Here is a 72089-nt window from a genome sequence, read left to right as displayed (position 1 = left end):
ATATTCTACAGACATTTCTTCAATGAACTTCAGTTCCATTATTTTTCTCCACTATACCAGAAGCCAGTGGTTCTCAACCTTGACTGTAATTGGAATCATCGGGGAATTTAAAAAGCTATTGATGCTGGGGTGGGCCTCATTCCCAGAAGTTCTGATTTAATTTCTCTGGTGGCAGAGAAAGTACTTGGGTATTAGTACTTAAAAATCTCTCCAGGGGCTTCCCTGGTGGCGCAGTGGTTGAGAGTCCACCTGCCGATGCAGGGGACACCGGTTCGTGCCCAGGTCCGGGAAGATCCCACATGCCGCAGAGCCGTTGGGCCCGTGAGCCATGGCCGCTGAGCCTGCACGTCCGGAGCCTGTGCTCCGCAATGGGAGAGGCCACAGCAGTGAGAGACCTGCGTACCGCAAAAAAAAAAAAAAAAAAAAAATCTCTCCAGGTGATTCAAATGTGCAGCCAAAGGCTGAGGAACAGCCCCCTCCCCAAAGAATTGTAAGCGCTGTGGTTTTGTGTTCTTCATCTTTGCAACCCCAGGACCAAGTGGAGCATCTCAGTGTGGGCACTCAGATTTGGATTACCTGGAGGGACACAAATGGCCATAACACTCACTTCCCCCTCCCCCTTCCCTCCCTCCCCCCTCCCTCTCTTGCCTTAGTTCATTCAAATAATTCCATCTTACTCCAGCTTGTTCTTCCCTCTGATTTAATCAAAGCTGTATTATACTTTACCAAATCATTCTTTCTGGAATGGTACATTCCTGGAATACATCATTCTTTTCCTTTTAGTGTTTGTTTTTTTTTGTTTGTTTGTTTGTTTCTAATCTCAGGCTTTCAGGAAATTAGAGTTAGTATTTATCGATTGAAATTAATGAACCCATGTATTCATTCATGGTGGCAATAAGCATTTACTGAGCCTCTACTATATGTTGTGCTGGACAAATGAAGTACAAAGATGAATAAGACAAAAGCTGTTTTCAAAGAATAGCAAGTCTATTGGTAAAATGAAAATATTAACAAATAATTGTACTATCGCTTGGTAAGGGCTTTGAGAGAGGTATGGCCCTCTCAACTGCCCATCAACAGCTGCTATTTTTCCCATGTCTCTTTGGTTTAGTTTTGCTCCAGTTTGTGTGTGTGTGTATATTGTATGTGTATGTGTATATCTATACATATATATACACACACACAGACACACACAGACATACACATATATAGTACTTCACTTTGAATCTGGATGGAGTCATTTATGGAAGTAGTTGGAGACAGACATCCAAACCAATAAATAAGTGAAATGACTAAGAAGTCATTCTGGTGCACAGCCTGATGCTCTCCAGATAAAACCCTAGAAAACTATCTGTCTTTGTCCCTATCAGAGGAGCATTTTACCATGACATTTTGATAGCATTGATTATTTATAGCAAAGATTTATTTCTATTCTCAGTCCTTTTCCATTAGCACATGAAGTATTTTTAAATTATGCAGAGTTTCAGAATTCTCTTTTCTAATCAGGGGGAAAATTCTTGGCAATTGGGAGATTAAACTTCTTTCCTTATCTTCTGACTGAATTATACCATCCACCTGCTCTGCTGGAGGCCCCTTGGCATACTTTCATTTCAGATGACAAGGCTGGAGGATGGGCTCCATTTGGCCAATGAAGATAAAATATTATACTCTGGGTTGGGGGAAATGATAGAAAAAATATTATTCTAAGCATTTTTTAGACCTCATCCATTCAACGGGTAATTGGCCAGTATGACTCATTTTAAGCTCAAAGCTAAGTTAAAGGTACTTAGTATATGAGATTGGTTAGTCAATCATCTTGCAAGCCTCTTTCAGACTGGATCAAAAGAGAAATGATTTTTTTTGAAGGGGTCAGAAGGATAGGAAGAATGAGTTGTGGTTAGATAAAGGCATCCCAGAGGAGAGCTGAACCTAGGGCCCTGGAAATATACATATGTCTGTCTACATAGAAGTTATGGTGGGGCGAGGACGGTAATACTGAGAGATAGATCAGGAAAATGAGCCTCCTCTGCATCATTTCTAGTTCTTCTGGGGCAGGATTTCTCAGCCTCTGTACTTTGGGCTGGATAATTCTGCATTGTGCAGAGCTGACTTGTGTGCATCGTAGGATGTTTAGCAACATCCTTGGCCTGTACCCACTGGATGCTAATAGCACCTCCTCCCTTGCTGTGACAACCTAAAATATCTTAAGACATTGACTGGTTGAGAACCGTTGGTCTAAGGCAAACCCCGGGTGATTGAAGGCAACCGATTTTTTTAATCCTTAAAAAAAAAATCTGTAATGGAGTCTCAAACTATAGTCTACTAAATAGTAAAGTCAGTAATGGGAGGAACCCTGTATATATTATCCACTGTTAACTAAGTGGACAGTTAAGACTGAATTGTGAAGGAACACCATCAGCAAATGAATTAGGTATGGGAAGATTAGAGATTAAAATAATCTTGTTTATGGAGGAACTACCAATTTTCTTAGGACTTAGGAAGTAGGAGCACAGATTCTAAGCTCAGTTATTCTGTGTTTGATTTCGTTTGTCTATTTTTAATTTATACACACACACATATACTAAAAAAATATATTTATTTAATACCTGAGTACCTGGTACTATACGTCCTTGGGAAACATTGGTGCAGAAAACAACCACTTTCTAGCTGTATAACCTTGGACAAATTATTGGGAGCCTCAGTTTTCTCATGTATAAGAAGAGAATAATAATATGTGCCTATTCCACTACTAAGTAAATAACAAAATGTAATGCATGTGAGGTGCTTAGTATAATGCCTACATAGAGTAACAAAAATGACAATAATTACTGTGAAACTGATGATGATAATCATTTACTAATAATTGTAAAACTCAGCAACTTAACCTTTCAGAAGAGGAAACTGAGTTGAAGAACGTGCACGGAACTTCAATGCCTAGAGCTCAGAGACAGAATTGGGGCCACTTGCCTCTCTACACTCCTTTTCTCTTTGCAAGGAGGATTTAATATTATAAGTGTTAATAAAAAGAATGGAAACTGAAAAATCCATTCTTTAAAGAAAAATTCATAGTTGTCAGGAGGTGAACAAAGATCACCCACTTACCATAGATGGTTGAACAAAAGATACATCTCAGTGTTGCATTTGTAAGTACCATAGTCCAGATGATTATCTGGGTGGGGTTAAGAGGATAAAAATGTGAAAGAAAAATGAAAAAAAAAAAAAACACAGCTGGAGCATGCTTCAAAGGGGCCTTTAATTCACAGATTTTAATCCAGCAAATCTTAAGGCAGAAATTTCACATGAGGGTGAACAGAGAGCATGCAGAAGCAGTAATGGCTTTAAGAAAGGACATCTTAATGGATTCTACAGATGCTATTTGGAACTTCCATTTGAGTCAAAACAGGAGAAGAAAATATTAAAATACCTAAAAAGTATGATGGAGACAACCAATTAAATTTATATATGGGTTTCAATTAAAATGCCCTCTGGTTCAACTCCATGCTTCTGTTTGCAAGTCAAGAGGACAATCAGAAACCCCAGCTCTTTCCTGAACATAATATCAGTATTTGGAGAAGTTGAAAAAGGAATATCCAAACTCTTCATGATTCTGGCAAGACTCCCACCTCTCCCTCCTACTTTCAAAACTCACAGCCTCACCACCACAGTCTGCCTTGAGACCATCAAGATTAATCTTATTAAATCTTTATTCTTGTTTATCTCTGTCACCACAGGCTATCCAGGACTCCCTGGTCAGTCAGTGTTCTTCCCTGTTTGGTTCCACATAGCCATCACCTATTCCCTCCCCTGCCACATATATATATTTAATAACCTTTCCCTTTGCTTTATTTTTCTCTGTAGTCCTCATCAACACCCACCTTATTATACATTTTGTCTACATTTTTGTTTTCCTTCAACACTAAAATCTAAATAAGCTTCATGAGGTTAGAGGTATATGTGTATTTTGTTCAGGGCCATATCTCCACCACCTAGAACAACTCCAGGCACATGGTAAGCAATCAGTAACTATTTGGTAAATTTTAAAAAATGAACTTGATAAATATGTTTGGATAGTGTGCCAGGGATTGTGCTAGAGAGGTATTGGGAAGTAGAATTAGGAATGGATCAGATAGAATCTCTGGCTTCAAGGGATATGTAGTTTGGAAGGAGAGAAAATTATCATTCAGTGTGGAGTCAGACAAGTGTCTTAAGTAGTGTGGTAAAGACTTCCAGTGCTCACCTTTGTCTCGTTCTCCTCTCCTTCCAAATTAATAGAATCATAAGCTCTCATACCCTTTGCCATTAGGCAGGGCCATGTGACTATTGTTCTAACCACTGAATGGTTATAAGCAGAAGTAATGTGTATCACCTAAGGATTTAATAAATCAGTGCAAGATTCTCTATCATTCTCTTTTGGCATGTTCCAGACAGTGCAGTTTGAGGATGGAGAATCCTTCATCAGCCTGGATTGATAAGGGGCCGAATGGAGGTTGGAGGCCCTAGAGAGTCACCTCAATCTGAAGCACATTTTGTCCGAGAGAAAAATAAACCTTTGTTGTGTTACGCACCTCAGATCTTGGACTTATTTGTTCCTGCAGCATAACCTACGGTATCCTGATTAAAATAAGGAATATAGAAGTTAGTATTTTTCCTGAAGTCAAAATTATAGTGCATAGCCTGACACATGGTCTGAGTATAGTTTCAGGTGTACAACATAGTGATTTGACAATCTAATACATTATGACACGATCACCAACAGATCAGTAACCATCTATCACCACACAACTTTATCATGGTAATATTGACTATATTCCTCATGCTGTATGTTACATCCCTGTAACTCATTTATTTTCTACCTGGAAGTTTGTACCTCTTAATCTCCTATTTTGACCAACCTCCTAACCCCTCCCCTCTGACAACCATCAATTTGCTCTCTGTATCTATAAGTCTCTTCCTGTTTTTTGTTCATTTGTTTTTGCTTTTAGATTCTACATATAAGTGAGATCATACAATATTTGGCTTTCTCTGCCTGACTTATTTCACTTAACATAATGCCCTCTAGGTCCATCCATGTTGTCACAAATGTGAGATTTCTTTTTTAATAAATTCAATCATTCATTCATTCATTTATTTAAGGCTGTGTTGGGTCTTCATTGCTATGCGTGGGCTTTCTCTAGTTGTGGAGAGCAGGGGCTACTCTTTGTTGCAGTACATGGGCTTCTCATTGTGGTGGCTTCTCTTGCTGCAGAGCATGGGCTCTAGGCCTGTGGGCTTCAGTAGTTGTGGCATACGGGCTCAGTAGTTGTGGCTCGCAGACTCTAGAGTACAGGCTCAGCAGTTGTGGCGCACAGGCTTAGTTGCTCCGCGGCATGTGGGATCTTCCTAGACCAGGGCTTGAACCCGTGTCCCCTGCATTGGCAGGCAGATTCTTAACCACTACACCAGCAGGGAAGTCCAAGACTTCTGTTTTATGGCTGAGTAATATTCCATTGTGTGTGTGTGTGTGTGTGTGTGTGTGTGTGTGTGTGTGTGTATCCTGGAAATGGGCTAATAAATCCTTTTCCTTTCTTTTTTTTTTTTTTACATCTTTATTGGAGTATAATTTCTTAACAATGGCGTGTTAGTTTCTGCTTTATAACAAATTTAATCAGTTATACATATACATATGTTCCCATATCCCCTCCCTTTTGCGTCTCCCTCCCACCCTCCCTATCCCACCCCTCCAGGTGGTCACAAAGCACCGAGCTGATCTCCCTGTGCTATGCGGCTGCTTCCCACTAGCTATCTACCTTACGTTTGGTAGTGTATATATGTCCATGCCTCTCTTTTGCTTTGTCCCAGCTTACCCTTCCCCCTCCCCATATCCTCAAGTCCATTCTTTAGTAGGTCTGTGTCTTTATTCCTGTCTTACCCCTATGTTCTTCATGACATTTTTTTTTCTTAAATTCCATATATATGTGTCAGCATACAGTATTTGTCTTTCTCTTTCTGACTGACTTCACTCTGTATGACAGACTCTAGGTCCATCCACCTCATTACAAATAGCTCAATTTCGTTTCTTTTTATGGCTGAGTAATATTCCATTGTATATATGTGCCACATCTTCTTTATCCATTCATCCGATGATGGACACTTAGGTTGTTTCCATCTCTGGGCTATTGTAAATAGGGCTGCTATGAACATTTTGGTACATGACTCTTTTTGAATTATGGTTTTCTCAGGGTATATGCCCAGTAGTGGGATTGCTGGGTCATATGGTAGTTCTATTTGTGGTTTTTTAAGGAACCTCCATACTGTTCTCCATAGTGGCTGTACCAATTCACATTCCCACCAGCAGTGCAAGAGTGTTCCCTTTTCTCCACACCCTCTCCAGCATTTATTGTTTCTAGATTTTTTGATAATGGCCATTCTGACTGGTGTGAGATGATATCTCATTGTAGTTTTTTTTGAAAAAAAAAATACATATATTTCCCCACCTCCTCATCAGCATCTGTTATTTCTTATCTTTTTAGTAATAGCCATTCTGACAGGTGTGAAGTGGTATCTCATTGTGATTTTAATTTGCATTTCCCTGATGATTAGTTATGTTGAGCATCTTTTCATGCATCTATTGGCTATTTATATGTCTTCTATGGAGAAATGTCCATTCAGACATTTTAAAATCAAATTTTTTTTGATATTGAGTTGTATAATTTCTTTGTATAATTTGAATATTAACTCTTTATTGGATATATCATTTGCAAATACCTTTTCCCATTCAGTAGGTTGCCTTTTTGCTTTGTTGATGGTTTCCTTCACTTTGAGCAAAAGCTTTTTAGTTTGATGTATTTTTATTTGTTTATTTTTGCTTTTGTTGCCCTTGCCTGAGGAGACAGATCCAAAAAATATTGCCAAGACCAATGACAAGGAGCATACTCCCTATGTTTTTTTTTTTTCCCCCCTAGGGGTTTTATGGTTTCAGGTCTTACACAAATCTTTAATTTTGAGATTACTTTCATATGTGGTGTAAGAAAATGGTCCAGTTTTTTTCTTTTGCGTGTAGGTGTCCAGTTGTCCCAACACCACTTATTAAAGAGACTATCTTTTGCCCATTGTATTGACACATTCTTGCCTCCTTTGTCATAGATTAATTGACCATCTAAGTATAGGTTTATTTCTGGGCTCTCTATTCCATTCCATTGATCTATGTGTCTGTTTTGATTACTATAACTTTGTAATATAGTTTGAAATCAGGGAGCATGACACCTCCAACTTTGTTCTTCTTTCTCAAGAGTGCTTTGGCTATTTGGGGTCTTCTGTGATTCCATACAAATTTTAGTATTATTTGTTCTAGTTCTGTGAGCAATGGTGTTGTGTTGGTATTGTATTTTGATAGGAACTGCATTGAATCTGTAGATATCTTTGGGTAGATGGACAGTTTGACAATGTTAATTTTTCCTATTCATAAGCACAGGATATATTTCCATTTGTTTGCAACATCTTCAGTTTCTTTCATCACTTATAGTTTTCAGAGTACAGGTCTTTCACCTCCTTTGTTAAATTTATTCCTAGGTATTTTATTCGTTTTGATGCATTTGTAAATGAGATTGTTTTCTTCATTTCTCCTTCTGATAGATCATTATTAGTGTGTAGGACAGAGCATTTAGAAGTAGAACACCCTCCATGGTTTGAAAAACTGTGACACCTTTGTGACTTTCTATGAGGAGGAGGGGCTTTGTTTCCTTGTATAGATGGGTTCTGTACTACCTTCTCTGTGACTTCAGAATGTCAAATGGAGCCAGGGGCAGCTGGAGGAAAGATAAAAGAGATGTACCCTTCATGATAGCAATCCATCTGTGTCTATTCTATACCCACTACTAGGTTTGGCATAAAGACAGATGCCAAAGGAATAGAAAACAGCTCCTGCTCTGGAGGAGACTATGTCCTTTACTGTAAATAAGTGTTAAGTATTTACTTTATTTGCTGTAAGATTTGTAAAACTTTAAAGGAAAGGGAGATCTTTGAATTCTGGAGAAATTTAGGAAGGGTTCCTGGAGGTGAGGACTTGGCCTTGACCTTGAAAAATAGGCAGGATTTAATACAACTACTAAGAATTTATTGAACTTACCATGCACTACACACAATGTGAAGATTTATATAGCCCACTGCATTCACCCTGAGGGTGGTATCTCCACTTTATAAGTAAGGAAACTGAGTCATGGAGATATTAAATAATTTGGATTCAAACGCTATGGCAAATTTGTTCCTTGTCAAAGCAGATGTTTTTAGTCATGAGGCAATCATGTCGAGGTGAAAGGGTGAGGAACAAGTTTTTTGAAATGAAGAATGTACTGGAATGAACCTCACTTGTCTTGTTCTCAGACCCAGAAGAGTCTTGACTTTATTGATTTTCCAACGGAACTTCAGGTCCTTCATCCTTTTGGTTGTGGAGGAGGAACTAGGTGAATTGATCTTTAAATAGTGCCTTAAGTAATGGAGCTGCCCAACTATCAGCTTTGCTGAGTAAGCCACCTCTTCCTACTTAGCAAGTGTGAAAATCCATCTCAACTCTTCACTCATACAGATATATAAGGAAAGTGAATGGTGGGTGGAACTGGTCCTAATTCATCCAGACAGCTGATAAGTCAGAATCCTTGGACTCTGCTGAGGATTAGCATAGGTTAATGGGATCATCAATGGCCTTTTAATTGCGGCAGGACTCGAGCCACACAGTTTTGCTTGTGGTGAGTGAGTGAGCATTGTGTTATCAGGGTCCTTGCTAGAATCGTATGGCATGCTTGAAGGGTTAATTGGAGAGAATTTAATAAAGAAATTCTTTGTAGAGCTGAGGGTAGAGTAGGGGAACAAATGTCAGACAGCGAGGCCTCAGAGATTAGCAACATCAAAAAGGCATTGCCGGGCTTCCCTGGTGGCGCAGTGGTTGAGAGTCCGCCTGCCGATGCAGGGGACACGGGTTCGTGCCCCAGTCCGGGAAGATCCCACATGCCGCAGAGCGGCTGGGCCCGTGAGCCATGGCCGCTGAGCCTGCGCATCCAGAGCCTGCGCTCTGCAACGGGAGAGGCCACAACAGTGAGAGGCCCGTGTACCGCAAAAAAAAAAAAAAAAAAAAAAAAAGGCATTGCCACTTGCAGACCTGAAGGGGCAAGTAGAGGGAGCAGTGTTATTGGAATTGATAAGCGCTAACACCATGTGTAGTAGAAGGAATAATGGCCCCTCAAAGATGTTGTGCCCTAATCCCTGGAGACTGTGAATATGTTACCTATGTGGCAAAAGGGACTTTGCAGATGTAATTAAGGATGAGGACTTTGAGATGGGGACATTATTCTGAATTATCCTGATGGGTCCAGCCTAATCACATGAGCCTTAAAGGCAGAGAACCTTTCCCTTCTGTGGTCAGAGGGAGATGTGATGAAGGAAGAAGCGTCTGAGAGATGCAACATTGCTGGCTTTGAAAATAGAGGAAGGGGGCCATTAGCAAAAACATATGGGCAGCCCCTAGAAGCTGAAAATGGCAGGGAAATGATTCTCCCCTAGAGCCTCCAGTTTGGAACCCAGCCTTGCCAACATCTTGATTTTAGCCCATTGAGACGTTGGATATCTGACCTACAGAACAGTATGATGATATTTACATTCGTGTGTGTGTGTGTTTAAATTTTTATTGGGGTATAGTTGATTTACAATGTTGAATTAGTTTCAGGTGTACAGCGAAGTGAATCTGTCCTACATGTACATATATCCACTCTTTTTTAGATTCTTTTCCCATATAGGCCATTACAGAGCACTGAGTAGAGTTCCCTCTGCTATACAGTAGGTCCTTATTAAGCCACCAAGTTTGTTGTAATTTCTTGTAGTAGCCATGAGTGCTTTACAGGAGCTATGGGCCTAGATAGAGGATTGCAGCTACTGCCCAACCGTATTCCAAAGCAATTAGAGAGGGAAATGAATACCTTGGCCTCTCTCTCCTCCTGCCCTTTGGTGTACCTCCAGTGCCTACCATTAGTGAACCCATTAGCTGGAAGCTACAGGGCAAAACAACCTGGGTAATGCATTTCATAGTGTTTAGTCTTCTAGAGCACAGAGCAGGGCAGCTCGGGGTGGAGAATGGATCTATAGGGGCAAATAGAAACGAACCAGCATAGAGGTTAAACTTTAGGGTGGAGGTTTCAAATGGTGTATGCTTGACTTGATTTCACTCATTACCATAAAGAGGAAGACCTGGCAGGAAGCATTGCCAAGGACCTGCTTTCAGACAAGCGGTTGGATTAGCTCAATATATTTCATCTTTACAGCAAGAGAGCAGATATGGAAATGTGTTTCATTCAGTCCAATCAATCAGTTAAGTCAGTCATCATTCAACAAATCTAAACACTTGAAACACTTGCCCTTCACTGGCACAAGAAGCGAGTAGGGGTGGGGTGGAGTAGATACAGGAAAATGGAAGACACCACCTTTGCTCTGGAGGAATTTAAAATATGCAGAGTAGAGGTGGAGTTGAGACAAGATGGAGAGGCAGACACACATAACCATCCATAATTCATGCATCAGGGCTGTTTGCATGTGTCTGTGAAGGGAGAGGGCATGGGGTGGAGATCAAGGGTAGTGGAGGTGGGGAGGAAATGCTCACAGAGAAGGTGGTACTCAAGCTGGGCTTTGAAACATAAGTAGGGGTTTTGTAGTTTGAAAAAGAATAAAGGACCCCCAAAGCAGAGGAAAGGTCATGAGAAGAGGAGAGGCCAAAGGCTTGACGTTCAGGAAACAGCAAAAAATTCCGTCTTGCCAGAAGAGAGGATGCTTGGGTCATGTGGTGCTGTAGGGTGGGGGCTTGAGGCATGATAGGGTGTGTGTGTGTGTGTGTGTGTGTTTTGGTACAGACTTCATAAGCTCATGAAAGTAGTTGATAAGGTCTATAGAAATACTATGTTTATTATAAATATACTTCTAAAACAAAATAAAAATAAGCAAAATGTGTGAAGCAAGTCATTGCTTCCATAATATAGACATTTTTATCTCTTAAAGTTAATTCCTGTCTTATGCTCCCACGTACCCTGCTCTGCCCATTTTTAATGGAATTTTGTGTACCCAAATAAAATGTGAAAGAAAAATGCTGAAAGAATCACAAACTCTGAATTCCCTGAAGGCAAACACATATCAGATGACTTTCTTCACCTCAGTTGACTCTTGACCTCTTTCTCTCTGTACCCCCTTGGCTCCTGGAACTTACACACACACACACACACACACACACACACACACACACACACACACACACACACACACACACACACACACTGAAGCAGCTTAACTCTGAAAGTTCCCTTCTGATTGTAGGAACATGAGCAATGTCTCTCCCTTCACCTCTCAAAAAACACTGTGCTATCCAGCCATTTGGCTGACTCCCCACGTAAGTGATTTCCAGTGTCCTATTCGACATCACTCAGACCCCAGTCACTGCCTCAAACAAACATGCTTTGTCTTACTTAAGAAAAGTAACACTTCTATTTCAGAGGGTATTTGGGAGAAAAAAAATGGAACAGCTTTCTTTCTCAAAATTGTCAGAGTACCTGGTCAGGGCTTCCTTGACATGGGTCCACAGTTACATGAAGAGAGATGGCTGCTGTTACATAATTACTTTCGCCTGCCTTTAGTAACCTACGTTGTAACTTTGTGGTAATAGCACACTTATTTTCCAAGAGCCTCAATAGCTAAACAAGCATGAGAAAAGCAATATTGAATTGAGAGAAAGCTCCTGCCAATGATTCAAGAAGCCCTGGACTCTTGAGAAAAAGGGTTTCAGCTCTGTGGACCCAATTTCTCATCTATAAAATAAGAGCTCGGATGAAACATTTCAGAAAGGCAATTAGGAGAGTGTGGAGGTTAAAGACACCAATATGGCTCAAACCCGCTCTGCCACTTGTTAGCTGTGTGGGTATGGCACATTGATTCACTGACTTTCATCTGTAGAAGGATAAAAACAGTTCACAGGGCTATGGGGAGGGTTAAATTGGAGAATATAGTAAAGCGCTTTGCACTGTGGGGGTGTGCGCCTGCCTGTGTGTTTCACAAGTAGAGAAAATGAGGAGGTGAAGAAGGGTTGGGACTCTGTGGGGGTAGTGACACAGCCCTTTGCAGTCACATAGGAATCTTTGAGTGAGGAAATTTAATGCTGTCTCTTGGAAGAAGGCAGTGAGTCACAGGTACCACTGATCTGTGAGATGGGTTTTACCCAGTTATTTCTAGTAAAGATGTTCTTCGAACATGTAGGAAAGGAAGCACACCCAAACCCAAAAATGGTGATGGAAAGTGACCTTCCAGGGAGAATCAATGGGGTATCAAATAATATTGTTCACACCCCAGTAGCCAGTAGCCAATGCTTGCTGGATGCAGAAATGAGGTAGTTTCTGGTTGGACATGAACACTCGTTACCACTGGCTTGGCTTTGCCTTTTATTAATTTTGGAAATCAGTGGTGGATGATGCAGTCTGTCATCCTTTCCTAACCTCTTATCATTGGAATTGGAGAATTAGATCGGCTTAATCCACCTCTCATCAAGAGGCTGTGAAATACCCACAAACAGAACACAATGAAGAGAGATGTATCCTGGATTAAGTACTGCAGACCATACGTCTTTGGAATTACAGGAAATGATTCATAGTTCCGTCTGTGGAATTCTCAGAGGATTTGAGGGTGGGGATAGGAAGGCGTAACTCACCCAACTTCGTGCTGCCTTTCTCAAGGTGCAGTCATAGATCATGCTGGGCTCATGACTTGCTCCTTAAAGACTGGAGTAGTGAGACACAGTGACCATCAAGTCAGAAAGAGAGTGGGATTGCAATGGAATATTTGTCCTCTATGGACAGGGCCTTGCCAAAATGAAAACAAACAAACAAATAACCCCCCCCCAAAAAACTCTAACCTGGAAAAAAGATATCTCCATTCCCCTTTTCCTATCTAACTCTCCTTTGTCTAGAAATACTTTAAATACTTCCCTCTGTCCCTGAAATCTAAGCCAATCACAAAGTTAGATGTTCATCTCCTTCAAGTGTCTGAAAACTGGTTCTTTCATCAAGGAAGATATGGAATAGGCCCATTAGTATGTGTTTACAGCACTGCGTTTTATCAGTATCATCATTATCATGGCCTTCCTGTCTGTTCAGATTTTCATGTTGATTGAAACTACTTTCAGTATCTTAAAAGTCCTTGTCTTTAGCCCAAGATTACAAAAGGACTTCCTCTACTTGGCAGTGAATAGTAATTATCTTCACATGTATGGAGGTGGCCCAGTACATGGTTGGACTATCACACAAGAAAAACAATACCTTAGTTTGTGGTTATTGGTTCAGTTTTGCAAGAAATCCCCTGTAACTTTATTTCTATATGCAGTTGAGATTATCATGAGGCCTGCCTATATTCATATATCATCTTTCAGCTCACTCGAGTCATTCTAACAAATATTTATATTATTGCTTCACTTTTTCCTGATCCTAGAGCACATTGGGACATCCATCCAATGTTTCAGCACATTCCTGAGTTACCACTGCAATGGAGTGTTCTTGGAAGACTCTCCAGTTCCTGGCCTCTCAAGTTCTTGGCTACTTTCCAAAGAATGTACCTTTGGAGAGAGTCCTTATCAGTCCTAGGTTAGGTCTTTCTTGTCTCTACCACCTTGCATGTCTAATTTCTTCTGACTAACCCAGATGAGGTTTACTGCCCATGTATGTCTAAATAAATCCAGGATTACATTTGAATAACACTTTACCTGTTTCAGAGCACTTTCTATGAGAACTCTAATACCTAATAGTTTTACCAGCTTTCACTCAAGACAGGGAATGGGCTGGAGAGTGAGTGTTTTCTAACTTGAAGTTATATTCTTGGGGCCAACTGTAGAGCTGTTTACCCTGGTTGTCTTCCATAATAGCAAAGATGCTGGGCAGACATAGTTTTGGATATGATTGTAGCCAAGAGGGTAAATGAGTCTTTTCAGAGCACATATGGTCTGATTTTCACATATATCTTGAGGAACCACTTTTGTTTTAATTTAAAAAGGAAACCAACCTGGTGTACTTATACATCTGCATTTCTGAGTGATAGTGTAAGCAGATATTTTGTTTAGTGTATTGGGACCCAATAACCATCCCCATCCCACAAATCTCTCTCTTGTTTGTTCTTGCATGCCTTAGAGAATCAATGTGATTACTTGCTAAATCAGTACCATAGCTGCTAAAAATCCTCCTCTCACTCTCGTGGTACTGGGAGAAAGCTCTTATGTTATTATTACTCATACTATTTCCATAAAAAACAAGATTGTGAGCAAACAGGAAGGCTTTGCGTTTTTAAGGAGCTTCGACAACCTAAACCTACAGTGTTGCCCCATTGCTGTTAATCTAAATCAGCTGTGGGGGGTCTCCAAGTTTCAATTTACTGTCATTCACAAATCACAGTGTAAGCGCTCACTGTATCAACCAGGCTTCTGGGTTGTTCCGCTTGTTGGACATGGCTGGATGCAACAGACTTCAGAGTTAGGTGTGAGCTCTACTGAAAATCCTTAGGGCGTATCTTACTGTGACTGCTCATGCTCTCAGGACCATTCTCTCTGGGAGTTCTTCAACTCACAGGTTTTGAAACTAGAGGAAAACCTGAAGATACGGTGTTCTAGAAGACTCAGGCAGGTTAAGGAAGATCATACAGCTGACTAGTGGCCAAGTCAGGACCGGACAGACCAAATATTTTAATTTTATCCTGGTGTTTCCACTGCCCCATGTGACCTCTTACATGTTCTTCCAGGTAACAACGTGGCAGCAGTCCTATGTCATTTGTAACTGAAAAGATAAACTCAAGACAAATATTCTTCTGTCAGTGTTTAGGCAAAAGGCAGTTGTTCGTGTGTAGCCAAAGTACATAGTGCTCATTCTTAAATCTGTTCTGACCCTCAAGTTTGACTCAGAACCTTTGCTAAAATAAAGCACCCCCCTTCTTGAAAGAAGCCTCATCTCTGCCACATTCATTTCTTTGTAGTTCACAGTTATTCCATCCCTTTAGAAACTGTACTTAGATGAGATTGAAAGTTCACTGGGCCTCACGAGAAAGCAGAAATCCTTATTCCAATACCTCTCCCATCTCTAAAACTCAATTCTCTAATTACAGGAAATTCTAGGAAATGTAAATTTACTTCACTATTCCATTTCCACAACACTAAAGATTTTGGATTGCCCATAAATTCTCAGAACCATACTGACTACTCCTCTTGAGGGTTTTAGGGATTAGATCAGTTAATTTACCCATACTGTGCACCACTTTTTATCCACAGAGGTTTCTCTCCCAAGGGCTGACCCAAGATAAGCTAATCCGATTTTTCCTCTTATCAATCTGGAATTGGTACATAGAGGCTCTAGTTATCCTCTTCTGGGATTTGGAGCTGGGAGGTTAACCTAGCCTGGGCTGAGATGGCCATTTTCTATCAAGTGTACAAAAAGAAAGAAAAATCTTTTTGGCAGAGAGAGAAAAAATAAAGTAAATGTAATTCAAAAAGCAGACATGAGGATCATGTGGTCCCAAAGAGATGGAGACAATAACTTGGAGACCTGACCTTCCATTCCTGGTTCAATAACCATATAAGGTACATCTGTACTGGCTCATAAATCCCCATTGGGACTTAAATCAGCATGAGCAGCATTCTGTTCTTGGGGAAAAAAAAACAAAGCCTACTGAGTTTCAGACAAGGGCAGTTCCCCTCCTGTACCCAAATAGCAGTCATAGTGACAGAAGAACATGAAAACAATGTGACTGGTCTCAATTTAAACTTACACCCACAAATCTTAAGTGAGGCTCCAGTGCCGCCAAGCATGCAACTATGTTTCCCTGAATCAATTTATATTTTTTCATTCTCCAAGACTACTGTTGCATAATTTCTCCTCTGTCCTCAAATTTTCAACACTCCCTCCCCTTGTCACTCTCATCTAATGACCTTGATTTTTATTTCACTGGGAAAACAAGCAGTGAGAAAGGAATGGTTTCATCTTCCCATAGACAACAAATCCACTAGTCTACTTGAATTTGTGCTCAGGTACTTTCCCTCCCATAAAGTGGATCAACTGCCCATATGCCTAATAAGGCAACCCCTCTTCATCTGTACTGGGTTCCATTTTTCTCTGACAACTCAGGGACTTTGCTCCTTCAATTATTCCCCACCATTTCCTTCTTTTGCATCATGAATTTTTGCCTCTATACTTAATCAGCATACAAAGATATTATGAGTTCTCATCTTAATAAATACTTACACACATAAATGAAAATCTTCTTTGATCTAGAGCACCTCCTTCACTATCACTCCATTTATCTACAAATTTTTATAGCAAAAATCCTTGCAAAAATTGTTCACCCTCCTATCTCCATTTTTTTCTCTTTATACCATGCCAGTCAGACTTTCATCATCACCATCAACATTCCACTCCCTTGAAGATCCACAGTGATCTCCATGTTCTCAAGTCCTATGGCCAGCTTTCAAACTTCATTTTATTTGACTTTTCATCCATATTTGGCAGAACTGATGACTCCTTTCTTCTTAAGGCACCTTCTGCATGTGGTGTCCAGTAAACCACATCTTCCTGGTTGTCCTATGTTCTTCCTGACTGCTCTTTCTTTTTTTTTTTTTTTTTTTTTTTTTTTTGCGGTATGCGGACCTCTCACTGTTGTGGCCTCCCCCGCTGCGGAGCACAGGCTCCGGACGCGCAGGCTCCGGACGCGCAGGCTCAGCGGCCATGGCTCACGGGCCCAGCCGCTCCGCGGCATATGGGATCCTCCCAGACCGGGGCACGAACCCGCATCCCCTGCATCGGCAGGCGGACTCTCAACCACTTGCGCCACCAGGGAGGCCCCTGACTGCTCTTTCTTAACCTCCTCTGCTGGCTCCTCCTTCTCTTCCATACCACATTTCATTTATCTCATATCAATATTATTATGCCAGGTTGTTCTGTTGTCAACTTAGTTAAGTTGGGAACTACATTTCTCGGAATCCCCTTTCCTCTATGGCTCTGGATTGGAGCTGCTCAAAAGAGGAACTTGCATGGGATTTGAGACATGGAACTAAAGCAGAGTTATTACTCTCTGAGGAACTTCAGGGCCAGATATGGTGATAAAAAGACAAAAAGTGCCTAGCAGCTTCCAGCTTGTGTTCCTTTTCTTTGACTCCAAGTCGGGTTCTGCCTCCTGACTTCTGGTTCTGTTGACCAGCAGTGGTCCCAGTCACACTACCGTATGCTTGGTTATAGATGCACAGAAGTGGTAGCTACATAGATGCAGCAGCTGCTGTGTTCCTCATGAAGGGGTCCCCATTTGGGGTTACAGTTTAGTGACTGGATGAGCCTAGTTTATCAAATTTCCCTGAAAGCTCCATCTTGTCCAACCATGCCAACGCTATGAGAACACTGGTTAGTAACTTCTTCAAGTCCTCCATTCCCTCTCTGAGACCTTTACTGCTCCAGCTCCTCCAACAATTATGTAAAGTCTAATTCCTATAATCTCTTATCCTGTATCATTCCTATTTGAACACTGAGACAAGTATTGGTATCGCCAGAAGTGGTTCTAGGGAAATACAACATTAAGGATAGCAATATGGACTTCCCTGGTTGTGCAGTGGTTAAGAATCCGCCTGCCAATCCAGGGGATATGGGTTCAATCCCTGGTCCGGGAAGATCCCTCATGCCGTGGAGCAGCTAAGCCTGTGTACCACAACTACTGAGCCTATGCTCTAGAGCCCATGCACCTAGAGCCTGTGCCCTGCAACGAGAGAAGCCAGAACAATGAGAAGCCCATGCACTGCAACGAAGAGTACCCCCCGCTCACCACAACTAGAGAAAGCCCGTGAGCAACAATGAAGAACCAATGCAGCCAAAAATAAATAAATAATTAATTTTTTAAAAAAAGCATAGCAATAAGATATTAGAACTCTAATCTGAATAGATTTAAAGGCATTGATTAACTTGTTGTCAGTGGCAAATGGGACACTTGTAGACTATGTCAAGCAATAGTTATTGTCCTAGTTATGAAATGTATGGTTGAAGTAGGCAACTAAGCAACTGGCAGAATCCCCATAATGGTTCCTTGATCTATAGAGTTAGGCCTTTCATCATATGAAAGGCAATATGGAAACCTCCAGAGCTTCCTTTTCCTACTAAATCAATAACCCAAAATCAATACTGAATTTTCTTGTAGGATTAAAGAGATTTATTCCACCATCAAGGACTTGAAAGATGCAGGAGTGGTGATTCCTACCACATCCTCATCTAATATGCCTGTTTGGACTGTGCAGGTGACAGATCTCGGAGAATGACAGTGGATTATCATAAAATTAATCAGATGGTAGGGAACTCCATTTGTAACCTGTTACAGATGTGGTTTCTTTATTGGACTAATCAACACATCCCCTGGAACCTGTATGCAGCTAGTAACCTGGTAAATACCTATGAGTAGAGATACCAGAAGGAGCTTGCTTTCAGCTGGTGGTTAACAATGCACTGCTCCATCTCAGTACTATTTATCCCCCCCTTTTTTGTTACTATTATTTATTATTATTATTTATTTATTTTCTTTCTTTATTTTTTGGCTGTGTTGGGTCTTAGTTGTGGCACGTGGGATCTTCTTTGAAGCGCATGCAGTCTCTTCATTGTGGTGCGCGCGGTCTCTTCGTTGCGGCGCTCGGGCTTCTCTCTAGTTGTGGCGTGCGGGTTTTCTCTTTCTAGTTGTGACGTGCAGGCTCCAGAGCATGTGGGCTCTGTAGTTTGTGGCACGCAGGCTCTCTCGTTGAGGCGTGAGCTCAGTAGTTGTGGCATGCAGGCTTAGTTGCCCTGCAGCATGTGGGATCTTAGTTCCCTGACAAGGGATCAAACCCGTACGTGTCCCCTGCATTGGAAGGCAGATTCTTTACCACTGGACCACCAGGGAAGTCTCTATTCATCCTCTTTTCATAACTTTTTTCTCAGGAACCTCTCTGCTTCCCCATTCCAAACGACATCATGCCGGTTCACCATGTTGATGACATTATATTTTCTGGACCTGTTGAGTAGGAAGTAGACATTTCCCTAGAAATATGTGTGTCAGAGTATTGAAATTATTTCTCATAAAAATGCAGGAGGTGCCAGTATGGTCAAGCTTTTAGACATTCAGTGGTCTGGGGCATATCAAGGTATCTGCTATGAAAGAAGTCACAGATATTCAGTACGGTACCATGAGTTTCAGATATAACATAGGATTTATTGGGTGAAAAACTTAAAAATCAGAGAAGTAGTAGAGTGCGCACAGTCCCTCAAGTTCTTATTACTCTGTAGCACAGGCTGGACATAGATAACCTATATGCACCATGACCAGAAGTCCAGCAGAGACTTGCTTTAGCCAAAAAACTGCTAGATGTGCAAAAAAAGAACTCCTGCTCACTCACTCCATTATGTAAGTTAGCCTAAGATAGGGAGAAGAGTGCCTGGTTCTTGCAGTAAAAAGCAGCAAAACAGGAGGTCTCTGGGTCCAGGAACATGCTAGGGAAGACGAATACTGGAGACCAAGGTCTGCATACCGAGGGCTCAGGGAACAGCCTTGCCTGCTGAATGGAGTGTTGAAATTAGCCAAAGACCTTATCTCTGTAGGCTGGCTCAGTGGTGCTAAGCCAACTCTGCTAAGCTTGCAAAAGGGGAAGGTGATGAGCCCCCAAAGCCATCTGGATTTGTCTCTCATCAATATCCCTTCCAAGGAAAGAGTAAAGTTGCTGCATCTGGCCCCTCTTCCAGTTCTAAAGCAGTGCATCTGGTTGTCCATTTTGCCTAGGAAAAAATGGCAAATACTGTGGCTCTGTACTGATCCATGGGTAGTGGCTGATCATTTGACTGGATAGTCAGAGACTTGGAAACAACACAATTCAATAATTGTGTCAAGTAGTCCAGAAGCGCTATGTGGATAGAACTCTTCAAAATGGGCACAAAGTATAAAGATATTTGTGTTCCATTTGGTTGTTTACAAAAGAGCTCCTCCTGCAGAGGTCAGTCTTAATAACCAGATGGACAAGATGACTCATGCTAGAGATGTTAGTCAGCCTCTTTCCCCAGCAGAAATGGAGGTTATACATGGAGTCAGCAACATGGACTTTGCTCACAAAGACCAACTTGGCTTCAGTCATTACTGAGTGCCCAACCTACTACCATCAGAAACCAACACTGAGTCCACAGTGTGCCACCACTCCCAAGGGACATCAGCCAAGCACTTGGTGGAAGGTTGATTACATTGGACTATTTCCATCATGGAAGGAATAGCACTTTGCTCTCAGTGGAATAGACACATATCCTGGATATGAATTTGTCTTCCTGCCTCTGATTCTGCCAAAACTACCACCCATAGATTTCCAAAATGCCTTATTCAGTGTTATAGTTTTCTGCATGATATTACTTTTTACCATGGAAATTATTCAATATCAGATTCACTAGTGTTATTATGGTCCTCATCATCCTGAAGCAATTCATCTGATAGGTCCTTTTGAAGACTCTGTTGTAACACCAAATGTGTAGCACTATTTCGCAGGGTTAGTGTAAAATTCTTTAGGATGAATATATACTCTGAATCAGTGACCCATGGGAATGGTTCTTCCCTTTTACCTCAAGTGATCCACTGGCAAAACTTGTCCTCACAACTTTGGGCTCTGCTGATTTAGAGTTCTTTTTTTTTTCTTTTGTTTGGTTTGCAAAAAAAACAATGTAATGAATACCTATTTACCCTAAGTTTTGTATTCTTTTAAAAGATGGTCACTCGGATGTGGCCACAGGAGGTAAAAGAGAACAGGCTCAGGAAAAAAAAATTATTATCCTCACAAGTCCCAGAGACAGGAGGCAAGGGTGGTCAGGAAAAAGGTGACAGGAGCCAAGGGATAGCAATGGGCCAGAGACTTTTGGGGGTTTCCATGGGAAAGGCAAGGCAGGGCAGGGTATATAGCTTAGAATTGGCTAGTTTTAATAATTTCATGGGGCTTTGGGTTGTGTGTGGTTCCTGGTTGGCTGGTCCCTGTCCCTAGGATGATTAAAGTAGAAGTGTATTGCCTGAGGTAAGGATGGGGTACAGGAAATGCTGGGCCAGATGATCATCTGTGTCAATACTGAAATCACCTGAAATTGTGACACAACTTTTGTAATAAGTGGTGGTAAGCTAGGAGTCGGAGTACTGAAGAATGATTGTTTTGAGGGTTAGTATATGAGAGAAACAAGGAGAGGTGCTGTAATCTGACTTAGAGTTCTTAGCGAACAGTGGAAGACTATTTTTATCAGAAGGCACACGAAGATTCACTAAACTGGGAGTTGAGACTATTACCTGGTCATTTTGGACTCTCCATCCCAGTGAACCAACAGGCAAAGAAGAGAATCATTGCATTGGAGGGGGTGATTGATACTGACCGTCAGTGGGGAAATTGGACTGCTCCAGCATAGTGAGGGCAGGGGAGGGTATGTCTGGAAAGCAGGTTGTTCTCTGGATGCCTCCTAGTGCTTCTCCATGTCTTATGTTAAAATTAATGGAATACTACAACAATCCAATAGAGGTAAGACTGCTAACAGCACAGACCTTTAAGGAACAAATGTTTGAGTCACCCTGCCATCAAGCAAGGAACCATGACCAGCCAAGGTACTTGCTGAGGACAAAGAGAATACAAGTGTGTAATGGAAGAAAGAAATTATAAATCCCAGTTATGATGGCCTGACAAGTTACAGAAATAAAGACTCTCGTAGTTATAAGTATTTCTTCCTTACTTTGATGCGAATGTGTGCATGTGTAAGAGTGTAAAATGCTCTTTGTTTTTCCTTTTCCTATTTACTCTCCAATATAAAATGTATTAATAGTGTTTAATGTTTAGACATCAAAGGAGGAGTGTGACTCAGATAGAAGAGGAATGATCATCCAAAGATTGATAAAGAGACAGGAAACTTAGTGTATCCTCTTCTGGTGAGGGCTGTGTTATGCATTATCGGTTATATCAAGGATAGTTGTATCATGTTAGGTAGAAACATCATTTTGCCATTGGCTCTATTTGGAAATTAAACGTGGTTAAAAGCGGTATATATGGACAACAAGTTCACAGGTATGGACTAATTTGGATTGGTTAATCTGGGTAGTACATTTCCAAGAATCTCCTTTCTTGAATGGTTCCAAGTTATACTTGGCCAAAACAGGAGCTTGTGTGAGATTAGGAGGCTGGGAAAATATGCACAGAGACGCCGAGCTTGTCCTCATTCTCTCCTGCTCTGCATCAAACTCTTCTTTCCAACTACTAGGCCTATTAACCAAGCATCTCCACCAGATGCTTGGCTGTGAACCCACAGAAATAGTACAAAGACCACAGTTCTCATAAACTTCTGCTACTGTTTGTGCCTGGCTTCTCAGATTTCCCCAGGTGCCCCAACTCGTCTACCTGCACCAGCACTTCAGGGGGACTGGTTAGTGACTTCCTCTAAATCTGCAAGGCCCCCTTCCAGGTCTTTCCTTTCCCAGCTCCTCCCATAATTGTTTAAGGTCTCATAAATTCCTTATCCCATAGCAAGCACAATGCGTCTGCCTCCCTCTTTGAATCCAAACTTGTACAGAGCCTAGCAGAACATCTGGCATGTATTAGATGTCTGATGAATATTAATTAAGTCAGTGAATGTGTGTGTCTGTATATGTATATATGGTGGGGGTAGGTAAGTTGCTAGTGAATCCATATTAGAGGTAAATGCTATTCTGATTTGCTCTGATATGCAATTAGCATAGGTAGAATTGAGAATTTATAACCCTATGTATTGAGAAAGGGAGTTTGGAATGATTCTTGGACCTATGATGGTGCTGGGGGAGGGTAGTTAAATATTGCATGCTCAAACTTTTTCATCTCAAGCATCCAAGTAACTCTTGATTTCTAGGATTATGTTGAACTCAAGAATATAGAAGTCAGTGATTCATGACATAAAATTAGTAAGGCATTGGATATTTGAATGTTGGATTAGACAAAGTAATAGTAACAACCAAAAATGAAACGACAGTAGAAAGTAAACACGTAATTCCTTATCTTAGAATGTGTATATTTTCTGCAACAAAGCAAAATAAATTTTAAAACATTTTTATTGAAACTTAAGAGGAGGATACTCAAAAATTTCTGGTGAGCAAGATATAAGAAATTAATAGTATATTAATTTAGGATATATAGGCTCTTATAGATATATCTAGTTAGTGGGCTTCTTTTCATCATTTTATTTCAGAAAATAAAAATATTCATAAAGCATGTCACAAATATATACAAAATCTCAGTCCTCTTGCTCAAATCTTTCCCCATGAGATTTTTAAGTTCCTTACAACAGTGATAATCATTTTAGAATTTTCTTCAGTTTTATCCAACTTTGGTTCCACCACCCATTAGTGTTCCTGAAGGACAAAAATTCCCTCTCCTTTGACTTGTCTTGCTAAAATGACAGATGCTACAGTGGGTGCTTTGTGTGCATTTTTTCTAACCTTCAAAACAGATGAAGAATGTGGGAATTATGTTTCCTGTTTTAGAGATGAGGGAAGTAAAGGTCATAGAGATTATCTAAATGATGTATTCAGGGTCATGCAATGAAGTCATGAGTTTAACACAGATCTACGTTCCTTCTACTATCTTGCTTCCATTTAATTTTTGTATCATTGCTTCTCACACCCCAAGAACTGTTGCATATTCACTTTTTATACCTATTGCCAAATTGCTCTGCAGAAACTACACCAATATACATATTTTCCTACCAGAGTAGGAAAGTCTCTATTTCTCCACATCTTCATCAGTACCAGCTAGATTTTCCAAAATTTTTTTAGAACTAGGATATGATTATAAAGATTGTTACTGGGGTGGAAGGTGGGAATAATACAATATCTCAGATATTTAAAATGGTAAATGTCAAGCATTTGTGTTTGAGTGTGTAAATGTTTTAAATAAGCCTCATGGACCTCTACACAATTGGCTTTAATTGTATCAGGACTTAGATTCAGCTGGAGAATTAGGTCTCGTGTCCTGGAATTGGCTTCTAGGTATCAGACAGAGCTGTAAGCTACTGGTTAACTGAGGCTCTCAGCAAACAGTGGGACCTCAAGCTCCTCACTGAGAGGGCTCAGCAACTTTCCAATCTTATCTTTGTAGCCTAAGAAATGGTCTTTGCCACAAAGCGCAGCAGACAATTGGCCCTGCACTGTCATTCCTGTTGACTCAGAGAAAGATACACTTTTTTTTTTCTTTTTTTTCTTTTTTTTTTTTTGCGGTACGCAGGCCTCTCACTGTTGTGGCCTCTCCCATTACGGAGCACAGGCTCCGGATGCGCAGGCTCAGCGGCCATAGGCCACGGGCCCAGCCACTCCGCGCCATGTGGGATCCTCCCGGACTGGGGCACAAACCCGTGTCCCCTGCATCGGCAGGCGGATTCTCAACCACTGTGCCACCAGGGAAGCCCCAAAAGATACACTTTTGAAAGACTGTCCATGGTAAGTGAGTATGGAATCCACACTATCCTCCAAGCATGAGGAGGTTCCAGCTGCTTCCTGGAGCTGCTCATCCATGGAATCTGGTCCTAAGCTGTTCCAAACTAAAGACCTTTCAATTTCCCACAGTTCTCTCCACCTTCTCCATTCCAGCACTGTCAGTAAATGCAAAGAGAGCTTGTAAAACTCACTTTTCTCTTCTTACAAGGCACATTTTTTTTTTCTTATCTGCTGTCATTTCTGGCCCTCTGGGAAGTAAATTTTGATAGTAGAATGATGGAGAGAGAGAAAGAGGCAATTCTAGAGTCTGGAGCTTATTTTAGATAGGGTTCTTCCAAATGCAGACCATAAAATAAGAATTTGGGTTCAGGTAGTTTATTTGGTAAGTCATCCCAGTAAGCACAGGGCAGAGAGTGGTGATAGTGACCCAGGAAAGGGAGAGAAGATAGTAAAGGATGCATTGATTATGGGGCTACTGCTGTGGGCAACTGAATCTCAGTCCTCAGAGCTTCTGAAAAACCATGGTTCAGAATTGAGGGATGGAGAAACTGGGGTATATCCACCCCATTACTGGTTGAAGTTGCCCCTGGGGACATTGCATCCTTGGCTGTTGATTGGTGAGCACTTCAGAAGTGATGACCCATTGATCACAAAACTAAATGACTTGGTCCATATTCGTTACTATATATTCTCTATCCATGGATTCCAAGAAATCATTTTACCCTTCTAGTCTGCTTTTCCATATAAATGTGTGTGTGTGTGGGGGTGTAAGTCTTCCTGATGTTAATGGCTGCTGAGGGAGTGGAGGTAGCGTGCTGAGAGGGAGCTATCGGGGGGATTCTGCTGAAGCTGGAGCCATACTATATATGTCAGATTGGAATCAAACTTCCGATTGCTGAAAATTACAGTGCCTCTGATCTCAACATCATCAGATAAGCTGCCAGAAGATAACATCTTAGATATTCATTTAAGAGGAGGCAGGGGTGTTGATAGAACTGTCTTGCTTTGAAAATTCTTACAAGAAGGCAGAGCTGACAGAATTCTAGTAGAAGCACCAGAGAGAAGCTAAAAGTACGGCAGAGACAAAGGATACAGGGATCTTTGAAATGTGTTCCCTCTTCAGAGCATTTGACAAACACATGGCAGAGACTGCATACCCCCTAATTATTTTCTGGCCTCTGTGCTCACAAACAAGCACCATATAAAAAGCAAAGCATCTCCGGCATGAGAAAAAGGACAAGAATGATTATAAGAAAGCAAAGAAATGTTCTAGAAATTATCCTGGCTGCCACTTGCCTTAAGCACCATAATGATGCTGGATCCTGGGATACATCCTGAATGATGTGCAGGCTTGCCCTTTAGAAGTTATGAGGATACTAATCATGCTAATATTCCATCTGTAAGTCTCAACCCTTGTGGTTTCTGTCTGCATTCCCTGTGCCAGCATCCCAGGCCTGGTCCCCTCATCTCCTACATGAGTCATTGAAAAAGCTTCAGGGGTCCTCTTTCCTTCCTTCACACTGCACACTGCTCTAATGTTATCTCTTCCCAGCAGCACATTTATCACATTGTGCCCCTGCTCAAGAAGCAGCAGCAATCTCTCTATTGACTATTGAATGAAATCTGAACTCAACGGCCTTGTATGTAAGACCCTCCTCCATAAAGAAACTTCCACTATGTCCCTCACATCCAGCCTCATCCTCCCTTCACACCCACATTGGTCCCCCTGCTTCAGTCATGGGACTCCTTTGCTGACCTACCTGAAGAGTGCTCTTACCATTACAAATAGGGCATTGGCACCTACATTTTGAAATACTGAAGAATGTTTCTCTAGCCTTTCTTTGACTGAATCACTTTGTTACTTTCGTATTTTCCCTTGCACGGGAAATTTATATTTATACTAATAAAGATACCTGAGGGGCAGGATATTTACTTATTGGACTGCATGTTTGTTGATTTTGATATGACCTGAAGGAGTTGATCTGTTGATTGGGCAAATACTGTCACCAAAACACACTGCTTTTATTTCTACATGCCTTTTCTTACTTCTGTGTCTTTATATATAATATTCCACTTGCTTAAAATTATCCTTTGCATCTTTTCTGTCCATTAATCCCAATTGACAATTATATTGTCAATCAGTTGGCTAATATATATTTGTAACCTGTGCTTACTTAGGCCACATGAGCACAGAATTTGAAATTGGATCACACTGCTTGTAAACATGTGTATTTCATGTGTCTTGTATCACCAGTTAATGCAGAACTTCTAGGTTCCTGAAAAGCTCCTTCTCCCAGGGGACCTCTCCAATGTCCTCAAAAACAAATTTCATCAGTGACAATCCCCCTTTCCCTGTTCTGGAAGCCCTCTGCTAGATGCTGCCATATCCTCTACCACTGCCCCTTCTGAAGACCTCTGTTCCTGCCACACACTTGAAGCAAAGTGGAGCATTGTGCTTCCTCCAGGTTCTCCTGCTGCTTTTGATAGACATTGCCCTCCTCCTCTGGGCTCCACCTTTGCCACTGTTGGTACACTGGAGAACTAGAGGTGCCAGAGCCACAAGTTGTCTTGTGCATAGTTGGATAAAATGCCTTAATCACCCACCATTTTGTTACCGTCTCTTAGAAGAGTACCAAAGAAATGTGGCTTTTGTTCCACACTATTTCTGGTTGTACCAATAGCCCAAACTGTCATAAGACTCAGACATGAGACTTAGGGAGCTGGAAGGAAGTGAATTTGGGTAAAAAATCATACCACCACACTGGACCAGGCCTACCTGTCTTGGCTCCATTTCTCTTAGGGTAGGTGCTTTTCAAGGAGGTTCTCTAGTTCCTCTTGATGATGGTCTTCCAGTGGCCTGCTCTACTGGTTTACCCCATTTATCCAAACAGGTCACAGTGCTATTTTTGGCACATCATGTACAAGACTTGGGCCAAGCCATATATTTAATGGTTTTCATCATGAAGTAGCTATGTGACTGTGGTCACATCACTTAATCTCCTGGGTATGAGTTTGCTTATCTAGATGAACTCTGAAGTCTCTTCAAGTGCAAAAAAAACCTTTGCTTTTAGACATTGACTGGCTTCCTCTTCTGGGTATGATAAACTAAAACCCCATGAGGTAACTGCTCTGGGCAGAAAACACTATATAATTTGGTCACAACATTTTAAAAAAACATCTACCTGATGGTACTGGAGAATGACTAGAAGCAGACAGACTTGACTGGGGAGTGTACACTCAGATAGAGGGAGGTGGGTCACTATACAAGTCAGTTCTTACCTCCATTGCTTTTCGACTAGAGCTAAGTGTAACCCTTGCAGAGCATAGAACCAGTGGAGTAAAAGTAGGAAAACTGGCATCTTTCTGGTTTGGAAAATAAGAAAAGTGAAGCTGAGAAACCAAATGCTAAAGATAGTGGGGAACTCACATAAGGGAAAGAGCCAAGGAAAACACCTTTAAATTAATATTTAATATTAATAAATGATTAATTTATTAAATTAAATTAACCTAGTGAAAATGAAAATGATGGAATTCGATATCACACGATGAATCTGTAGCTAATGCCACATTGTTTTGGTTTTCCTTTTAGGTCCTAAATCTAGGGAATGTATGTCATATAGAGCAGTCATGAGTAGTGTAACTGATTATCAGGATGTAATCATGGTGCCTTCATTAGAATTGTCAGGCAAGTGTTATGCAGCCATCAGATATATACTGAATAGAAGCTGTCTTAGAAGCTTCTATTCAGAAGCTGTTTGTGGAGGGCCTTATATTACCATTTTCCCATGTATATGAATGCATCAAGCACTGTTTCTAACCCATGGTAGTCCTTCAGGTAGTGTTTGTGAATGAATGAATCAAACAAGCATTTGCTATTAGTATTCCTGGTTTTTCCCAGATTAGCAAACTGGGAAATTATTTTTTCTATATGAGAACATAGTTTCTGTTTTACTACTTCTGTTTGTTAGAGGATAAAGAACAAAGTTATGAAAAACTCTAAAATACCATGAAAAGAAATAAAGATAAAATAAATCCTGGAGACCTGGTAATAATTAATGATGTCATGTATCTTCTGAGTATGTGCATCATGGCCAAGTGAGAAAGGCCAGATAAATTCCAGGTTATGTCAAGGGAAACATGAGGTCATAAATTCTTGTTGTTGAAAAATTATATCACCAATTTTTAAATGAAAAATAGTTTTTAAAAAACAAACATGGAATATCTTCTAATGCCTGACTGCTATTCAAATCCTAAGTATAATGCTTAAAAGAAATCTTAGAGAGACTGCAGAAATCTAAGGAAACACTGCCTGAGTTGGTTCAGTTTTATAAACAGCATAAGTGGTTGAGATAAAGCAACCACTTTCCTAAAATATTCATAGAGCTATAGATGTAAAGAGGAGAATATGGGAGTGTGCTCTGACCCAAATATGGGAAGTTCAAGAAAAAAATAAAATGGTTATTCACCAAATGTTCCCCGTGTGTCAGGACATGTGTTTGCTGCCTTCATATGCATTTTCACACAGAATCCTCAAAACACCCATACAAGTTAGATATTACCTCCCACAGAAAAAAATGAAAACATTGATGCTCAGATAGGATTCAATAATTTGATTGCTGGGTTTCTATTTCACATGTGCCTGATTCCAAATTCCAGTTTCTTTCATCAAAATCTCAATATAATAAAACAGTAGGTTCTTTGTCTCTATCTTCCTATGGAGAGAACACTAGGACAAGACTTTCCTTCCTGTTAGGCTAGATCCAACTTAAATTGAATGCTTCCCCATTCCTGCCTAGCCTTTCTTTAACCTTCCCTTTGTTAATCCTCGCTCCTTTTGCACAGGCTTTGCCGCCATAAAAATGGACAGGAATTGAGTGTAATATAAGCTGCTCACTTTAGATGTGGTAGGAACTCTTCAGATGCCAAAGTCCCCACTCTTCCCTGTTACTCCAGACACTACAACTGAGTGCCTGTGACCCTTTATTATCATTCTTGCACCATTGTTTTTCTCATAAAAGGGTTCAGAGGCATCTGGGATATTTATTGTTCCCATGTTTCTATCAAAAGTGAGAAATGAAATACAGACTGAGGAAGCCATGCATGTTCCACTCAGCTGGCCTTGCTCATTTATGTTATCTGCCTGCCCCGAAGGCATCTGAGTTTATGATTCCTGGGATAGAAACGTTCTGTGAGCCTTTCAAGGTGATGACTACCTCATCTGGCAAACTCATCTCTGTTATTATGGTCAAGTTTAGAACCCTCTCTGCCCTACGTGTTTTAGCAGTGTTTCTTTTTCTTTCTGTTTCCTGTTTGTTTTCGAAATGAACAGTGTCCGAATACTGGATCAGCCGGACTAAATGTATCACATCTGGAAAACTGGTTAAAATATAGATTCCCTATGCCCTGTCTCTAGAGATTCTGATTCAGTAGGTCTAGGATAGGGTTTGGGAATCTGTTTCTTAACAAGTTTCTTAACAAGTTGGGAATCTGATGGGCAGCTGTGTTCAGTAACCACAGGCAAAGGAACAACTAACTCTAAAGGGAAGGATACTTTAGGACAAGTATCAGGCTGGTGGAGAATATTTGCGGGGAGGCGAAAGCGTCACAGTACTTATAGGAGTTGCACTTACAGACTGCCAGATATGTTGAATAAGCCCGAATGATTTGTTTTATGTGATAGACATCATTGTCAGATTACCCTATTTCCATACCTGCTGGCTCACACCCCAGGCCAGTTAGTACTCTGTTTCTACAAACTCTAAGGAGAAACAGATTCTGGTGACTTTAGAAGGAAGCAAACACTCACCTTACAGACAGGGACCTAAGTTTTAGGAAGATAAAATTTTCGCTCTCTTTGCTCTAATAAGCAGATGACAAATATAGAGGCATTAAATAGTGGACAAACCCATATCATTGCATAATTTCCAAAGTTTTTACTTTTTATTTCCCATCTTCAGTTGGCATTCATTTGGTGTTGAATTTTAGATATGTAGGTTCATTGTATATGCACTCTAGATTAGAGATATTAGCTGCTTAGTTTAACTAAAACTATAATTAAGGTATTTAAAATGCTTGGGGTTAATTATATACACTTAAGATTTTCACATTCCCCCAGTTAACATATTACATATAACTAAAAATATGGTATACACGTTTGAACTTTCACTACACAGCTGGACCCAGAGGAAGTAATGAAAAATAAATTATGCTTGCTGCCAGGGGAAGGGTTGGCTTGAGAAGGTGAAGCATTGCATTAGGTGTTAATTGTCACATTGTGTACATGTTTGACTGATGGTTGACATGCAGGACATCTGCATGAGTAAAGATCTTGAACACACAATTTCATATGGGTAGTTTGCGGTGGTCATTGTTTTGGTACTGTCTTGTCCTCTAAGGCCAGTTGTACCCAGGAGTTATATTGGGGGATAAAAGTCACAGTAGTCAAAAGGAATGGGGGTTTTACTTGCAAATGTGCTCATTCCAGTTTTGTCTAAGCTGTAGTCTCCTTTCATCTTTGGTGGGGGGAAATCCACTGAATTGAAAAGAAAAAGCCACATCAGACCTTCGTCAGACTCCCTCAAGAAACATTCATTCAAAGCTCACTTTCAGATCCAAGGTTGAGGCTTTCCTGGCTTTTGCTCTGTAGTGTTGTTGCTTTTGTGTCATTTTATAAACAAAATGGTGTACAACAGAGTACATTTATCACACAAGAAACACAAGTTGCAGAGGCATGGAAGTGAATTTCATTAAGCTGAAAAGCTTTCTCTATATTATGACTTCTACAACTGGTTTACAGTAACTCATCCACCTGAAATAATTGGAGAGTCAAAATTCACCTATTAAATGGCTTTACTTCTTTCATTATATACTTTCCCTTCATCAGTTCTTTGCCCTACTTTCTGATACATTTTTTAATGACCTCAGTTGACTGTATAACCAAATTCCTTAAAATGTTTTTCACTAATAAACACTTAAAGAATTCTATTCTAATAGCTCCCAGAATGCCCCTGAAGTGGATGTTAATGTGGAGTCAGATGACTACAGGGGGCAACAAGGGTCTGAGAAATAGGAGGAAAGTTATCCCAGGGTCAGATCCCAGATAAAAATGTGCTTAGCTCATACAGAGAGTTACATTAAATTATTATCCTTTGATGGGTTTCACAGGAATAAACATGGATGGGTTTGCATTGTGCAGATGTGCATGGCTTCAGACGAGAATGTTGTCTGTTTGCACTAGGGATATTTCCTGGCTCAGTCCAAGACACAGGAGTGTTGACAGGGAGCTCGGGTGAAGTATAGTGTAAAAGACCACTGGGAAGTTTTCTGTCACCATAGCCAAATAATTTCATCTACAACAGAACAGAGTCCATTCCTTCAGATGAGTACAAGCAGTGAGGTTATTCTCTCTGGCCTGTTTTTGGTGCATGTTTTGGTATGTGTACACATGCATGTGTACATATTGAGCAGACATATGTCTTGATACCAACAGTCATCTAGAAAGTCATATCTTGTTAACTCTAAAACTTTATCCTTTGGCATTTACACTTGGATGTGCAGATAAGAAAGCTTGTCTTGTCAAAACAGTGTTATGTGTCTAAATGAGGGAATGTGTTAAATTAGAATCCTCAGTCTTTGTGACATTCATCATCACCCCAATGCTGTAGATTCATGTACTTTCACACACATATGTGCATGCACACGCTCACACACACACACTAGTGGTGGTTGAGAAAGTACCAAGTTTCCTCAGAAAAGGGGTGTTCTCTGACTCATTTCCAAACAGAAGCTTATTTTCTACCTCAAATTAAATAGCCAGTGTTACACTTAAAGCATTAAGGCCTCCAAAGTCAATAATTCCCCTAACTCATCACTTTACCCTTCACTTAACATAAGTCACTGTTTCCTCCTCCAGCCATTACTTAGAAATACATCATCCATCCTCTTTTTTTTTCATCCATTAGTTCACCCTATCACAATTTTGTCATAGGGTCAGACATAGATGTATAAATAATTCCATTCAGTTCCATTTAGCACAACCAACATTTCCCAAGTGCCTATTTTGTGCCAACCTTTGTGCTAAACACTCTAGACAGTATAAAAGTGAAGATTCATGGGCCAGATTTTATTTTCCTAAGGAGTCTCCAGAGATACTTTAAACTCTTAGTCAGATGATCAACAACATTTACTGGGCATCTGTAGGGTATTGGAACTGGCTAGTTGCAGTTGTGAAGTGTATATTTCAAATGCATTTTCTAACTTATTGGATACTTGTAAGACCTTTCTATTCCAAGTGTTTGCAAGCATGAGGTGATATGACTGAGGGGATTAAGAAAAGCTAAATAAAAGCACCTGCTTCAGAATTGCATGTGAGTGGAGAGAGATAAAAAATATAGCTTCGCTTATCATAGGGGCAATTCAGCCACTTAGGCATCATTAGCCAAGTCCTTGTGTTATATTTGGATTGTTCTTCATAGTAGTGACAATATGTTTGCATTTTTTATTCAGGCTAGCTGACCTGGACCCCTTCATGGCAAAGAGCCACTTTTGAGATATCTTGGTAACAGAAAGGGTGTTAGAATGAGGGGGCTAGATTCAAGGACCAGGTTTCATACATATCATTCTCTGCTTAATTAAGCCATATAGTCACTTGGGATGCAAAAGAGACATCTAAAAGACATCTAAACTAGGATGATATAAGAGTGTAATAGGATAATGTGAGATACTGATTGAGGTTTTTTCTTTCCTTATAGAACACTGAGGAGTGCAAAGATTACAGTAGAAGTGGTACCCTGTAGAGAACAAAGCCATTAAATTCTCCAAGCCTGAGTTTTTAAAAAATGCCTGGTTCTTCTATGAGACTCCCACTCAGTTCCTGGTGTGAGCAGAATTAAACTTGTTTGATGATCTTTGACAATGGGAGTAATAAGTAGGGGACTTAAAGAGTCAAGGGAATGGTGTTCATGAGGAAAGGGAGAGGGAAGAAACACACAGATGGTCCCTTTTCCTCAGTCAAATGGGATTGCAGGTTGCTGAGCGAGTAAAAGTATTCACAAAGTTTGTGGGCATCTGCTGTAAGAGGAAACTCACTTATTCCTCAGTTGGCTGACCAGTAGGACACCAGTGTTGCTGATGTGTCCTGACATTACTGAAGTGGGGCAAAGAGCACTGTGGAGAGGTGAGTTAGTGATAAGGCCAGGCAGGGTTGTCATGGCCCACTTCTTGAGTGTTTGGTTTCTGAGAGGTATGGAAAATAGATCTCACCACATTATAGGCCCCAGATTGGGGCAAGGAGGAGAAGAAGAGAAAAAAAAAAAAACCTTTCTTAACCCTTCTTTGTGGGGATCACTGTGGTAGGGGACAGAGAGAAAGGCATGGTAATGCCACTGTCTGGAGGTGAGGTCAAGAAAGCAAAATATCTTAAGAGATTACTAATATGCAGATTTGCTGCACGGGATTGAGTTCCCTGTCCAAAGAGTCTTTTGAGGCCTGCAGGTGCCACCTTATAAACTATACATAACAAACTAGATCAGCAGTGATGACCAACAGAAAGGGGAAAGACATTTGCTCTTCTAACCTGTGGCTAACCAGGTGTGTTAGATTCTGATTACTGCTATGATAAATTACAACAAACTTAGTGGTTAAGAGAACGCAGATTTGTTCTCTTATAGTTCCAGAGGTCATAAGTGCAAAATGAGTCTTAAAGGCCTAAAGTCATGGTGCCAGTAGAGCTGGTTTCTTCTGAAAACTCCAGGAAATTTTTCTATTTCTTACCACTTTTGGTGTCTAGAGTCTGACATTTCTAGGTTCATGGCTGCATTGCTCTAATCTCTGATGTAATCACATAACCTTCTCCTGAACCTCAAGTCTCCTGCATCCTTCTTATAAGGACACTTGTGATTATATTGGGACCACTCAGATAATCCAGGATAATCTCCCCATTTAAGATCCTTAACTCAAAATTATTATGTTGAAATCCTAACTTCCAGTACCCCAGAATGTGTCTATATTTGGAGGTATGGTCTTTAAACAGGTAATTGAGTTAAATTAAACAAGTGCTAACTGATATGAAAGGAGAAATAGACAATACTACAACAATAGTCTGGATTGTATTCAACAATGGATAGATCTTTCAGGCAGAAAATCTATTAGAAAGCACTGGACTTGACCAATAGATTTAATGTACATGTACAGAACATTCCACACAACATCAGCACAGTACACATTCTTCTCAAGTGCACATGAAACATTCTCCAGGATAGATCATATGTTAAGTCACAAAACAAGCCTTAGCAAATGTAAGAAGACTGAAATCATATCATGTATCTTTTCCAACTCCAGAGGTATAAAAGTAGAAGTCAATAATAGGAGGAAAACTGGAAAATTCACAAATGTGTAGAAATTAAACACACTCTTGAACAACAAATGGGTCAAAGAAGAAGATAGCATAGATATTGCTATGAACAATTATATGCTAATAAATTAGATAACCTGGAAAAAATGGATAATTACTAGAAACATACTACCTACTAAGACTAAATCATGAAGAAATAGAAAATTTGAACAGATCAACTACTAGTAAGGAGACTGAATCAGTAATCAAAAACTTCCCCCAGAAGAAAAGTTCAGGACCACATAGATTCACTGGTGAATTCTGACAAACACTTAAAGAAGAATTAATATCAATTGTTGCCAAACTCTTCCAAAAATTTGAAGAGGAGAGAATACTCCCAAACTAATTTTACAAAGCCAGTATTACTCTAATACCAAAGTAGACAAGAACAATACAAGAAAAGAAAACTACAGGCCAATATCCTCAATGAATATAAATGCAAAAATTCTCAACAAGATACTAGCATACCAAATTCAAAGCCCATTAAAAGGATCATATACCATAATCAAGTGGGATTTATCCCTTGGATGCAAATAATTGAAGAACACAGAAATGAAAGATATCCAGCATTCATGGATAGAAAGTATTAATATTGTGAAAATTTCCATCATATCCAAAGCCATGTATAGATTCAATGCAACCCTTATAAATATTTCAATATCATTTTTCACAGAAATAGGAAAAGCAATCCTAAAATTCATACAGAACCACACACACACACACACACACACACAAACTCTGAGGAGCTAAAATAATCCTTAGAAAGAAAACAAAGAAAGCTGGAGGCATCACAATTTCTGGCTTCAAACTTTATCACAAAGCTGCAATAATCAAAACACTATGGTACTGACATAAAAACAGACTTATAGACCAATGGAGCAGAATCAAGAGCATAGAGATAAACTCATGCATAAATGGTCAACTAATATTTGACAAGAGAGCCAAGAATACTCAATGGGGAAAAGCTAATCTCTTTTATAAGTGGTGTTGGGAAAATTGGATATTCACTTGTAAAGGTCTAAAATTGGACCCCTATCCACAAAAATGAACTCAAAATGGATTAAAGATTTAAATGTAAGACATGACATTGTAAAAGTCCTAGAAGAAAACGTAGGGAAAGATCTCCCTGACGTTGGTTTTGACAATGATTTTTTGGATATGACACCAAAAGTTCAAGCAACAAAGGCAAAAATAAATAAGTTGGACTACATCAAACAAAAAAGCCTCTGCACAGCAAGATAAACAATCAACAAAATGAAAAAGCAATCTATGGAATGGGAGAAAATATTTGCAAACCATGTATTCAATTAGGGGTTAATATCCAAAATATATAAGGAACTCATACAACTCAATAGCAAAAAAAAAAAAAAATCTGATTTTAAAATGGACGAAGGACTTGAATACACATTTTTTCAAAAAGTACATACAAGGATGTTCAGCATCACTAATCATTGAGTATAGACAAATCAAAATCACAATGAGATATCACTTCATATCTGCTAGAATGGCTGTCATCAAAAAGACAAGAGACAAGTGTTGGTAAGGATGTGGAGAAAAGAGATCTCTTGTGCACTGTAGTTGGGAGTATAAAGTGGTACATTCACCACTTTATGGAAAACAGTATGGAAGTTCCTCAAAAAATGAAAAATAGGACTACCATATGATCCAGTTCCACTTCTGGCCAAATATTTTAAAATATGAAATCACTATTTTGAAGAAATATCTGCACTCTCATGTTCATTACAACATTATCTACAAAAGCCAAGACTTGGAAACAACCTTTGTGTTCATCAATGGATAAATGGATAAAGAAAATGTAGCATATATATACATGGAATATTACTGAGCCAAAAAAAAGGAAAACATCTTGCCTTCTGCAACAACATGGGTGAACTTGGAGGGAATTAAGCTAAGTGAAATAAGTCAGAGAATGACAAATACTGTATGCTGTCACTTATATGTGGAATCTAAAAAAGCTGCACTCACAGAAATAGACAGTAAAATGTTAGTTGTCAGAGGCTAGGGAGTGGGGGTAATGGAGTGATTTTGGTCCAAGGGAACAAAATTGCACCTATAAGATGAGTAAGTTCTGGGGAATCTAATGGATAGCATGGTGACTATAATTAACAATTATGTATTATATACTTGAAACTTGTTAAATGAGTAGTTTTAAATGAGTAGTTTTTAAATTGCCACATACACAAAAAAGTGGTAATTATGAGAGGGGATGGAGGTGTTAACCTTATTGTGGTAATCATTTTGCAATATAGGTGTGTATCAAATCATCATGTTGTACACCTTAAGCTTAAATATCTTATATATAAGTAATATCTCCATAAATCTGGGGAAAAAACATTTGATAACATTATAAAACAAACAACTGACCATATCTATCAAGTGTTGCCAAAGATGTGGAGGAATTAGAACTCTTCTATGCTGATAGCAGGATTGTAAAATAGTACAGTCACTTTGGAAAATAGATTGACAGTCTTTTAAAAAGTTAAACATTCACCTACCATATTATTCTGCCATCCTACTCCTCGATATTTACCCACGATAAACAAACACATATATCCATACAAATATTTGTACATGAAAGTTCAAAGGAGCTTTATTTATAATAGCCCCAAACTGGAAAAAACCCAAATGTCCACCAACAATGCACGTATAAACAATTGGGGGATATCCAAACAATGGAATACTACTCAGCAAAACAACCAACCAAACAAAAAGAATTGTTAATATGCACAACATGGAAAAATCTCAAAATAACTATGCTGAATAAAAGAAACCAGACTTAAAAAAAAGTGAATACATACTGTGTGGTTTCATTTATGTAACTTGAGGAAATAGAAACTAATCTATAGTGAAAGAAAGCCAGATTAGTGGTTGTTTGGGGACTGGGGTGGTGATTGTGGGGAGGAACAGGATCAAGGGATTACAAAAGGGCACAGAAAACTTGTAGGAAATTTGGATATTATCAGTATTATTATGGACTAAATGTTTGTGTCTCCCCAAAATTCACATGTAGAAGCCCTAACCCCCATTGAGATGGTATTTGGGGCTTTGGGAGGTGATTAGGCTTAGAGTAGGTAATGAGTGTGGGTCCTCATGATGGGATTAATGCCTTTATATGAAAAGGGAGACATCTCTCTTTCTCTCTGCTGCTCTCTCTGTGCACAAAGAGGTTGAATGAGCACACAGTGAGATTGTGGCCATCTGCAAGCCAAGAAGAGAGCCTTCACCAAGATTTGAATCTGCCAGTACCTTGATCTTGGACTTTGCAGCCTCAAGAACTATGAGAAATAATGCCTGTTGTTTAAGGCACCCAGTCTATAATTTCTGATTACAGTAGCTCAAGCAGACAAAGATACTTACTTTGACTGTGCTGATGCTTTCACAGACTCTTAAACCTTTATAAAGCTGTTAAAAAATAACATTTTCCATATTTTTACTGTACAAGCATTTAAAAATTTCAAAAATCCTATCGTGAGGTTACTACTTAAAGACATTTAGCAACTGCAGGTTGCAGGTCGGGAGAGGGATGCAGAATAGGCACAGGAAATAGATCAGAAGCATGTTATCCAGAGTGAATTGTAGTTGTTATACAACCAGATTCTCCAATTTATATTGTGATCTAAGCAGCCTGAGCTATTATCTTCTGGTCCTTTAAACTAAAATCCAGTGTTTATTTAGACATTTCTCTTAATGAAGAAAAGAGATAATGCAGCTTTGAATCACTGAAGTGAAGTGTACTCTTCAGCCTCTTGAAGCAGAACCCAATAGAAAAGAATACTAAATGTCTGAAAAATTACATTATAGAAATGGAGGTAAATGACCTTAGTAGAAAAGTGGGTTCAATGACCTACCTCAAGGCCATTTCTTAATTAACCTTCCTAAGAAAAAGAGGAGATTATCCTTATCTTAAAGAGTGCCAGCTTTTTATGTTTCCTAACATAGAGGGAAACAGCAAAGGGAGTGGGAAGGGCCCGGCCTGGGATTCCCACATCTCTGGGTGTCCTTGGCTAAGTTACTTGGCCTAAATTATTAGTGCATATAAGGAGGAGGTTGCACTGGATGATTTCCCCTGCAATTATCTGTTTTAACTATCAATAATACAACGGTGGAATGAGTTAGGAGCTTGGAGGTGCTGTAAGAAGCCTATACCTGGTGTTGGAAAGCTTCATTAGTATATGTTCAATATGGCCCTGATCTCCTGCACACTTCACCTCAGTTTCTCGAGACTGCTTATACTGCACTATCCTCACATTATGTACATTTTCAAAAGCTGGCCAACTTTAAGAACAATAAAATTGGATTCATTTTATATCCAGTGTATTTAATGAGCCTTCTCCAGTCTAATCATTATAAGTTACAATAGGACAAAGTTAAAATGATCCTCATGTTGGAGGAGTTGTTCCTCTGTTGTGAGAGAGAACAGATTATTCCAGTCACCTTTGAACATCTGAATTTTTTTTCCTAGTAAAATAAAGGGCATTCCCAGAAGCATTAACAGCACTGGTTTGAAGATACACTAAATTGCGATACTGAGGAGGAAAATCTGAAGACTGGTTTTCAGAGGGAGGGTCTTGGCTTCTTTTTTGGCCCCATTGTAAGAATGCTTCACCTTGCGAGCTCAGACAAATTTTCTAGCATTCCTATACCCAGTAGTTTCAAGGAAAATGATAAAGCTCAGGAAGTTTCCAAATAAGTGAGCGATGAGTCAAATTCTTGAAAATCACTTTATTTTTTTAAAGTGGAATGGGTTATTCCAAATGGGATTGCATGAGAGGTGAGTGGAATGGGTTATCCCTTTTTTTTTTAGTGGAATGGGTTATCCATTCCATGCAGGACAGGTGTGTGTTGACGGAAATGAGGCATCCACCCTGCCCCTCCCACTTTGCTCTTCCAGCCTAGCTCTGATGAAGTGGAGGAGGGATCCTTCCAGGGCTGATGACTATACACAGGCTGCTTGCCTGATGCAAGAAATATTTAATAATGCAGCATTGCTGGGATTGACTGTACCCCTGACACAATGCTGGCCTTTCCTTCTGGATATTATCAGGCTCAGCCTATTGTTCATGCATCAAACCTTCTGACACCTATTGTTATAAATGACCCTGCTCTTTTGATGCTATTCATCATTTCTATATATGGAACAACTCCTCCTCTTACAGCAGATATTTCCTCCCTGTTCTCACTTAAAACGTGAGATGGACAGTTCCTAACAACTACATCTGTGTGGTGTGGTAATATACCATTAACAGACTCAACTTTCAAAAATAGATGAGATGAGACATTAAAAGAGTTCAATTGGCATCAAAAACTTCACTTCTAGACAGCCTGCCAAACACAGGTGTGACAGCACTAGCAGTAACAGTAACCAAATAATATGAACAAATCTAGGTGACATCTCAAGTCTCCACCTTCCGCCCTATGGGGAAGTTCACGTGGCCTGTGTGTGTGTATACTTTTGGGGGAGATGAACTAATTCAACGTTCTGTGTACATTAGGGTAGTCCCTCATTTATCTACTCATTAAATTGTATTAATCTACTCAATCAATTGTCCCAACTTGTTTGAAGTGGTGCTGTGCTCTGTGGTGTATATATAGCTAAATAGTCTAGTGATGGCCTGCTGACTTCAGAACCATTGTTTGCACAATTCTAGAGACAACAGTTACATTACATTTTTAGTGAATTGTGCCTCTTGTGGTTGTGTTGTGGCTCTGGCTATCTTGATTCTTGCAGCCAATTTGATGCTGTTTTTCAAAAACAGGCTTCTTATAGAAAACCTGTGTAAGGCCTCTGTGTCTTCTAGAAGTACGTCCAATGTCTGCCTCACTAGCTAGGTTTTTAGCTGTAACTGTGCCCCAGCAGTGGTCAGCTCTTCCCCACTGTCTGCTATTATACTATTTTTTTTTTTTTTTTTTTTGTCTCCTGCAACAATGTGTTGGTCCACTCACTCTGCTTCCTATTAGCATCTGGGTTTTTTCCCATAATACTGAAGTGGGAAAGGAACTTTGCAGTTAAATCCCAGCTGTGCCCATTACTAACTATGAGATCATAAACTCTCCAGTCTCAGTTCCTCTGTCTGTATAGTGGGAATAATAACACCATCCTCCTAGGATTATGAGATTAGGTAAGGTGCTACGGTGACTCTGCAAATTGTCAACTTGGCTAAACTACATTTCCCCAGATTTTTCTTCCTTGTATGTTTCTGGATAGGATGGACCACAAGAGAGATTCTTGAGTGAGTTTTGGAGGGTGAAAGGGAAGTAGTATTATAATCAAAACCATTTTATAGCTAAAAGATACTGTTGATTATCTGCTGGCTTACCTCATTGACCAGGTCTGTACCTGCTCCCCAAATCCCTGATTCCTCCTTCAGTTTCTCAGATTCTTTTTTTTTTTTTTTTTTCAAAATCATCTTCATGCATGAGGGAAGGGATGTGGGAACAGATGTATATGTATGACTGATTCACTTTGTTATAAAGCAGAAACTAATAAAAAAAATCATCTTCAACAGTTTAATGATATAGCTGAGTATGGAACAGCCAAATGTTTTCTCCTGTATCTACTTTCTTCTTTTTTTTAAACTTTATTTTATATTGGAGTATAGTTGATTAACAATGTTGTGATAGTTTCAGGTGTACAGCAAAGTGATTCAGTTATACACACACATATCCAGTCTTTTTCAAATTCTTTTCCCATTTAGGTTGTTACATAATATTGAGCAGAGTTTCCTGTGCTACACAGTGGGGTCTTGTTTGTTATCTATTTTAAATATAGCAGTGTGTACATGTCAATCTCATACTCCCTAAATATCCCTTCCCCTCACCCTTCCTCCTGGTAACTGTAAGTTCGTTCTCTAAGTCTGTGAGTCTATATCTGTTTTGTAAATAAGTTCATTTGTATCATTTATTTTTAGACTCCACATATAAGTGACATCATACGATATTTCTCTTTGTCTGTTTGACTTACTTCGCTCAGTATGACAATCTCTAGGTCCATCCATGTTGCTGCAGATGGCATTATTTCATTCTTTTTTATGGCTGAGTAATATTCCATTGTATATATGTATCACATCTTCTTTATCAATTCCTCTGTCAATGGACATTTAGGTTGTTAATGGACATTTAGGTTGCTTCCATGTCTTGGTTATTGTAAGCAGTGCTGCAGTGAACATTGAGGTGGGTGCATGTATCCTTTGAGACCATGTTTTTCTCCAGATATATGCCCAGGAGTGGGATTGCAGGTCCACATGATAGTCCTATTTTTAATTTTTAAAGGAACCTCCATACTGTTCTCCATAGTGGCTGTATTAATTTATATTCCCACCAACAGTGTAAGAGGGTTCCCTTTTCTCCACACCTTCTCCAGCATTTGTTGTTTGTAGATTTTTTGATGATGGCCATTCTGACTGGTGTGAGGTGTACCTCATTGTAGTTTTGATTTGCATTTCTCTAATAATTAGTGATGTTGAGCATCTTTTCATGTGCCTCTTGGCCATCTGTATGTCTTCTTTGGAGAAATGTCTATTTAGGTCTTCTGCCCATTTTTTGATTGGGTTGTTAGTTTTGATGATATTGAGCCACATGGGCTGTTTGTAAATTTTGGAGAGTAATCCCTCGTTGGTCACATCATTTGCAAATATTTTCTCCCAATCTGTGGGTTGTCTTTTCATTTTGTTTATGGTTTTCTTTGCTGTGCGGAAGATTTTGAGTTTAATTAGGTCCCATTTGTTTATTTTTGCTTTATTTCCAATACTCTGGGAGATGGATCGAAAAAAATATTGCTGCAATTTATGTCAGAGAGTGTTCTGCTTATGTTTTCCTCTAAGAGTTTTATAGTGTCTGGTCTCACATTTAGGTCTTTAATCCATTTTGAGCTTATTTTTATGTATGGTGTTAAAGAATGTTCTAATTTTTTTTTTACATGTAGCTGTCCAGTTTTCCCAGCACCATTTGTTGAAGAGACTCTTTCCACCATTGTATAGTCTTGCCTCCTTTTTCATAGATTAATTGACCATAGGTGCGTGGGTTTATTTCTGGGTTTTCTCTCCTGTTCCATTGATCTATATTGCTATTTTGGGGCCAGTACCATACTGTTTTGATGACTGTAGCTTTGTAATATAGTCTGAAGTCAGGGAGCCTGATTCCTCCAGCTCCATTTTTCTTTCTCAAGATTGCTTTGGCTATTTGGGGTCTTTTGTGTCTCCATACAAATTTTAAGATTTCTTTGTTCTAGTTCTATGAAAAATGCCATTGGTAATTTTGATAGGAATTGCATTGAATCTGTAGATTGCCTTGGGCAGTTTCTCAGATTCTTGATCCAAGTCATATGTTTAGCTCTGTGTTGACGGGACCAGGCTTCTGGAGGACACCCATATCATCATGATCAGAGGCAACAGCAACTGGCAAGTTTCAGTCCATTATCATGGGTTCTGGCTGTGCTTGTGCCTTCTGGCTTGTGCATGCTCTGCTTACCTTACATCTATCTTCTTCTGCCCCCTGTGTTCCCTGTGGACTTGAATTTCAACATCAGCTCTGAAAACAGCAGCTTTACAGGGACTGCTTAATCAGCTCCCACAGTTACATAACTCAAATTTCTGTAACAAATCATTTTTAAACAAGCACACTTTCAGAGTTATATCTTCTAGTGGTTTAAGTGATTGAACCTTAGCTGATACAGATATGATATATAAACTGTAAAGTGCCAGGGTTATGAAAGGCACTCAATAATAGATAAATGGATGGATGGATGGATAGATGGATGACACAGACTTATGACCTGTATGAGGATGGAGAAGTGAGGAAATTAAATTTATTGAGCACCTACTATATGCCTGAAATTATGCTATGTGCGGAGGACACAGTTGTGTAAAAGTCAAACCAGGTCCCTGTATTCATGGCAATTGCAGTTCACTGGCTTTGTTGATAGCTTGCCTGGATTTCTGATAACAATCATTTAAAGACTATATGGCATATAGATAATGTTGAGGTTATTAAAAAAGACAAATGAAGTATCCGCACCTTCCTTTTCTTTTCCTAAACCTTGGCATCATATCTGGTCCACGGTATATACTCAGTAAATGTTTAATGAATGAAGGAAGTCTAGGGAAGGCCCAGTTCTCACAGGCACCAGAGGAGACTGGGCATCTATTTTTCTAGGAGATATTGGGTGCTAGTAAGGAACAGACTAGCCACATTGACCAGATTTTCTATTCCCCTTATTAATTCCTTCCATAAGGAACATTCTGACCAAATAGGAAACTCTAGGGGTTAAGGGTCTGGCTCTTTTTGCTGACATAATCTTTTAGCAGATAGGCCGTTTCTCTGGCATAAGCTGGTTTGTGGTTGTGGACTCTTCAGAGTTGTCATCTTTTTAGAATATGACATTGACTTAGCCACATTTTTCTAATATATCATATGTATTTAATGCATAGGATATCTAGAGGAAAACGCACACTGTAAGTAAAGCTCTGGTAAGGTTACTGCTTACCTGGGATTATGCTGAAAATATATAGCAAAACTATGGCATTTGCAGCAATAGTCAAAACAGGTATCTAGAGTCCTGGAGGTCCCCTCCTTTGCCTTGTTTTAATCCTTTAAGTTCTGGGTTCTAGGAAGATTCGAGAGGTCCTGGGGAAGAGTTGGTTGAAGATTTAAGGTAGTCCTGAGGAAGAGCCCAGGGCTCAAAATGGAAGCATGTTAATATTAGTAACCAATAGAGATGAACTAATGCACAGCAGCTCAGTATCAACTCCTTGCTCACTTGGTTTTCCCTATTCCAGGCACGTAGTTCTGGCTGCTGCCAGAATAGTTTCATAAAGTCTATATTTATAACAGTAACCCAATGATTTTATAAATTAGGATTTTACAGAGTCATCCAAAGATTTGTTGAGAATCACTGACCCTATACTTTGCAATACTATACATTAAATGTATTAAATTTCTAGCTGAATATAGTTATCCTATCAAGAAAATAGTCTATCATTTGGTTTAAATTTCTTCTCTTTAAGTTTGGATTCCATTGATACTTTTCTGGATTCCATTATTGTTAGACATCACTGTGTTCCAGGATGTCATATGCTAGTTCTCATCTGTCTCTGTCTCTGTCTCTGTCTCTGTCTCTGTCTCTCTCTCTCTCTCACACACACACACACACACACACACACACACCTTACCTTCCATCTCTTGTGGACTTTTGGAATTGTTCAGCTTACAGCTCCTGATGGAAATAGTTCTTAGACTGACTTGTGCAGTGTCAGCCTACACGTGCACAGCATAGTAGTGTGCAGCAGAGTCAAGGGTACCTTCCAGCAGGTTTCTGGAGCTCTTCCTCTGTGTATCTCCCTCCTCTCCAGTTCTCTGCACCACAAATTCCAGCCCCCTTGGCCTTCACCACCTCTGATCTCTTCTCAACTCAGTGAGATGGTTGTACTCTGCCCAGTTAGCCCTCACTACTCCACACCTGCAAAGTGCCTCCAGGTGGGAAGCCAGGGCCTTTGCTGGTTTGTGGTTCCCTTTCTCTCAGGGATCACAGTCCTAGCCTGCAGGTTGTTGAATGTCTGAAAACCATTGTTTCCTTTATTTTACTCAGTTTTCCAGTTGTTTTCGTGCAGTGGAGGGTCAAGTTCTGTACTAGTAACACAATGAGGTAGATGCAGAAGCTCTGCCTTCCTCTTTGAACCAGGAATAAGTACATGGTGTTCAATTTTCTGCTTCTTAATCTGGGTGCTCTCCCTGGGTGTGTGCACATCCTTCTCAACATGCGATGGCAAAGGATGCTATAGTTTAAACTCCCTTTGGAGGAAGGATCACTTCCTAATTTAACTCCAAATTGAAAAGTGTTTCCCTACTTTGGGAAGAAACATGGATACTGTGATATGCCTGACTTTCTGTGGATAAATATCACTGGACACTCTCCCCTTTCTTGGCCCAGAGTGTATGGGTGCTCATTCTTTAACATTTTCATGCCCAGTGTCCTATAAGCTGCATGTCTCCATGTGTGCCCTTAGAACATAGGACTCAACACAGAAAGCCTTCTATCTAAAGAGGTGTGTCTCTGGAGGCCTCTCAGCCTTGCTCTGGAGAGAACTGTAGGAATAATATTTATGATTTCTATTTGTGTATCACTTTACAGCTTATAAAGAGTTTCACATCATTATTTCACTGAATCCTTACAGGTAGTCTGTGAGATAGGCAAGGCAAGTAACATTTTCCAAATTTACCAGAAAGGAACGAACAGTGAAGGACTCCAAAACTCATCTTCAGGTGGCTTCAACGACTTTATCCTGAATCCTTTTGGGACCATTTATCATGAGTGCACTTTAAATTATGTATATGATATGATTGTTAAATTATTTAAAGTAATAGAAATCCAATGTTGCTGTTGCAGTTGTCTTAATTTTTAAAGAAGTACCCTAAATTAATTCAAAAGTGTGTTGCAGCTGTATTCTATTCTTTGTGATTCAATTAATCATGCCTGTGGGGAGCTAGGCTTTCACCCCATGAGGCCATACATTAAGCACCTGCAGGTGGTGGCTTAAACAAGTTGCCAGTATAGCCTCTGGATGGAAATAATTCCAGTGTGCCAGCCTTAAAAACGTGTTTGTTATGGCACCTGATCAGAATGTCCAACATTGCCATGGACATAGAATGAGATGGGTCTTTTAGGAGACTGTGGGTAAAATGAGTAGTGGACTCCCTATCCAGGAGGGATTTCTTTCTGAATTATTCCCTAACTTTCTAATTTAGGAGAGTGATTCTCTAGGAAAGACATTTAATCAATTAATCAATCAGTCAGTCAGTCAATTAATTTAATATTTACTGAGTGCCCACCACAAGCCAAGCTCCATGCCCCATCCTGCAAATGCAAACTGAAAAAGCAGATCTTAGGGGAGACAGTAAGTTCATACCTAACTGTAGCAGGTTTCGGCAGGTAGTGAGGAGAGGAAACCTCACTCTGTGATCCTGACATGAGGGAGCTTTTGCCATTTAGAGGTGATGGAGTTATGTGCAAAGAGAATTGTCTTAAAGTTACCTAAGAAGGATGTAGACCCTAGAGTCTGTGAACAGGGACGCTGAGTCTTCTTGTCAATTCCATATTTGCCCTAGGTGGCTGGGAGAGAGTTGCTGGCTAAGGAAGACATCAAGATGAACAATTGATCCTTGCTGACGGGAGAGAAATAGGCCACTAGCAGAAGACAATAGATCCTCCTATGTGAATGGAAGATTCTGATTTAATAATAACAACGATAATAATAATAACATTAATATTAGCTGCCAATGATGACACACGTAATATGGGCCACATGTGGTGTCAGATACACCTACATACACAAGAGGTAGCTATTATTATCCAGTTTTATGAATAGTAATACTGAAGCTCTTGGAGGTTAAGTTACTTTCCCTAGGTCACAGATCTAGTGAATTTGAGCCCATATCCATCTGACCCGAAGTCTCTACATAGACCCTCAGCTGGTAATACTAAATAATATTGAGTGACTGTGTGCTGCTCAGTGGTGATATTTTAGTTGATGCTGAATATGTTACACTTAGTGATTTCTCCTTTTCTTTATTAAAAGTATCTTTGGGTTCACTGAGATCAGCATGCTTAGAAGTGGGCAGTTAGTGTCAATCTGTAGAGCTGTCTAGAGTAGAGATTGCTCCCCCTTTCTGAGTGAGGGGATTTTACCAAAAAATAAGCAATTCTCATAAAGCAGCTCTGGCTGTTTGTGTCAAGAGCATTGATACAGAAGAATTAAGTGAATAAATATTTGTTCGCAATAAAATTGAAAAAAAGGAAGAGATGAGGGGCAGGAGATGGTAGTGGGGGAAAAGAAGAGTTAGTAGGCTATTTATATCTTTTCTGTGGCCTTCCTCTTGCTGTCTGGCTAGACCTGGTCCTGAAAAAGTAGCTTCAAACACTGGTGGGTGTCTTTCCTTGCTCAGTAAATTTGTTCAATGGGCAAGGGAAAATGATTATTTCCCATTGCACTGTTATTAGAAATTGAAGTCCCCATATAACAGAAGCAATTTTTTGGTTCTTTTGAGCTGCAGTTTTCTACCTTGTGAAAAAATAAAGACTGTGCAAAATATATACCCTGCATATGACACTTTCAACTTTAAACCTTCAAAGAAAATTCACATTTTTTCTATTTTTTCTGTTTAAGGAGATATGAATATATATACACATATATATACAATATATATATGTATATATATATACACACACACGGGCACACATATATATAACAAAAGATAAAATTAGAGGAAAATTAGGAAATTAGGGAAATGGGAAATTAAAGAAATTAATTTGCTGCTTCATTTATTTTATCTTGGGGGATACACACACACACCCAAACTCACAGCTTTTGTTCTGCTCAGGACAATGAAAGGAGGCTGGTTCGATTCACTTTACAGAAAGAATAGAAACACATCTTACATCTTTAGACCCTTATCATTCTTACTTGTCTGCAGCTCTCTCCCAGATCTTGCCTTATTCATTCCTGGCACAGCAATGCTGCATTGGAAGGTGTCAGATCTCAGGGGCTCAGGGAGGTACAGAACCAGTTTGGGCCTTGTATTCTCCACTCAAGTTAAGGTTACTATTTGTCCAAAGGCTGATTTTTATTTAGGCCTCTGGCCTCCAGGCCTGTACTCATTTATGTGACACATTATAGCAATTCCCTTCAAGCAGAATCTAAACCTGAGGGATTTCATTCTTACAAAAGTCTAAGTTAGTACAGGGAAGGTGGCCTAGGGAACAATTGCCAAGGAAGGAATTGATGTCCAACTGGCCCGAGGGTGAGTCATTCTTATTCTCATATTCTCACCATCTTACAACAAATATTTAGCATTAGGGGATATAGCAATAAGTTCAACATGCTCCACCTTCAAGGACATTATAGTCTAATAGGGGAGAGGGACTTGCAAAAGAGCAATTTAGATACCATAAAATGATTGCCATAATATGGAAACAGGCAAAATTATGTAAAGCACATAAGGAAGGAACCATCCACCAATACCTTTTGCCAAAACCCTGGACATTCATTTCCATGAGTATATCCTTTCCCTCCCCATTTGTAGTTAACCAAGTCCTTTAACTGCTAATTCATTACTGTCTCACAAACTCATTTAATTCCTCCCATTCCCACAATAGTACCTTATTTTAGGAAGCCCCCACCCTGCATCTAGATACCTGCCACGTGCTCCTTACAGGTCTCCCTGTAATGCTTAATAAATGCCAGCTGCTATTTTTCCCTTTCTGAAACCCAGGCATTTCATGGGGCCAATGCACAATCAAGAGTGTGAAAGGTGTTTGTGTAATCCTACGAATTTACTGTGCTTATTTACATCTGTAGCTCTTTGACCCGTTTCCCTTTTATTTCTCTCCTGTATTCCCTAACTCCAGATCCTTCATTTCTGTTCAAAATATATCAAGTTTTCAAGTATCAAGACTTTGAAGTGGAGGAGGGAAGTCTCTTCAGAGAGGGGGAAAAAAAAGTCCATCTGCGAAAGTAGCATCTGTATAGAGCAAATCTGCTAAGCAGAGGGTCATTAGCTGAGTAATTCTCAGGCAGGGGGGCCCAGGTGTGGGTGACAAAACCAGCCCCGCTGTGTGAACAAATGCGACGGAGCAAAGGTTCACAGCTTGTAAAGTGCGAGCCCCATTCTCAGGGAGGACACGTGAAAAATGTTGACTTCTTGTACAGAGAAAGTATGCTATTAGGTTTGAAATATATATGTATATATGTATATATTTCCCCCTCTTGGGCCTTATCAAAAAGACCATATTTTTTAAAAGGTTTAACTTTTTCCCAATCCAAATTGGGGTTGTGTCTAAGTTAATGGCGCCCAGGGAAAGATGTATGGCTGATCCCATTCTGAAAGTGCTCTCCGGAGACTTCCCTGAGAAAGTCCTCCCTGACAACAGAGCAAGAGACAAATCTGCTGAGATCGTTCAAGCAACAGGAAACATATTTTATTTACAACATTCCTAATAAATCCTTCCTACTGCATTTTAAGTTCCCTCTCTTAAAGTAGGTAGTATGAAATCTCATAAAAGGGGTGTATATATGGCGTCACCGAACATGGCTGTCTAGGAGACGCACCTCAGCCAGACACCTGGGGAAAAGTGCAGCCTAAATGAAGCTGGAGGATTCTCACCACAATATGACCTGCCATGGCTTTTCTATCTCCCACATCCTTTTAAATTTCTTTATTTAGTTAAAGAAACATGATGTTGCCTAACACGCACAGAGCAAATACCCCCATGGATATATTAGTTTCTTTCTTCTTTTAACCTTTCCTTTCTTCATCCTTCCCTCTGATGCTTCTTGTCCTTCTCAATTTTTTGCTTCTTTTCTTACATCCTTTCTTCTCAACCAGTTTTCTCATTTCTCCGTTCTTCTCTTCTTCTTTCTGTCTTTCTTACCCCCTTCCAGGCATTTATTGAGAGAGGAAGAAATTTATTCTTTAAAGGTTAAACAGGGTGGCTATCATTTTCCAGACTATCAATCTAGTATCAGAGAATGTTGGTCCCTTCTGCTGTTTACTTTAAAAAATACTTGTCATGGGTTTAGGGTGATTCTGAGAGTGATTACACCTTGCTCTTGTGTTTGTTTGTTTTACTTACTGTTCACAAAGTCTTACTCCTTTTACTTAGTTTTTATATACTATAGTACTGCCAGAGACAGTATTCAATGGTGTAGATTATACCACTCTTCCAGATCCGAGGTCACTAATATTTCTCAGGCTATGACACCTGAGAGACAGAAGATGACTGATAACACAGTTCAGTTTCCATAAATATTTACTCACTGGCTCCTGTGTGTCAGGTACTGTACACCCAAAGATGAAGAAGCTGCAGGCTTCGCCCTCCCAGGATTTCCTAGTTCAATGCAAAGCACTAAGCAGTAAATTATTGGTCTAAACAAAATGTCACTGGAACATGAAGGATTGATTATTATTATTATATATCTTTTTTATGGAAAATGAGTGTTATGGAAGATTAAGGGCCTTAAAGAATGAACAGGATTTCTATGTGTTTGATGGGAAGGGCACTTATACAGAGGGAATAGCCTAAACTCTGAATAACCCCAGAACACAGACATGCCTGCCTTCAAAGGAATGAGTGAAAATTGGACCATGATTGGCCGTATCAACAATGGTTTCACCAACTCTCAAGAATTCTCTACTGTCTTGATCTTTTGCTGTTCCCATTATCAACACTGGGGCATTTCCATCATCTGCTTTTTCATATCCAACTTTCAGCCAGCTGAGAATTTCCATCAAATCCATGTTGATCCAGTACACTCCTTTTTAATTCAAAAGAAAAATAAGACCCAGAGTCTTAGAAGGCACTTGCAATGTGCTACAGGATAGGAGTCACATGGTACCAGTGGGTAAGGTAAGGGAGGACAGCAGAGATCAAGGATACGTTAACAGGCGTGGGAGAAGAAGTGGCTTCCATTCATCTAGTTTTGTGGAAAGTGCTGGGAATAGCATATTTTCAATGTCACAATTAATTTGATAGTGTTAAGAATCATAAATGCCTATTTCAAAACCTTACACGTAGTATGCTCATGAATTAGGTTGAAGCATGTGAAATGCCACTATCATATGGTAATCATAATGGAACTTCCAGGGCTTCCTCAATTTCTCAACCATTAGAAAAAAAAGGTTTTAGGAATCTTTTATATATTTTCAGCATGTCATTTTAGATAACTGAAGAAGTCGAAGTTTTTTCTAATGCAATATGGGAAACTTTTTTTTTTCACATAAGGATATTACTATGCACACCAAATGGGGTGTAAATGATCAAGTTTTTTGTCTTGTTTTGGATCTATATCCCAGCTAGCTATTCAAAACTCTCTCAAAAAAGTTTTAGGAAATTCTGAAAATAGGCTCTTCAGGCATTTTGTTTCTAGACCCAACTGGAAATACTAGGAAACCAGCCTAATGTGAAATATTCCATCTTTTGGTTGAATGCACTTGCTGTGATCAGATTCAAGTAACATTTATTTATTAAGTGTCTGAGCATTTTCTACTTACCACCCCATGTGCTAGGTTCATTCACTATTATTCATCATTATTTTCGTTAATGTAACAGCAGCTCTTTATGTAACCTTCACTTACTTAGGTACTATTTTCTCATTCTACAGATGAGGAAGCTGCTTCAGAGAAGATAAGTGACTTGGTCACATGGAACAGATAAAGAGTGGAGCCAAGCATGGGGGCCAGGCATTGGACTCAGGTCTCTTGACTGTAAGTCTGGTGTCCTTTCTGCTATTCTGTGATCCTTATGTCTAAACTTCTAAAGGAAAATGAAAAATTACATCTAGGGTGAGATGCCTGTGAAAAGAGGAATGGAATATTTATTATTGAATTAGGTTCATACATTTCTATCCTCTATCATGTAGAAATTTAGCTATATTTATGTATGATATTATCTATGTCATAGTGTTGAACAAGAGGACCCTGCATTGAGAGAAGTAGTGAGAAAGTTGTCAGAGTATCCTGGACTATGGGAAGATGGGGTGTAAGGGAATGGCATGATCATAGAAGAAGGGAAGTATAATGCAAGGAGCATGTTGACCTGGTCTCTGTGACTGTTAGTTTGGGAACATGAAAGAAGTATATTTGTGCATGTATCTGTGTGTATGTGTGCATGCATGCATGTGCTTATGTCCTGTGAATTTTTTTTTTTTTTTTTTTTTTTTTGCTGTACGCGGGCCTCTCACTGCTGTGGCCTCTCCCGTTGCGGAGCACAGGCTCCGGACACACAGGCTCCGCGGCCATGGCTCGCGGGCCCAGCCGCTCCGCGGCATGTGGGATCCTCCGGGATCGGGGCACGAACCCGTGTCCCCTGCATCGGCAGGCGGACTCTCAACCACTGCGCCACCAGGGAGGCCCTGTCCTGTGAATTTTAACATGTAATTTGATAGTACCTAGGAAGTACAATTTATCTGAAATATCTTATATATTTCTCTATTGCAAAATTTGAACTTAAATACAATTTATAGACTAGACATTGATCATCTTACTGAAGGATTATTTAGTTTACATAAGTACCATCACAGTTTAAGTATTATGTGATTTATATCTGACTTTTAGAGATGCATCCATTATGTAAAGCAACTTGCACTTGTCTATATATAGTGTGGTTTATACAGGTCTATATAAGTTTCTGGAGAGTGTGGACCTTCTTTCTTATTTATCTTCCTACTGAGATTCTTGATGTTTTATGGATCCTGATCCCTTTGAGAATTTGATGAACCTATGAAGCTTCTTCTGAGAAGAATAGATATATGCATAAAAGCCAACAATCTTGCATTTCATGCCAGGAATTCATGAACTTCTTGGCACCAACCCCTGGATCTCCTAGAGTTAAGAACAACTTGGCACTGAGCCTGCTACCTAGTAGATTTCATAGATACTTCTTTTTTTTTTTTTTAAGAAGATGTTGGGGGTAGGAGTTTATTAATTTATTTATTTTGGCTGTGTTTGGTCTTCGTTTCTGTGCGAGGGCTTTCTCTAGTTGTGGCAAGTGGGGGCCACTCTTCATTGCGGTGCATGGGACTCTCACTGTTGCGGCCTCTCTTGTTGCGGAGCACAGGCTCCAGACGCGCAGGCTCAGTAGTTGTGGCTCATGGGCCTAGTTGCTCTGTGGCATGTGAGATCCTCCCAGACCAGGGCTCGAACCTGTGTCCCCTGCATTAGCAGGCAGATTCTCAACCACTGTGCCACCAGGGAAGCCCATAGATACTTCTTTATACTCCTTAACCCATGACTGTGAGATGTGAGTATGAGTGAATCCATCACTCCACAGCTCAGCTGCCTCTCCTGATTCACTCTAACTCTAGTCCCATCCAAATCCTTCACTCTGACTGAAGGGAAAGGAAGGGGGCATAATCCCTGAGGATAAGTAGTCAACCATTCCTTTTAATGAAACCATTTGACATATATGCTCTGGTTTGGAAATTTTTGAATTAGACACAAATAATAAAACTTCAAGTTTTTTTTTTTAATCACCAAATAACATAAAACAAGCATTCTTACTCTGTCCCTGAGCTTCAGTGAGTCATTGAGCCCCATTTGTGGAGAACACATGAGGATGAGGTAAAGTTCAGATATGAGCTTGAGAAGAAAAACAGAGGGAGTCCTCAAACACATTAATTATGTTAAAAACCAGTGATTTTACACTTTGATGTTGTGGTTGTGTCTCAGCTCAAGTTAGGCATGAGAAGAATGGTGGTGGAGAAATGCCAAAGGTATTGGATGCCGCCAAGAATGTTTCTGGGATCAGTGACTTACAGAGTGTGACCCTTGCAGAGTTTGCCTTCAAGCTCAGGACTTGAATTGGTACCATGGAAAAGCTTAATTTGGAAATAGACAAACTCTGAGGCCAGTTCTAGTTTGTGGTGCATTGGATCAAATTAATGGACAGGGATTTTTTGGTAGTAGCATACCAATTTTTGTAACAGACATTACTGTTTTCCATTAATATATTATTTCCCTTTCCTTCTGGGCACAAGAGAAGATTGCACTTTCCACACCCCCACCTTGAAATTAATTGAGGCCATTTGATTTTCTTTGGCCAGTGAAATGTTTTAACACGCATGATTCTCCACCTCCCCTTCTATCTACCTCACTGACCTATGGATTTCCAGATGGTGGTGCCTCCATCATGTTTGGTCCCTGGGTGAGGATGACATGGAACAGAGGCCACTACCAACCTGCAATGGATGCATAGGTGAAGCAAGAAAAACACCTTGGTTGTTATAAACCACTGAAATTTAGGGTTATTTGTTATAGCAGCACAACCTAGCCTGTTATGCCTGCTATTGATATCTAGTAAACTTATACAACTTCTACTTAAACAATGTAAACAGGTTAATGAGCTAGTGAGTAGGTAGTACAATGTAAAAGGGGAAATTAGTAGTGTCTTGTTTTTAATGGCAGACCTATTCCTCATAGGAGTATCTCAGCCAGTTGTTCTGGGATTCTTGGCTATTACACAAATATGTGTGTGCAAACATATCTAGAGCAATGAAGCCTTAGAGAATTCACAACGGCTGGGCTGGCCCAGTGACCCAGGCAAATAAACACTCTTTTCTTCCTTTCCCCTTTCATTTTCTCTGAGAGCTGGAAAGTACTCGAGTCATTCAACTTCCTCCACTGGAACAGTGGTGACAATGACCCTGTTGTTCTCAGGAGGCTCCATGTCATGGTTAAGTCACTTGAAACTGTTTAATAATCTGTGCAGGTCTTGTTGGGTCATGAAGTCCCAGAGCCTCTTCCTCACGTATTATCTTCCACGTCTCTCCTTTTTTGCCCATAAACAGAAGAGTCTCTCAGGATCCTTTAAAGTGTATCCATCACAGGCTTGACTACAATGGGAAAGAGTTTGGAGAAAGTGCTTTCACCAGTAGCAGGCACATATTGAACAAATCTCAATAAGTGACTGGCACAGGTGATGAAGAGCTAATTCTCAGATTCTAGCAATTCACCAGTGTCACTTTTTAATTTGACGGAAGATGGTATATATAGGTAGAGAGGCAAATGTTGTCATGAGAAGCACAAAGGATTTGGAATAAATGATCTTGTCTCAAAAGCAGTCTCTACCATTTCCCAGCATTGTGGCTGTAAATATCTGCTTAATCTAAGCCCACATGCTTTACCAACACCAATGGGTGCAATGACACCTGCCTTCCATGATAACTCTGAAGATGCATTTCAGAAAATGGGCATTCATTCAAGGCTTCTTTCATGTTCTTTGTTTTCATATTTAACAAATATTACTATAATTCAGGTGTCCAGGCAGCTACAGTCCTCAAGGGTCCAATCAGCAATAATTTAAACTTTCATCCCAACCTAATCCAAAAAATCCAGTGTTTTCCTTCATTCCGCTCCTCAGGTTTTCTGAGAATCTCTGAGGGATGCGTACATATTTCACAAATGTATCCTGGCCATTCTTGTCACCTTAGCCGGCTCTCTGGCACCAGACTCCTACTCCAATACTCTACCAGTCCCCCTTGTTATTGTGTAACTGTCTCCTCCAAGCTCTAGCTCTTCAGCCTTACACTGTTTTTTCTCAAAATTTGACCCAGGTCTATTCTTTATTGCCTCAGCACAGCAAAGACCAGGCTCTGACAAGATTATTCTGAAGGCTTAGGGATAATAGAAAAATATTTCAGCTTGTTGGGTGTGGGAGTGGGGGAGGCAGAATTTACATGCCCATTATGTTCTTATAATCCCCAGACCCAGTGCTTTCCAAATGGTCTCTGTAGTAAGTGAACAGAATTCCCTATTAAACACAGATCTAATGAATTAGAATCTCTGAGAGTGGGTGCATAGGAATGTATATTTTAATAAACTCCTCATGAAATATTTATGATGCGGGTTCTCTATTGGAACATTAGAATGGAATTGTTTGGGAAATTGTGCCCTAGTGCCATGTTGCAGGAAGAAGATTACATCCAACTAAAAAGAATGATTTGATCATATTTCCCTGACCTGGAGTTTGAGCCTCCAACTTCTCCAGGACCAGAATAAAGAAACAAATAAACAAAATAAACAATAACAACAGTAGCAGGAACAATAAACTCTTGAAAAAGAGTTTTTCCTTGGGAAAAACTCTGTTATTTGCATTTTTCCACACCCGTCTCTCTTCTTCCTCACTCATGGAAACCTTGCTCATGGAACAGTGATATGCATAGCTTCTGGTGATGAATTAAGATTGGTCCAAGTCACTTTTGACTATCTTGTCTCCTCTTTTTTAGTCTTCCTTACAGCCAAGGGATAGTCATATGACCCAATTCTGGGCAATCAAATGTAACAAGAGAAAAAAATGTACCAAGAAACTTTGAGGGGAAAAGTCTCTGGGAAAACTTTCACTTTTCTATCTTGAATATAGATGTGATCATCAGATAATTTGCTCTGTAACAATCAACTTTTGACCATGAAGGAAAGAAAAAGAAAATTACAGAAACATTGTTGGTTTCTAGACCAAAGTCAGCATCTGCCTTACTCCTAGTCTTCTCTTGATGGGAGAAAAATGAAACCCTCTTTTTAGGCCACTGTAACTGTTTCTTTTCTGTTTTGTTTGGCTACTAAAAGCATTCCCAATCTCAGGCTATGCTCCCCAAAAAGGTAACATTATTTCAGTGCTAACCACAATGATGATAGCCTTCTCTACGACATGACCTATTTAGCTCCTCATCATTGTAAATATCTCCATTTCAAAAGAGAATCTTGGCTTTGTCAAAAATCTTATTTTTTCCCCTCCAAATTGATGAAGAGGCTTGTCCTTAAAAGTTTTCTCTGAAAATGGTTTGTCCTCCACCTAAGAAGAAAAGGCTTTGAAATAAGATTTTTCTCTTTACTATCTCATCTTCCCCCATCCCTCACGTACACACTTTCGTTCATGGTTTCAGAAATTGAGCACCCTTTATACCACAAATGTGTAGCATGTAAAAATCTTCACTGGCATTATCCACAGTGTCCTATGAAATGTTTCCATATCTGAGAAGATGTTTGCAGACCATGTATCAGATAAGGGGTTAATATCCAAAATACATAAGGAATTCATACAACTCAATAGCAACAAACAAACCACCTGATTACAAAATGAGAAGAGAAACTGAATAGACATTTTTCCAAAAAAGACATACAACTTTCCAATAGGTGTATTAAAAGGCACTCAATAACACTCATCATCAGGGAAAGGCAAATCAAAACCACAGTGATATATCACCTCACACCTGTCAGAATGGCTGTCATCAATAAGACAAGAAATAACAAGTGTTGGCAGGAATATGGAGCAAAGGGAACCTTGGTACACTGTTGGTGGGGATGTAAATTTGTACAGTCATTGTGGAAAACAGTACAGGGGTTCCTTAAAAAACTAAAGATATAAACAGCAATTCATATGACCATATGATCCAGCAATCCCTATTCAGGGTATATACCTACAGGAGATGAAATCAGCACCTCAAATAGATAGTGCACCCCCGTGTTCACACAGCATTATTCACAGTAGCCAAGATATGGAAACAATCTAAGTGTCTGCTGTTGGATGAATGGATAAAGAAAATGTTATGTATATATTGGAATATTGTTCAGCCTTAAAAAAGAAAGAGATCCTGCCTTTTGAAACAACATGGATAAACTTGTCAGTCATTATGGCTAAGTGAAATAAGTCAGATACAGAAAGAAAAATACTGCAATCTCACTTATGTGTGGAATCTAAAAAAGTCAGTTACATAGAAGCAGAGAATAGAATGGTGGTTACCAGGTGTGGGAAAGGGTGGACAGGTGTAAGAAATGGGGAGATGTTGGTCAGAGGATACAAAGTTGCAGTTATGTAGGATGAATAAGTCTAGAGATCTATCATACAGCATGATGACTACAGTTAATACATTGCATTGAATACTGAAAATTTGCTAAAAGAGTAGATTTTAGGTGCTCTCATCTCACAAAAAATGGTAACACTGTGAGGAGAAGGTATGTTAATTGCCTTGACTGTAATAGTCATCTCACTAAACATGTATATATATATATATATATATATATATATATATATATATATGTATTCATTGTACTTTATACCTTAAATATATACAATTTTTATTTAAAAATAAATGAAAGTGAAAAACAAAAATATTCCCATATACACATGTATATTCATCATCTTGTTCTCTCCTCTACATCATAAAACTAAAGGATCCTACAAACAATGTGGGAAAATTGTCTATCTCAGGCCCATGCCAAGGGCACATGCAATAGGATCCACTGGCATTCCAGAAATAAGACCCCTTTGGCAGGGTCAAAGACAGAGCCAACTCATATTAAATTACTCTTAAGAAGTGTTATACAAAATCTGTTACAGGGAATATGATTTCAATTAGCTACTTTTGGGGGGAAAGAAAAGAAAACCATTTCAAGAGCAAATATTGAAAGAAACATGGCATAGTACATCTCATTTTAAGAGATTTTTCCAGTCCCTCATATGTTCCTGGCAACCACAGGGCCTTTAAACATGTTGTCCTTTTTACCTAGAAATCTATTCTCCTTTCCTCCTCACCTAAACTCATCTTTCAATTCTCACCCCCATTATCTTTCCTGATCTTCCCTGACCAGATTGAAATCTCCTCTTGTGTATGCTTATAGCATTGTGTACCTCTCCAAAGCAGTACTACAATTATCATTCTATATTTTATTTATATAATTATGTGATAAATGTCTACCTTTCCCCCTAGACTGTGAACTCTTTGAGGACAAGACCATGCCAGTTTTTGCCCAAAAGAGTATCTTTAGTATCTGATGCAAAGAGGGCCCTTAATAAGTAGTTGTTGATGGAATGGATGTCCATAGGAGGCATACATATATAACATCCTGCAGAATAAGGTTTCTACGCAACATATGTTATGTCTTTTCTAAAGCACATTGGCCACACATTTTTAATGATTTAGAGTCTGAAGGAGTCTTAAAATTTATCTAGTTTAAACCACTTATATAGTGAGAAGAACAAGTCACAGTGATTGTGTCCTTTTTAAGATCACACAATTTAGTTACTGGCAGAAAACAGATTAAAAATCAGCTCTTCTAATGTCTAGTCCAGTGATCTCCACATGTTCTTCTATTACTTCCCTAAACCCAGAATTATGTGAAATTCAAATGTTAAACAGAGTAAAAAAAGGAATGGCAGATTGTTAAGAATTATATTTAGAGCCATTCTGATTTCTCTTCAGTTGCATTAAGGCATTATTTGTGACTTAGTCATGTAACATATATTCAGACTTCATCATTTAACATTAATGACTATAATGTTAAAGCCTAAAACACTGCCACTGAATTTCATCTTTAGAGAAGATATTTGATAATACTAGAAATTTCAGTTTTTACTTTCCAATATAACCTCCCGTTCTGACCTACTCTAATATTACCAACAATGATGTGACTTTCTTTGCTTGTTTCATAGCCTTTGTTCCCTAGCAGTTCTTTAAATTATGAAGATTTTTAGATTAAATTTGCAGGACCTCAATGAGTTCCTGACAAGAGATGCCAAGTTACTGAGTGGTCCATCAGTGGCACCATGGTACTCCAACAGAAGCTGGATTATTACTTCATCAGGACCCTCGTGCCAAGATTTATTTTAGAAATTCGACCTGACAAACTTTTGTTTCACAGATATTCCTTTTGAAAAAAAGGAAAAGATCCAATATATCTTTATTATATTTAATTTCTTTAGTGAGGATTGCTTAGAATGGATAATATGATATTGTAAGATAAGAAATGAAAGGAAAAAATTGTGATAGAGAAGAGTAGGAAGTAAAAAATGGGTCAAAGAACAAATGATAGGAAATTGATGAAAAACCTCCTGCCCTAAAACACAGAGAACGTTTGCAGCCACATGTGGGTCCATGCATGTGGTGTCTTCCTCTCCTTTGTGTATATGGGCCCATCTGTAAATGAGTCTCAAAGCTACCCCTTGGCCAAGCTTTAGAGAGTCCTTTGTCCTACTCTGGTATTTTTTCCAGCAGACTCTGGAATTCCTTCACCTCTCCATTCTCCACCCTGTCACTCATTCCCAGACATTCACACATACATATTCTTTCCACATATTGGAAAACAGGGTTAAGTCACTTTGGAAAGATATCACCCCAGTTTTAGAGTCGAATTGTTTCCTGAAAACTATGATTTTTGGACTTCTACAGATTATAATTAAACCACCAACAACCCATTAGAAGGAGAGAACTATTCAAAGTCATTGACTTACCATAGATCACATAGAAACCAATTCAACCTGGCAAATGTTATATGGGATCACTGCTTTGTGCTAAACTGCAATGAAAGAAACACTCACAGACAAATCAGAACAATCAGAAAATTAGATGAAACCTCAAGAAGGTTATAATCTAAAGAAGAAAAGAGAAATGGGAATAGTATTCAGTGGTATCTTCTATGTATTGGACCTTGAGACAATCCATTGTTTCATTTTAACTGCACAGTAGCATTTAGAACAATGTTCAACTCCTATGACAGTACCTAGCAGAGTATTAGACCATCGTAAGTATTTGCCAAATGAAAGAGTGAATGTATGATCCTCTGAGGAATCAAAAATTCAGAGGAGTCACATAGCTGTTTGAGGTTAGGTAGAACTTACTACTGTAAAAACAATAATAGCTCACCATTTATTGAACGTTTCCTGTGTGCCCAGACTGTTAGTGCAGAAGTTCCGATCAACATGGCAGCCAGGTGCAGGGGCCTGGATTTAAGCAGACACAGGTTTATATTTTTGCTCTACCAGAGTTACCAACATAAGACCATAAGACCAAGTGGCTTCACATTGCCAAGCTACTGTTTCTTCATATATAAAATACAGATGAGAGTACCTCTATTTCAGGGATTTTTAAAGGATTGAATTAAAAATATGTATAGTGCTTGGCACAGAGTAGTATGTAAGTGACAAAACTAAAATTGGGACCCAGCCGTGGTAGAATGAATAATGTTCCCCCAAAGATGTCCATGTCCTAATCCCCAGAACCTGTGAATAGCAAAAGAGACTTTACAGATGTGATTAAATTGAGGCTCTTCAGATAGAGATTATCCTGGATTATCTGGGTGGACCAAGGTAATGACATGGGACCATAGAAGAGGGAGATAAGAAGTCAGAGTCAGAGAAGGAGATGTGACAATGGAAGCAGAGGTCAAAGTGATGCAGCCACAGGTAAAGAAATTCAGGCATCCTCTATAAGCTAGAAAAGGCAGAGAACTAATTCTTCCCTGGAACATACAGAAGGAAGGAAACCCTGCCAACACCTCGGTTTTAGCTCAGTGAGACCCATTTTGGACTTCCGACCTTCAGAATAAATTTGCATGGCTTTACGTTTGTGGTAATTTGGTATAGCAGTCACAGGGAACGAATACATCAGCCCACGCTTTTACCTCTATGCCTTGCTGCCTTCTGCAAATACAGAATTAAATAGGAAAGAAACCTCATGTTTGGCAGCCTAGAATTGGTTTTCTTTTGAATTTATTTTCTCTTAAGCTGCTTGCTCTTTCTTCTCTCATGGCCAGAATATTTGACAGGTGTTTCCTCTGTCTGATTGCTTCCTCTGTGGCCACTAACTCAGGAGTTACATGGAAAGAGAGAGAAAATGGGGAGGGGAGAAGCAAAGGAACCATTGACAGAAATCAGGGTTTTTTGAGGAAAGGCAGATCCTCTGTATCTGTGGGTTGTCTTTCTAAGCTAGAAAATGTGGGCCTCCCTTGAGAGGGTTGTGATTTTCTCCACCCTTCCCCAAACATGCCTCTTTCCTGTCTCCCCCAAGACACAAACCCAGAGCATTTTTGAGAAGCTGGACAACTCCTCTAATGGTGGCCGAGGTTTGAACTCCAAATCCCCTGCACAGCTTTTTCCATTGTGTTCCTTAGAAAGTGCCTCCACTAAAAATGGTGATTGTAGTGAATATGTAGGGACACCTCTAATCTTTATTTAAAGACATTCACTTGTTCATTTATTAATTCAAGAAATATATTTGGAGAACTTTGCATGTGCCAAATACTCCTATGAGGAATACAGTGGTGAGTGATGAGGTCAGAGAAAATTCCTTCCCTCATGCATTTAGATCCCAGTGGGAGAGACAGACCAACAAAAGTAAACACACTTAAAAAGCGCACCAAAAGAATTGCAAATTGTGCTAAACATTACTAAGTAAATGAACCAAGGGCTGAGATAGCTAATAGGGTGTACGGGGAGTGTGACAAGTGGAGGGGATTGCTTTAGATAGGTTAGTTAAGGGAAAGTCCGAGACATTTTAGCTGAGACCACCTGAAAGGATGAGCAGGAGGAGACTTGTGAAGAAGGAGAATGTCTGGAGAGCATTCCAGGAAAAAGGCACAGAACGCACACAAGGTTGAGGCAGATAGAAGCTTAGAATTTCCAGGAGTTGAAAGAAGACAGTGCCATCAGAATGTAGTGAGGTGTGTTTGGAGCCTTTGTGGGTTTAGCTCATGGAGGGTCTTGCAGGCAATAGTAAGGAATCTGATTTGATTTTGTGTGGAGTGGAAAGCAATTAGAAAGTTTAAACAGGCAGTGATATAAGCTGGTGAATATTTAAATATGCCATGCTTGTGGTTATTTGAAGCATGGGTTTGAGAGGAGCAAGACTGGAAATGGGGAGACTGATTTTTAGGCTTTGCAGCCTCCTAGGTGAGAGCTGAGGAAGGCCTAAACTAAGGTGGTGGAAGTCAACTATATTCAGAAATATAACGGAAAGAATCTGTAAATACATTGAATATGGTGGAAGGCTCCTGGCTTGAGTATCTGGGTGGGGGGTTGCCATTCCAATTGAGATGGAGAAGATAGAGCTGAAGAGGAAATACTTTTGACAAAGGGTTTGGGGGTTACGTTTTGTGCATTAAAGTTTCAGATGTCTGGGAATTATCCAAGTGGAGCTGTCAGATTGGAAGTTGGATGTGTATATAAGCCTGGAGTTCAGGGGACAGGTCTGGGCCAGAGATATAAATGTGGAAATCATTAGCATACTTATGTACTTAAAGCCAAATGACTTGTAACGCAGCTGGAGAATATGTATAGAGGAAGAAGACAGCCGAGATGAAGCCCTGGGGAATTGCCACATTAAGATGTCAGGTAGAGGAGGAACAGGAGCCAGGGGAACAGAAGGAATGTGGTCAGTGAGGGAGAAGGACAACCAGATGTATGGCGTAGGCTGCAGTCAAGAGAGCAGAGTGCCAGAGCAGGAGGAAGAAGACATCTCTGTCACAGGATGCTGAGGGTTTGAGTGCAGCAAACACAGAGGGTGTCTTTTGGATTAGCCAACATGGAAATCACTGATATCCTTGACCAGATGAAGATATATTTAGGTCACCTGGTAGGTGGTATTGGGTTAAGGAGTGAAGGTAATGTGAGAAGTGCAGACAGCATTTGTGTGTACTCAGCTTTTCAAGACATTTTCAAGAAATTTGGTCATGCTGGGGGACAGATAAATGAGGCAGAAGCTGGCAAAGGACTACATGGACAGTGGAGGTGTTGTGTGTGTGTAAGACGGGAGATGCTAAAACATGTCTGTGTGCTGAGGAGAATAAGCAAGTGGATGGAGACACAATGTGCATGCACAAGCGAGAATGGGTAACTGGAAGAGGAAAGGTCTTGAGAGAACAGGAAAGGATATGAGCTTGACCTTCAGAGACAGTAAGGAAGCAGGGGAGGGGTACAAGTGTCAGTGATAGAAAGATGATGTTGTTCCCATCCCATGGCTACTATTCAATGAATTATGAAAAGTCATCAACTAGTATTAGTGGGAGATTTGAGGAAAGAGAAGACATGAAATGCTTGTCTCATTTGAATTAGGTAACTAGCTTCCCTTTAGCTGACTTCATGCTTACTCTGCAGCCTTCTGGTTGGAATTGGGCTTCCTGTGGTATTTTCCAACAGAGAGAAGATATGCATGGCAGAGGTTCCAAGTGTCAGCCCAGAGGAAGTTAGAATTCTCCCAGTAAAATGTCTCTTGTGAGTTTGTCTGTGTGGGCCAACCTATGTGAATCACTTCAGTGATACAGAGAAGTCCAGATCAGAAGTGCAATCTGAAATGTGACAACTTTATCAACTTTGTATATGGTTCTCCTGGCAAAATACTTGCCTTATCCAGCATCTTTCTATTAAACTTCAGTAAGGATTATAATTTATCTGCATTAGAGAGGCAAGTAATAAGGATCATTCATTCAGGCTCACAATAGACTATGCATTCTATCTCTTAAACAAAGAACCTGGAGAATCATCGGCTGTAATCATGAATAGTCTCATAGAAGCATCATTTTGTACCCTCAAATGCTCCCACCCTTCATCTTATAATGGAAAAATTTCTGCTGTTTCTTTCCTGTAGAAATAACACAGTAAACGAATAATGGGGAGAAATAAGGAAGCTCTGAGATTAGCCTGAGAATTAACAGGACTTCATGCCATTATCAGGTACATTATGCAGCTACATTTCCCTTGAAGATTTACACAATGTCCAGCTGATGGGTTCATAATTGCTGGAAAAACAGAGGAGGGATGAAAGAGTTGGTAGTATATCAGAATATTTAACTTTAGGTTATAAAAACCCTGGGTGGCCCAAGTACTTGTCATCCCCCTGCTCCCATCATCAGGAAGATTTTGTTTCAAAACATTCAGGGAAATATTACACCTTGTAGTATTTTGAACAGAGTAAATAATGACCATCCAGAGAAAGAGGCTACAGGTTTCTTTTTTAGGTGGGATTCTTCTGATACTTCCTTCGGTAACTTCTCAATAAATCATTATGCTAATCATCTTTTTACGACTTCATATATTTTCCTGTCAAAAATGCAAAAAAAGAAATGATTGTGGGTTCTAGACAAAGCTACAGTATAATTCTTATAGCAGCTGGGAGTGTGTGTGTGTGTGTGTGTGTGTGTGTGTGTGTGTGTGTTGTGGGGGTGGGGGATTGGTGAGAGAGAGAGGGAGAGAGAGAGAAGGAGGAAATATAAATTTTTGTTGCTATAGAGTGTTCCTTGCAAAACGGAACTCAACAGAAACATCAGACAGAAAAACAGGACAGTACATTCATTCCAAAAATATTTATTGAGCATCTAATACAAACAAGGCACTGCAGTGGGTATTGCACATACAATAGCACACAAAACAGACTTTAGAAAACCCTGCCATCATGGAAACTTGCATTCTGGTGGATGACACCTGACTGTCTACCTCACTACCTTTTCTAGAAATTTTCAGTATGTTGCTGAGAGACCCAAGGAAGTTGAAAACTTTTTGCTTTCTTGGATCAAACACAACCTGGCTGGGTACTTTGTCTTTCTAGTTGATTTAAATGAAACAAGAAGTGACTTTCAGTTTTATAGTGGTAATAAAACTTGAGGCGAGTGAGCAGAAGGGGAAGATGGTATTATTTACTATAGAAGAGGAAGCATATCTGTAGAGTAGTGAGATTAGATCTATCAAGGTAGCATGCAAGTGACTAGAAAGCAGCCACCAAATATGACTGAATCCTTCCCTCAGTAGCAATAACATTGTCTTCTGTTCTATTGAAACTTCCATTTCATTTTCTGAGGAAACAAGTATTCTCTCTCTTTCACTGGCAGACAAACTCTCAAACACACATGGGCATTGTCTCTCTGTTCCTGTTTTTATGTCTCTGTCGCACGCACACATACACACACACACACACACACACACACACACTGCTCCAAGCCAGCTGCGTCAGTGATTCACCTCAGAACAGCCATAGGAACAAAGCCCATTTTTCTCCCTCTTGTCAATCACCCTAAACTTCTCTTTGAAGTAAAATCAGAAAGTTCACCAGAGTCATTTTCCTGGTTGCTGGAAATCCCATCACTGTATTTTCACACCAGGATTCTCAAGCTGCCAGCTTTGCTCCTAAAGTAACCTGGGGACCATCTTCCTCCCTTTATCTTTGTTCACGTGGTGAAGGAAGCACATTAGGCAACATGGGAGTATATTACATCCACACTTGTCTCCTTGGCATCATTTATAGATTCTGCGTCAACACTCAAGATGCTTGATGATAACGAAAAGGGTAATTAGTCTATAATTAGAAGTTAATCACAAATCTGTAAAAGAAATTTCAGCATATTGACAAAGACTTTTCTTTAAGTGACATTCTATACATAGTTAATTAATGGCTGATCTCAAATTGAGCCACTGGAAATGTATTCTTCTGCTCTCTAGTAATTTCTCATCCAGACACACTTTTTAAAAAAATTCAGATTACATCTCTTGGTGCTCCTGTGCAGCTGAGCTGTACTGCAGTGGGAGAAAAGGCAAACCACACAGGACACAGTTAACACATTTGCTAAGGAACAACCATGCTGTATCTGATGCACCGCTGGAGTCTACTTTGTGAGTGACAGGACATACTCACTCCCCTTCTTCAAAAGGCATTCCCCCCCCAATTCTTTAGGAAAGTCAATGAACCAGAAAGAGCTCAGATTCCACTGCACAAATGTAAATTGTGATATTAACATACAAGATTAATAATGAGGAAAAAACCAGGATGTAGTCCAGACTCTTTTTTACTCAGTATATGCATATAAATAAATACTACCTATAATCTATGTACCTGTGAGACTGTACTAATGCTTGACACACAGAAATCTAATGGAATTTTAATAGAAAAGAATGTGAGGATTGCTATGGAATTACACTGGTATTATATTCATTAATACCAAATGCATGAGTTACCATTACTGTTACCATTACTGGCTAAACAGGGTGTCACACCTCCAATAATCTGCTGAGCAGGTTTCATAGAGACTTTCCATCAAGTAGGAATAAAAATTGAAGTGCTTCCTGAGGTTCCAATTAGAGAGAAATATAATGATGTCAGGATTGTGAGTTAGGCTTGAAGCAATGTTCATTTCCTGTATTATGTTCCAACTTGAATAACACAGCCATGGGCAAGCATGTGAGAGGATCTTATTCTATAGCCTGAGTAGTGGATGAAGAAGGGCCATCCACTTAGCTGAACTGTGGATGTCAGTCCCTGACTCAGACCTAGTTCCATCTACCCATATGCTGCCTGCCCCTCCCTGTTATCAGTGGAAAGCCATTTGGACACCATATCATGGCTCTCATGCTGTTAAACAGAGGGATTCTGGAATAATCGATGCTTCACCCCTGGGCTGATGCATGAGGACTTTGCAGTGCTGGTGCTAATGTTCTGCAGTCCTTCTCCTGCATCTGCACCCCATGGGATGTCCCCATGGGAAAGCTAAGCTGTTTTTCTGGTCCTTTCATGCCCCAGGAAACTGAAGTTTTTGGCATTTTATGATACCGGTATTTACCATTTTAAGTATGAGGAAGTTGAGAGCCTCCGAAAATTTAGTAATCTATAATAGCAAGTAAATGGCAAAGTTGGGAGTCAAATCTAGGCTGACCTTAAGATCCACATGCTAACCACACTACCTTATGCTTCCTCCTGTGTTCCTGAAACTAGGACCTAGACCATTGGTTCCCAGGCCTGACTGCACATCAGAAACACCAGCAGGCTTATTAAAAAGACAGATTCCTGACCAGTCTTCCCTCTGTTATTTTGAGTTAGTAGATCTGGGGTAGAGCCCTGGAATCTGATACATTTTTATGTTCTTGCTAGCAGTTCTGATGGATACCCAGGTTCAGGAACTACTGATCTTGATCAGGGTACCATACTAGAAACTCAAATTGCGATTCATTCATTGTTTCTTTCAACAAATATTCGTTGAATGCTGACTATCTACCAGGTACCGTTCTAGATGCTTGAAATATAGCAGGAAATAAAACAGATTAAAGTCCCTACATTAGCTAAATTTACACTCTAGTTGGAGGAGCCAGACAATGAAAAAAAAAACAGTATGTATATATACTCTATCAAGCAGTGATAAATGCTACATAGAAAAACATAGCATGGGATCTTCAGGAGATATTAAAAGTGTGACTGATGATGAGGATAAGCAAGACTGTGGGGAAAATGATAGTTGAATCTGGAGAGGATTCTCTGATGGAAGAAGTCAACAGATTCATGGACAGCTTCCAAATGGATGGCTCAAAAGACACTTCTGGAAGAAAATGATGATGCTCTAACTTTTTTTCTCCAGCTGTCGTGGTGACCATAAAATGACAATACAGTCTGCCCTTATTGGGGAAGTAGGCATCCTCACATGTGGCATTCTGGACCCCACAGGCTCATCTCTGCCTTTTCAGGCAGTAAAAGAGCATTAGCTCAGCAGTGCTGATGTAGAGCCACCCTCTGGAATCAAAGATAAAGTTCATTGCCGCACCAAAGATCCTGAGGGTGTTTTAAATGCCATTTGGTTCTAGGCAGTGCTGAGAATCCTCCAGGTTTCCACACAGCAGTGAATGAATGCCAGCAGAACGGTTCACAGATAGATCTTAGGGGATGCTCCTCTTGCCTCATTTCAGACCTGGAGCCCATGCACACCCAGTCAGCACCTTCTGTAAGCCAGGACCCTTCAAGTGCAAGTTCAGTGCTTCCCTATGGCATCTTCTGGGGAGTATCAGTAGTGAGACTGATGCTCCGAATTTCCACTCAGTTTCTCCCAGATCCTTGGCGGCTGTAGTCACCACATATTTCTGAAGAATTTTGCAAAGTGTGCTACCTCAAATTATTACAGGTTGAGACCAGAGAAAAACAAATTATTTTAGTCCACATTTACTCAAGGCTGTGGTAGGTACATAGGCAGCTTCTCTAAAGGATCAGGAAAAGGTGGTGGACCCCTAAGAGAGAGAAGAACATGTGTGATGGGGTGCATGTTTCATACACAGAAGTGCCTCAATCTCACATTTCTAGCTGTTTTGCTGAGAAGACTCACAGACTAGGATGGCCAACACGTTGTCCCCAGGACTAAACTGGAATTTCAGAAAGAGTTAACCTAAGTAATGCCAGCTTGAAGTGGCAAAGCTATGGTAACTAAAGGGTGGTGGTCTTAATGGAAACTAGAAAAGGGAAAAATTAAGAGGAGTAAGTCTCTGTCTCCAGTTCTGTCTAAAGAAGAGCACTCTGTCCAGCTAGCACAAGCATCCACTTAACCTTTACCTACCTAGCTTGGAAATGGGTATGTTTGGCCTTCAGACCTTGAAGGTATAAAATCATTGAGCTCCCTTGACTCTTGTTCTGAGCCAAGCACACAGCAGTCCCAGAGGATTTGGACATTCATGGAGAGGAGAATACACTGAGCTGTTAGCCTGGCTATTCTGGACTTCTTGAGAGTTTGATGTTTTAAATTGCTGAATTCGTAATTTCTCAATGTAAATCAGCCATGTGTTATTTGATTAGCATGAGTCAGTCCCAAGAGCCTGGAAAAGTCTGACTGATAAAATTGGGCTTCTATACCACAAAGGGAATGATCCTGCCTGAGGGCAGTTGGTCTGTCTCTTTAACAGATTTCCTCCAAACTTTACCTGGGTCAGTAGGTATGACCTATCCCAAGGCAGTTTTAGACTCAGTTTTACATATAATAATAATATAATTATAATATAATATAATATAATTATATATGTATAATATATATAATATATATATATATGTGTATGTATGTATTGATAGTGATAACATGTTCTTAATAGTAACCTGAAGAAAAAGTCACTCTTACTTTAATGTCTGAAAGGGCCTCTGATATAGTCAGGGTAAGAACAATATGATATATATATGTATCTACATATACACACATATACCAATACATACATATAAGGTATATATACTATTGACACATATATTGAGTGACTCACACACTGTAGTAAAATTAATTAGTGGAAAATTTGGTATTACAATCCAGTTCTCTGGTCATCTGGTTAAATATTTTTTCTATTATCTCTACCATATGATTATCATCACACTATTCACTTTTATTAAGTCCACTAGGTAAACAGACTTGCCCAGAGATGTATGTGCCATTTTATTACTCTGTAATGTAATCTGAAAGTCAGCTACAGTACAGATTCTATACACCAAACAAGAAAGATTAATAAAGACACTTGAGAAAAAGAAACTAACCACTTTTTTTTTTTTGCGGTACACAGGCTTCTCACTGTTGTGGCCTCTCCCGTTGCGGAGCACAGGCTCAGTGGCCATGGCTCACATGCCCAGCCACTCCGTGGCATGTGGGATCCTCCCAGACCGGGGCACGAACCCATGTCCTCTGCATCGGCAGGCGGACTCTCAACCACTGCGCCACCAGGGAAGCCCAAAACTAACCACTTTTATTTTTATCTTCATTTCAGTCTTAGTTTCTATGTTGCAGTTGATTTCTCCACTAATTTTTTCTTTAATAAGCTCACTTTCAATTTTATCTTTTGGACAAGATGTTTCTGCCATCTCTGTTTTTTTTGTTTGTTTGTTTTAGTTCTCTCAAATATTTGTTACCCTTTAGTGCAGAATTATTTTTCCCCAGATTCTTTTGTTTGTGGATATAAGCACTGGGGTTATTTTAATGACTTGACTCTCATAAGTTTCTTTGGATTTATGTCAGCAGCACCTCTTTCCCATTTAAAATAAGTCACCCCAAGGTATCCAAGACCGTAAGGTCAAATTTATTGATGACTTCAATTCTTAAGAGCCAATCTTCTCTTATTGAGTGCAAAGCCTAAGCCCAGTAACAAGGTCTTATAACAAAGGAAAAGCATAAGGTGGTCATTATAATGGATATTATTGTGATAAGTTATAATCCACTGAGAGAATTGCAAGTGTGAAAGTTTATTTGGAGTTCTGCCATCAGTAACCTGCTTTAGATAAGCTAATGATTTAAACGGGACCAAAGTATTCAGTACATGGAAGATACACTGCATTATGCCAAAGAAACTTAAAATATGAGTGTACCTTGAGTGTTCTGTGATAAAATTAACACTCAGTGAATAAAGACAAAGATATAACAAGTCATCTTGAAGATGTAGAGTTATTTCCAGGATAGAGAGAATATTCTTACAGATAGTATTAACACAACTGAACCATGACTGAGTCAAAGCAAAGGGGTTGTTTAACCATAAAAATACAGGGAAGGGAAAGTCCAAAGCCAGCAGGGCCCAGGAAGAACGGAGTGTGTGACTCAGTGAACTGTACATCAAGTTTGATAGACAGTATCCTGAGATGCTCCCAAATCCCTACCGGCATAGAATTCTATCAGTGTTCTCATCTCTAAAATGGAGATTAAGAGGGTTGTAGGGGCTTCCCTGGTGGCGCAGTGGTTGGGAGTCTGCCCGCCGATGCGGGGGACACGGGTTTGTGCCCCGGTCCAGGAAGATCCCACATGCCACGGAGCGGCTGGGCCCGTGAGCCATAGCCGCTGAGCCTGCGCGTCCGGAGCCTGTGCTCCGCAACGGGAGAGGCCATAACAGTGAGAGGCCTGCGTACCGCAAAAAAAAAAAAAAAAAAAGAGGGTTGTGACCCAGGGCAGGCCACCCCAAAGTGTGCTTCACTGGCATATTGATTGTTTTGAATTAGAGTTACTTAAGTAACCACCAGTGCAAGAGGGACATTTTGACACTCCTCTCTGTCTCCCTGAAAGCAGGAAATAAATCTCTCCTATGAAAGGTGCTCTCCCTGCACCTGGAGGTAGGACACCCTTATCACCAGAGCTCAGAGATTTGAGGCTAGAAGCCTGTATAAACAAACCTTCTTACTTGTTT

Source organism: Mesoplodon densirostris, chromosome 6 (genome assembly GCF_025265405.1).
Source record: "Mesoplodon densirostris isolate mMesDen1 chromosome 6, mMesDen1 primary haplotype, whole genome shotgun sequence".
Classification (NCBI taxonomy): domain Eukaryota; kingdom Metazoa; phylum Chordata; class Mammalia; order Artiodactyla; family Ziphiidae; genus Mesoplodon; species Mesoplodon densirostris.
The sequence above is the reverse complement of the archived record's forward strand: the minus strand, read 5'-3'. Positions refer to the sequence as shown.